Genomic DNA, 72,089 nt, shown 5'->3' with positions numbered 1-72,089 from the left:
AAAGATCAGCTGTTAACCTTGTGGGGATTCCCATGTATGTTATTTGTTGTTTTTCCCTTGCTGCTTTTAGTATGTTTTCTTTGTATTTAATTTTTGATAGTTTGATTAATATGTGTCTTGGCATGTTTTCCTTGGATTTATCCTGTCTGGGACTCTCTGTGCTTCCTGGACTTCACTGACTATTTCCTTTCTCATATTAGGGAAGTTTTCAACTATAATCTCTTCAGATATTTTCTCAGTCCCTTTCTTTTTCTATTCTTCTTCTTCTGGACCCCTGTAATTTGAATGTTGGTGAGTTTAATGTTGTCCCTCAGGTCTCTAGGCTCTTCTCAATTCTTTTCATTTTGTTTTCTTTGTTCTGCTCTCTGGTAGTTATTTCCACTCTTTTATCTTCCAGGTCACTTATCCATTCTTCTGCCTCAGTTATTCTGCTATTGATTCCTTCTAGAGAATTTTTAATTTCGTTTATTGTGTTGTTCATCATTGTTTGCTCTCTAGTTCTTCTAGGTCCTTGTTAAACGTTTCCTGTTTTTTCTGCATTCTATTTCCAAGATTTTGGATTATCTTCACTATCATTACTCTGAATTCTTTTTCAGATAGACTGCCTATTTCCTCTTCATTTGCTTGTTCTGGTGAGTTTTTGCCTTGCTCCTTCATCTGCTGTGTGTTTCTCTGTCTTCCCATTTTGCTTAACTTACTGTGTTTGTGGTCTCTTTTACACCGGCTGCAGGTTCTTACTTACCATAGTTTTTCAAAAACCATAGTTTTTGCCCCCAGTGGCTAAAGTTGGTTCAGTGGTTTGTGTAGGCTTCCTGTTGGAGGGGACTAGTGCCTGTGTTCTGATGGATGAGGCTAGATATTGTCTTTCTGGTAGGCAGGTCCATGTCCGGTGGTGTGTTTTTGGGTGTCTGTGACATTATTATGGTTTTCGGCAGGTTTTGTGCTAGTGGGTGGGGTTTTGTTCCTGTCTTGCTAGTTGATTGGCATAGGGTGTCCAGTACTGTAGCTTGCTGGTCATTGAGTGGAGCTGGGTCTTTGCGTTGAGATGGAGACCTGTGGGAGATTTTTGCCATTTGATATTACGTGGAGTTGGGACGTCTCTGGTGGACCAGTGTCCTGGACTCGGCTCTCCCACCACAGAGGCACAGGCCTGATAGCCGGCTGGAGCACCAAGATCCTGTTATTCACATGGCTCAGAATAAATGGGAGAAAAAAAGAAGGAAGGAAAATAAATAAATAAATAAATAAGTTATTAAAATAAAAAATAAAAAAATATTTAAATAAAAAAATTAAAACGTAATAATAAAAAAGAAACAAAGAAGAAACAAGAGAGCAACCAAAGCAAAAAACAAATCCACCAATGGTAACATGTGCTAAAACTATATTAAAACAAACAGACAAATGAACAAATAGACAGAACCCTAGGACAAATGGTAAAAGCAAAGCTATACAGACAAAGTTACACACAGAAGCATACACATACACCCTCACAAAAAGAGAAAAAGGAAAAAAATATATATCATTGCTCCCAAAGCCTACTGCCTCAATTTGGGATGATTTGTTTTCTATCCACAGATGCAGGGTACATCAAGTTAATTTTGGAGATTTCATCCACTGCTCCTGAGGCTGCTGGGAGAGATTTCCCTTTCTCTTCTTTCTTTGCACATCTCCTGGGGTTCAGCTTTGGATTTTGCCCTGCCTCTGCGTGTAGGTCGCCTAATGGCGTCTGTTCCTGCCCAGACAGGATGGGGTTAAAGGAGTGGCTGATTAAGGGCCTCTGGCTCACTCAGGCCAGCAGGAGGGAGGGGCACGGAATGCGGGGAGAACCTGCAGTGGCAGAGGCCGGCATGACGTCGCACCAGCGTGAGGCGTGCCATGTATTCTCCCGGGAAAGTTGTCCCTGGATTACGGGACCCTGGCAGTGGCGGGCTGCACAGGCTCCCTAGAAGGGAGGTGTGGAGCGTGACCTGTGCTCACACACAGGCTTCTTGGTGGCAGCAGCAGCAACCTTAGCATTTCATGCCCATCTCTGGGGTCTGCACTGATAGCTGCGGCTCGTGCCCATCTCTGGAGCTCGTTTAGACAGTGCTCTGAATCCCTTGTCCTCGTGCACCATGAAACAGAGGCAAGAAAAAGTCTCTTGCCTCTTCAGCAGTTCCAGACTTTCTCCCGGACTCCCTCCTGGCTAGCTGTGATGCACTAGCCCCCTTCAGGCTGTGTTCACACAACCAACCCCAGTCCTCTCCCTGGAATCTGACCTCCGAAGCCTGAGCCTCATCTCCCAGCCCCCACTCACCCCGGTGGGTGAGCAGACAAGCCTCTCAGGCTGGTGAGTGCTGGTTGGCACCGATCCTCTGTGCGGGAATCTCTCTGCTTTGCCCTCCGCACCCCTGTTGCTGCGCTCTCCTCCGTGGCTCTGAAGCTTCCCCCCTCTGACACCCACAGTCTCTGCCCGTGAAGGAGCTTTCTAGTGTGTGGAAACCTTTCCTCCTTCACAGCTCCATCCCACTGGTGCAGGTCCCGTCCCTATTCTTTTGTCTCTGTTTTTTCTTTTGCCCTACTCAGGTACGTGGGGAGTTTCTTGCCTTTTGGGAGGTCTGAGGTCTTATGCCAGCGTTCAGTAGGTATTCTATAGGAGTTGTTCCACATGTAGATGTATTTCTGATGTACTTGTGGGGAGGAAGGTGATCTCCATGTCTTACTCCTCCGCCGTCTTGAAGGTCTCCGTGTTTAGCCTTTATAAACAGATACTGTGCAGCATGTATCTGACCGTATTACCTAGACTATATTTGATTCTGTACATTTAAAATCATATGCCACTTATAGGCACGTTTCTATGCAGCACCAATTGTATCAGACATGAGAGCCTCAGGGAAAAAACATGTTGGTATTTTAAGAAAAAAGTGTATTTAAAGTAAAGAGATGATGTTGTTACTATGCCTATATATATGAACACCATAAGAATGGTTTGTGTATAACAACTGTTGTCATATTTTTAGCACGTGAATCACAAAATATCCTCTTTCAAAATGTGTGAATAAAGAGATTCATTTTGAAGTCTGTACTAGTTTATGTCAATTAAGGCATATATGCTGTATTGTATATTAACTATTTTACTCTCAGCTACTTTTTTGCAATTTTATGTTTTGATTAACTTACAATACACAGTATGCACACATTTTCTTGCCATTATAACTGGTTACATCATGCTAAGTCATTATTCAGAATAATGTATTATTCATTGTATTTGGTTACCTATGTTGAAGTGCTTTTACTCTCACCGTGCGTCTTAGCTGACAGTAATGGTTATTTAAAGGGGAGCCTTTTTTCATTGTTGTGAGTAGGTTGAATGAAGAGCAATGCAAAATAATACTGTTTTGAATTTTCACATAAAGTTCACAAGAAACTGTGGTGAGTAAACTGGCTCAGTAAACTGAAATGGGGAGAAAATAAACAAAATATCAGGGTGATTTTTTGTTTTTTGGGTAAGAAGTGGATTTATATATTTATTTAATTCATTTATTTCTCTTTGGGCTGCATTGGGTCTTTATTGCTGCGAGTGAACTTTTTCTAGTTGTGGCGAGTGGGGGCTACTCTTCGTTGTGGTGCACGGATTTCTCATTGTGGTGGCTTCTCTTGTTGTGGAGCATGGGCTCTAGCCATGTGGGCCTCAGTAGTTGTAGCATGTGGGTTCAGTAGTTGTGGCACATCAGCCCTAGAGCATGCAGGCTTCAGTAGTTGTGGCATGTGGGCTCAGTAGTTGCAGTGAGCAGGCTTTAGGGTGTGCAGGCTTCAGTTGTTGTGGCATGTAGACAGGCTCAGTAGTTGTGGCACATGAGCTTAATTCCTCCACGGCATGTGGGATCTTCCTGGACTAGGGATTGAACCCATGTTCCCTTCATTGGCAGGCAAATTCTTAACGACTGCACCACTAGGGAAGTCCCAAAGTGGATTTATTTAGAGAGAAACATGCTCCACAGACAGAGTGTGAGCCATCTCAGAAGGTGAGAAAGAGCAGGGTGACTGTTAATCTGTTTTCATCTACACTCAGAAGTCTAAGTCCAATACTGGGCATATTCATTTATGGAAAATGTGGCAGAGACTGAGAGAGAATCTGAGAAGAGTAACAAAGTGATAAATACTTTAAGTGCCCTGAAAGATTTCCTCTTTCAGGAATACTTAGTATAAGAAGAAAAGCAGAACGTAGGACTTAATTTTGGGATTCAGAATTATACAGAGAATGTTAAAAAATAAGCATTGTTCATTTACTGATTTATTCTGCCATGTGATTGTCAACAGAGACCCATGGAAATTCAGGAATCACACATTTTAAACCAATCAAAGAAACAGTTGCTTTATGCTTAGTCATCCTGTTTTCCTGGAAATAAACCTTCCACACAATCAGAGATAAGTTTTTACAGGACACACTTAGATTTTTCTCTCCTTGAAAACATTTAGAGTGTAGTGGAGAAAAAAATAATTTCACCATATTATCTGAATTAAAACTAAGATAAAGCCTTTCCTTGAAAAAAATAGTATGTGGGGAAGAAAGGAGAATAGGATAAAAGTAGACATAACTCACCAAGGATTCAGGTTTTCTCTTTAAAAATTTTTCATGGGTCTTCAGAATCTCAGGACCAATGTCAGCCTATCCACGCATCTGTATGAATTACAATAATGAATCTCTTCTGAAATAAAGTGCCTCCTTATAAGCCGAATAAGTAGAGCAGAGACTGAATATATGTCACCACTAACCCTTGGCAGACAACCTGAAAAACAACAGATTATTCCACCTCCAGGGCCACACATTTTTCTCCTGACCCAAGCATTTTATTCATTTGTTAACAGTTGTATTTAGGTATAATTTCTCTTTTAATTTAGACTGAAATACCATAAACAAAGGAACTAACTATGTCTTGGGTTGTAGTAGAAAGGCAAAAGAAGATCTTTAATTACATAGTAACTTATTTTTGTTGATTAAAAAATATCTTCTATCAATACAAATAAGCAAACCTGTTGTAAACCACAAAATCAGAACAAATGCCATTCATAGGCATCAAATCACACTATCCTTTGCCCACGTAACATAATTTTTTCTACATATTTGCTAATTAATTCCAGTGTCCAATGGGGTGTCCTGTTCAATAAGTATTCTTGATGGAAACAAAAAAACACTTCATTTAATGAAGTAAAAAAGTATAAATATCTCTAAATTGGTTTTTGAATATTGGCATACACCAATTTCACTATTAAGTCATTTAACAAATCCATATTTGACAAGTGTGCATATTTTAATGCAATATTCAAGAAACAGTTTTTTAAATCAGTTTGACTTGGTTTAAATAGGCAGTGATACGTAGCTCACTTTGAAAGATGCAGTTAAAAGTACAATAAAACATTTAATCAATTTCAATGAATTCAGTTTCCCAAACTCTCTTTCAACAAACTGATTAAAATTCATATCTCAGTCCTGACCATGTATCAGGCATTAGGTTTGGCTTTTGATGTTAGGGATTAAAAAAGTGAATAAAAGTTAATCTCTGACCTTAAAGAACTAACAATTGGCTCATGACAACATAATTTTTACTGAAACGAGTTTTTGAGAGGAGTAAGAATGATCTTCGTTCTGCTTCCCTACAACAAATTAGTTAGTTACTCAGAGTGCCAAATCCAGCTTCAGAGGTACAAGAAGCTAAATTAGAGATCTGTTTATACAGTTCTCCTGATTTCTAAATCCTTACTACCATAATACATGTGTTCATTTTATTCCCCATGATCCACAATAGTAGCTTTAAAAAGCAGATATGAATACTTTGTTTATGAGAAAACATTTTTTTCAAGAAGAATCAAATAAGCAGCAAGAACAAAACCTAAAAACCTTTCTAACACTATTGTTAAACATGAAAATGAAAAATATCTGGTTGAAACAGCTTTTTTCATTAACTGAAAAAAATACTTAATAACTTCAAGCAGATTATTTTTTTTCCTTGAGCATCATACCATCAAATCAGATTAAATAGTATTTACAGAACTTCATGGTTCAAAAATCATGGTGCTTTACATTATATAATTTTCTTTTTGGAAATAGTTTAAAGTGATGAAAAGGCCAGTAAAATACTTTCATAAATTAAAAAAAAAATTTGTCTCCTTTAAAAATGGAAGGGCACATCCATCATATGGATGATAATGAAGGAATGATGAAGAATTGAAACAGGAACTCTTTACTCTCTTGTCTTTCGTCCCCTGCAATGTGCCTGTGAACAGCAGTGTTAAAAGCCTTGGAGATATTTCAGAGGGTAAACCTCAGAGAAATCTTAAACCTGATATGTATTCACACCCCCAAATCACCACAGCAGTCATCCAAACCAAAGTCATCTTCAAAATTCTTAGATTTCAGTGTCACTTTCAGGCTTTTGACCCTAGACTTTGGGTGGGATTTTTGGAATCTCACCCTGGGGCTATAATCTGGTTTTTGGACTAAAATTTATAACTCTAGAGTGATACCTTATCCTGATGCTGAATTGTCCTTGAATATAAGTTTGTAGAATCTGTATTTGTTATGTGATTCTACTTCTCTTTTCATATTCTCTTTGTAATCCAGGGGGAAACCCATATCAATGCTTTTTTATCTATATTTCTTTATAGTGTCAGTGAATAAAACTTTAGGTATTATAATTTCTACAATAATGAATTTTGTCAGGGCTTTTGACTCTCAAAGAATTAATAGCTTATCATGGAGTGTCTCATCTTGCCCAGTATACTTTGTCTTTCTACATAGAAAACTCCTCCTATTTCTACAATCACCCTTAATTCATTGAAGTTTCCAGGAGTATGGAGAAAATCATTTTGTAAAATATTAAAAGATATAATAAAATACAAGTAAGAATAAATTTACTATCTGACCTCCTAAAGAAACAGGGAAAATCTAATCATCAAATCACTTTTTGGATGATTATAACCTAATTATAAATTCTAGTCTCGTTTGTGGGATTCTCAAAACTGAGAACTCTATGAAATCACATTTAGTATTGACCTAAGGAATAAATGGACCTTTCTACTGTGCAAAAGTAGAAATGCCAGGAGAAATACTGTTTCTAAAATTATAATGAAACTTTCTCTACATCCTTTGGAAACCTGTTGTGTAACTTGGCAAATTCTAATTACCTATTTCATTTTCTTTGTAATTTCAGGCCTCTCTTCTTAACTTTGCTCCATGTAAAGTTATTCTTGATTGTATGATATTTAATTTCCCCCAAATGTGTTCCAGAAATCGAAAAGTGATTGTAACCTATCCTAACTTAGTATGATCAGATTTTCTACGCCCTCTTATAAATGCTTTGTTAATGTACCTGATAACTTCTGTTGACCTATTGGAATCTACAACTATTTTACCATAATTTTTACTTGAAAGTACAGTGAATGTTTGAGAATTATTTTTTTTCTAGTTGTGTTAGAGGAAGAGTTATCACACATCCATGATCTTGAACGTGATTTTTACTTCTAGAGATCACAAAATAACTTGGTCATTTCTGTTGCCACATTGCATTGCAAGCTTGTATATAATTTGCCTTCTTTTATCACCCTGGGTCCCTTTTGGTACTGAATACAAGTTTTATCTGCCCCTTGAATGTGCTAGGTTTTTTTTCCCAGGAGCTTTATGTGTTTTGCATTTTTACAAGCTGACTCTGAGTTTGTACAAACTTTTCTGCATTTCTACCCTGTTTTGGTGCAGTTGTATTACATTATTTTTGCTCTCTTCTCTTTGTTAACTTGTCCAGATTTAGAATCACCTGAAAAATTATGTTTATATCCTGATCGAGCCATTCTCACTGTGTTCTAACAATAGATTTACTATTTTTGACTTGTATAATATAGAATAGGAATTGAAATTAGTGTCTAGAATAACGCAACGACAAAAATAACTTTACACCTTTAAAATAAGAATTTAATTTTAAAGTCATGGCTATGTAATTATTGTGTACTCATTTAAACATTTTTACAATGTTTTTGAACATTTTATATTACATAGTGAAATGGGAAGTTGTAAATTGTAGTTTGTAACCCTTTCTTACTAAATGAGAGAATTCTATTCTTGAATTTGCCAGAATGATCATTGTCAAGTTAGACAAAATACTCTGTTAAATGTAATAGGTTACACCATACAGATAGTTTTTTATAATTGTTATTACTATAAGTTCATACAGATGATATCTTTGATACCAATTTAAATCTATTGTAAGATGTTCCTAGTTTGAAGCAGTTTTTAAGGCCCCATCACATTTTGAGGCAGTTTTTAAAGCCCTGTCACTGTTTTACAGCAAGATTCCTTTGTGGCTTCATTAGAATAATCTATATTTAGAAATATTGTTCATATGTATACTATTTAGCCATACTTTTGGCATTGCTTTGCTGAAGTCAGTGTTGGTGGATGAAGGAAATAATTTGAAGAAAGCCTTTATCCAGTTTCTGTGGAAAAATTAGAATGTTCAAAATCACATAATTGTTCATTTTCTCAGGAAAAATTAAGTCAAGACCATGATATAACTATAATTAAAATGTTTTGATTCAATCTTGCAAATCATTTCCCCGAACTACTGGGTCTTCCAAAGTCTGTGTGTCCAAATGGATTTCCTAATGTCATCCCTTTCAAAACTTTTCCCATCTTCTCTATGTACTCGATTTCATTAGACTCCTCAAACCAAGTGTCTGCCTTCCATAAATAGATTTAGACTTCCCCCACAGTTTCCCATTAAAACAAAACCAGAACAGAAAGGAGTGTACAGGAAAGATATTACATTTCTCATTAGGCCTGCTGCTTTACTCTCATTAGCCTCCCCTTGATTTCCTTTTAGGAGCTATGCACATGGAGCAGTGTTTTTCCATGGCTGTCTTTGCTGGCCTGACTCATCATCTACAGTTCTTGTAGGTGAATGAAGTAGTAGGTGTTAATTCCTTTATATAATCTCCTTACTCTGAACTCTGATTTCTTCAAATTCTTTAATAAAAAAATACCGACAAAACAGAATTTTATCTTAACTCCTATTTTTTTCATATTTCCATGCTTATCATGTAAGGTCTACATTTAAAAAGAATTTTTACGGGCTTCCTTGATGGCGCAGTGGTTGAGAGTCTGCCTGCCGATGCAGGGGACACGAGTTCGTGCCCCGGTCCGGGAGGATCCCTCATGCCGCGGAGCGGCTGGGTGCGTGAGCCATGGCCATTGAGCCTGCGCATCCGGAGCCTGTGCTCCGCAACGGGAGAGTCCACAACAGTGAGAGGCCTGCGTACCAACCAAAAAAAAAAAAAAAAGAATATAGAGGTACATAAAACTCAACATCGAAACAAAAGTATTTTAAATTATGTCCTAGGTTCTACGACCTTTCATGGAATCTACAGATTTAATTATCTTTTCTCGGTTTCCAGTTTTCTTGGAACATTTCTTGAATTGTATTTGTTCCTGACAGATTTATAAAACTACCTTATTCCCTTTTGACTCTGCATATTCACCAATGAGATTTCCAGTATTTTTTTTCCCATTTCTAAGCTTTATTAGGCAACATAGGCATATTTATATGTTAATTTATAAAGGGTGAATTTTTCTTTCTAAATACACATTTTGAGGGACATCTCAGAGTTCCCTTCTAGATATTGTTTCCTGACAGTAGTGCCAACACTGTGATTTTAGGAAAGGAATACTTAGAAACTATTTTATCCTATAAACACTTTCTTTGGAACTTTCTACAGCCTTTGCATTATGGTCACTAACATCTAAGATTGGGTTTCTCTTTATCCGATAGTATTTCTATCAAGGATAGAAAATAATTAGGTTTGCATAACCTTATTCTTTCTTAGAGACATAAAATTGTCTATTCAGGGAATCACCCATTTTCTTTTGCCTAAGTGCTTTGAGTCCAAGGTCAAGAGTATACTGAATTAATTTAATAAACCTTTACTGAGTGCTTCCTTTATGTCAAGCAAAGCACTTCTTGGTACTGTTGATGCAAGCCAGTCAACATTTTCTTGGAAGATTCTTTTGTTTTGTTTTGTTTTGTTTTCTAGACACAAACACTGAAACCCCATTGCTCTATATGATCCTTTCCTATGTTTTAAAGAAAAAAATTAACAGAGCTGATTGTGCAAAAAGATGGCAGGAGAGATAGCAGTCTGCTCATAAGAGACTCGTTCGTTCATTTTAACAGTGACTTTTGGGGTGATAATAGTGCAATCTTTTATTGTTCCTGGAGCATGGAGTAAGTATTGTTCCTGGAGCATGTCAAACTGTGAGAAAAGTCAAGTCAAAGAAGATGATACTAGACCTAGGTATTTGTGAAGAGGGAAGAACTTGTGGATGTCTTCTAAACACATAGGGCAAGCCTCAAATTTATGGAGTGCGTATCTTTCGTTTCAAGCAGGCATTTTGATCATAATGTTAAATAGGACAATTTTTAGGGCCCTTATTTTATATTTAGTTGAAGAAATTTAAGAAAATGTCTGAAGAACTCCATAGCTCAATATATCAAAAACTGATCTCATTACTACATTCCTTATAACACAAATAGACACACATATTCAAAACTAAACTGACTTTCAAATTGAAAAATACGTCATTTAAACTCAGTTATTTCTGGCATTGGTTAATACCTTCAGCTCAGTACTGCAATTTAGAATCTATGAAGTAATGCTTCCTTGTTACTGAAACCCATCTCTACCAAACTTTTCAGGCAATTAATACAACTCAGAAAAAATTCTGAAATCTGACTTCTTGGAATGGAAATGAGTTTAGTTTAGGACTTTATTTTTTACCCTACACTCAGGCATCCTTCTCAGTCTCTCTTTACTCTAGCCCATATTCCATGTTGTCTCTGCAATTAATCTTCATAAAACTATGTCTGCTGATAGCTCCATTACCTTGTAAATTATATTTGTTTACTAAGGCTGCCATAACAAAATACCACACACTAGGTAAATGAAACAACAGAAATTCACGTTCAGAAATGTATAGCTCCAGAGGTTACAAGTCCAAGATCAAGTTGTCAGCAGGTTTGTTTTTTTTCTAAGGCTCTCTCCTTGTTTTGAAGATGAGTGCCTTCTAGGTGTGTCCTCACATGGTTGTCTCTTAGTCTACGTGTTGTCTATGTCTTAACCTTCTCTTCTTATAAGGACACCAGTCATATTGGATTAGGGCCCACCTGTATTACCTTGCTTCACTTTAATTACCTCTTTAAAGACTTTATTTCCAAATACAGTCGCATTCTGAGATACCAGGAGTTATGACTTCAACATGAATTTTGGGAAGATACAATTCAGCCCATAACAATGACAGATTCTTTTCCCATGTACATGAGATCTCCTTAATCTGTGCCTAATGTATCTCTTTATTCTTGGCCTTTGACCATCTGCTCCATTCCATTTACCTACATCTCTTCAAAGTGAAATTCTTTCTGCCTGAAGTGCCCTTATCACTTCTTCATCTGAAAAACATCGATTCTTTCTTCAAATGCTTTCTCAAATGTTACCTCCCAAGTGATAACATAATCCCTTTTAGTAATGCATTTGTTTACATAGAGAATAAAGTGTGGAGTCAAAGGTCATTAAAGTGTTTCAAAGCTGGTGTCATTTCTATATTCATTTTACATCCCTTTTCTCCACTCTTCTATTGTACCACTTTTGTTTTATGCTATTTTGTTATAAGTACCCTTCTAAATTGAATTTAATAGTTATTTGAGCAAGATGGGATATAAAGCTATTACTAATTATTAAGTACCTACAGAGGCATTATGCTTATTGCTGAGAATGCAGTGATGAATAGACCAATCCCTACTCTCAAGGAGTTTATTCTTGCAATAAAACAATCTTACACATCTTTATTATAGAATGTGCCACACCGCAATTTGATTTAGCTATACACATTTACATCTGTTTGGCTGGACAGTTATCACGAATATTAGGAACCTTTATTATCCATCTGTTCATCCCCAGGACCTAGCATAATGCTTGGAATAATAAATATTTGTTTAAAAAAGCAAAGAAGGCATGGTGAAAATAAGATAAGATCTCTTCTTCCTCAGAAAATACCAGCCAAGTAATTGACGCATCTAAGTGACTGAATTCTGTGGATCAGAATAAGAGCATTTCATTAATTTAGCGTCTTTTAAAAGTATAGAATCTCAGTTCCTCTGATCAGCAGCTATTTTATGTCTGTTCTAGTTTTTTCTAGCAAGCTCTACTTTTCAAAGTATTGAAATCTTTCCTTCATGTCTGTCAAGTTTAAAGAAAAGAAAACTTTCAAATGTAGGCCATTCTACCATAGATCATCTCATTCGAAAGGTCACTCTACCTCTTGTATACAGTAAGTAATTGGATCAAGCGTTTCAGTGAGTGGTCACTACTTAATCACTGTCATTTGGTCTCACAATATGTCAATTTATCTTGCTCATTTGACAAGAGATAGTATGATTATCCAAGAGCATGCATTCTGCCATATTTCAGTAATGTTATAGCCAACAGGGGTGATGAATTAGTTTCCTGGTAATGTTCTTACATGTTGTCAGTCCTCTGGGTTCTAATGTAGTTTCTTCTTCTCTTCTTACTCTGTATACTCTCCCTGAGCGCTCTCATTTACTCTCCTGACTACAGTTATATGCTATACACAGATTATCCCCCAAAATAAATCTCCAGCTAAGACCATCCACTTCAGATTCTAACTTAGAGAGTCAACTTTTTATTCTACATTTCTCACTGGATGTCCAATAGGTAATATCAGTGTCTTTAACATCAAGATCATCTTTTTTGACTATAGTAATCTGCTCATCTTCCTTGTCACTTATTTCAACAAATGTTACCATTGTGTTTTCAAACTTAAACCTTGAGAGTCACTATTTTCCCCTGTTCTACCTCTCATATAGCACATATTCTATTCTATTAATTATACAACCTCATATCCCTTGAATCTGGCAATTTTACTTTATTTCTGCTCCTGCTACCTGAGTCTAAACACATCTGCAACAAATTAAACAGCAAAGTAGTTTAGTAGTTCTAAACTAATTTTAAACTGTCCAGCCAAGAACACACTACCAAATTATGTTTTTCGGTTAAAGAGCATAAATGGAAACTGAAGATGCATATTGTCAATTTTAAGTCTTTACCTCCTTGGAAATAAGAATAATGTTAAAGTAATATTTATTCAACTATGTGAGGATGATTTTAAGGAAATAAAATGCCTTATCTTTCATATATAATTACTAAATATACACATATATATTTTTCTATATATATATACATATATAGAGAGAGCTGTGTGCACGTATAGATGGCTTTATAATTTAAACATGTTTAGTAATGATATATGTACAAATATACATGTTGGTCCATACACTAATTTTCATGAAATAAAGATATATTTATTGTACAAGTATATCAGCTGAAATACTTCAGGTTGTCATCAGTTAAAACACCAAACTCAGTCCATATATTAAAACACTGTTTTTCTTTTTTTGTGGTACACAGGCCTCTCACTGTTGTGGCCTCTCCCGTTGCGGAGCACAGGCTCTGGACGCACAGGCTCAGCGGCCATGGCTTATGGGCCCAGCCGCTCCACGGCATGTGGGATCTTCTCGGACCGGGGCACAAACCCATGTGCCCTGCATCAGCAGGCGGACTCTCAACCACTGTGCCACCAGGGAAGCCCTAAAACACATTTTTTAAAAGTGTGCCTTAAATAGAAATTCACAGTGATAATTACAACTTATTTAAATATGAAAAAATGAAATAATGTATTACAAGTTTCTGATAACATTTCACAAAGACCCAAAACATACAAGTTTTATGAACTGGTTTGGTCCACCTTCACAAATCTCTTTGCCTACACTTAAAATTCTGCAGTACACCTTTGAACATGACTTTCACAGTGATATGATTTTGTTCTTCAATGAACATTATACATTGTTTAATTTAAAAGATAAAGGGAAGGCATTATTCTAAAAAAAAGACAAAATGAAGGGATTTCAATGAAAATGTCAAGTTGCCTACAACTAGGATATGAAGAACTTGTAGTTTTGAATTTTCTTTTCTTTTCACAGATCCATTAATTAAAGATAACGTTTAATCTGTTACCAGAGTCACATCTGACTTTTTGAACATTTCCATCAGTGGCACCTTCAAGTCATACTTAACACTAAATAGAAAGATAGGATCATTGATTACAGGTCTCGGAAAGAAACCAATCCGCAAACCCAGAGGTGATTTCACAAACACAGCTGTAACAAGCTGGACATATGCCAGAGTTAGATAACAGTAGAATCATTGAGGAAAAGCTGTGAATTGAGGTGGGTGAGATTATCAGGAAGCATTAGTGTTTGCCCTCCCGCTTTAGGAAATTTTCATAACTTCCAGGTAATAGACAAAATTTTCATCCATCTGTATTTTTCGTCAGATGGCAATAACAAATCAAATGCTTCCAAAATTCAGATGTCTGTGGCAAACATAGAAAACTTAGGATATTTAGCCAACATTTTGCTTTCAGAGCTTTAGAGAAAATATTCATGCAATGTTGTGTCCCCAACAGAGAGCTGCCATTTTTAAAATATACACTTGTTTTTCCTGCCATGTTATAATAGAAACACCAATATTCAAAACAACTACACACATTGTGACATAAAGGAGAAATTAATATTTGAATAAGCATTAAAATATCCAACTCAAAATGTTATTGCTGTAATATATTAACTTGTTTTTATCATTCATATTAATACCATGCACATCTATATCAGTCTGTGCTCTCCCTTTTAGAGCAGGTGCTTTGCCACAGCACCATCTTCTGTGAAATAACTACCTCATTTTTTAGAGAGTGGATACCCTAAACGTGTGGTTAACCACCTTAATCTCCCTGGCTCATTTAATCTTCTCTCTTCTCTTCTCTCTCAACAGAAGTTCACTTCAGTGAAATAACTTGCACCAGACCACACAATTATTAAGTGGGAAAGTAAAGATCAAAAGCCAGAGACTTCAAATTATTGAGTGGGCATTGTAGTTTTCTCCCTAAGCATGCAATTCATCTCACTCCCCTTATGTACCTGTCACACAGTTTGAGTGGAACTGATACATACAAACTCCAGGATGAGCTCTGATAGCTTAGTGTCACAGGACAATGAGTCTGGAAAAGTTGACAAAGGTCTACATATTCCCTGCCACAGAGACTAGGCTTCCTTCTTTTCAGTATGTGTTTGGGGGTGGGAGGGGCACTTTCTGAATCATTTTAATCAGAGGAAGTCCATTTTTAGGCTCGTACTTCAGTAACAAGAGTCTGGTAGTGCCATGTGTGATGGATATGAAAGCATATAGCAAGAACATAACTGATGATGTGTTGATGTATATATGAATATAAAGAGGTACAAAAAGTCCTATCTGTATTATTCGAACATTGAGAATCATCTATAGAAGAGTGAATGTTATGTCACTCACTAAAGGAAATATTCTGTTCTATTAAAATGCTTTGGTGATATAAATATTGTAAGTGTATGTATGTTATGTTACATAACTTTATGTGACATAGTGACACTTAGCTGTAAGCAACTATTTAATAATATTGACTAGTAAAGTCAGTGCAAATTTAATAATTAACCTATGCAGAAAACAGAAATTTAGAGGTACTCGTCTATGTTGGAAATTCACAGAAGAGGAAATACATATGCCCAGTAAACGTATGAAGTTAGATATTCAACCTTATTTGTGAGTAGGAAAAATGCCATTTAAGATGAATCTAAGGTTCAAATTTATACCCATTTGATTGGCAATACATATATACATACATACATAAAATAAAAATAAAATCTGATAATGATAAGTGTTGGAAAAGATGAGTACTCACAAGGTATGTTGGAGAAAAATTGGGACAGTTCCTTTGGAAAACTGTTTGACATCATCTGCTAAAGTTGATCATATACCTTATGATTCAGTGCTCCAACTACTAAGAATATATAAAAAGGAAAGCTCTTGCACATGTTTGATCGGAGACATGTAAAAGGTGTTTCCAGGCAGCACTAGTCACAATATAAAAAACCTAGAGAACACTGAGTGTACATCCACAGAAGAGTGGATGCGTACACTATGATATATTCACACATGGCATGGTATACAACAAACAAAATAAGTGATCTACAGCAGCATGCAACAATGCAGAGAAATCTTAACAGTAAAAGAATAAATTAAAAAGTACGTTTCCAAAAGATCGTTTTTTATGAACCACTTACTCTAAATCTTATGTATTTTTCAAAATATAGAAAATATATGTATATAGTTCTCAAAAAACCATATAGATGCAGTAGGTCTATAAAAAAGGAAAGCAAGACAATGGAATGGAGAGAGTGTACATTAAGGCAGGTTTTTGTAGGAGTCCTGATTTTGTTTGGTGTTGTTGGTTCATAGGTGATGCCACTACTAAGAGATAAATAAAAATTAAACAGGAAAAAAAGTAATAGCTTAGCTTCACTTGTTAAGTATTTTCAAACTGTTTATAATGATAAAGAGTCAGAAGTTGAGATCTGGAATCTCTTAATTACCTTATACACATCTATGGAGAAGCTAATGTATATTTCACCATGTAATGTGTATCAAATGTAAACCAGAGGTCATGTTCATAAATTATTTTGTCACTTTCATAAAGTTCTGAGTTAAAAAACACTGTTTTCCCTACATCTATACCATATTATTTTACATAGAAACTTAAATTTACAAACTACTAAATTAAAATTACAATGCTTAGGATTGGAAAACCAAGTATACAGCATTTCTCATACACACACACAAAATAATGAAAACTTATTTCTGATTGGGTGTGTGGATTATGGATATGTACTAGGCGTATGATTATGCAATTTACAGATTATATTTTTTAATTGTTAATAAATATGTCCGTATAATATCTAACATCTAATTCTCTTGACTGGGACAACTGAACTAGATTAATTTCAGATTGCCATACCAAAATCATGTCAAAACCAACTGATTTATTCATTTGTCAACCAAGTCCTCTGGTAAGAAAAACGGCCAAATTCATATTTCTTTTGAATGTGTTATTTTGGAATTAAGAAATCATAGTCCATATTGACTTCACATATGGAATTTTAAACCACAAAATAAGAAGATCCATTAAAAGTCATGGAGATATTAAAGTAAATATTCAATACTTTTGTCTGAGAGTGCCATGGAATCTATTTTTAGTATTGTTTACAAAAGTTACAACACCCACCCTCCCATCTTCCCCTGTCTTCATCTAACACTGAAAATATTTGTGCAGTGTTCATTATGAGCAAAGGCTCTACAGATGCTGCCTGAAAAAGAAACAGAAATGAGACACAATCCCAGTTCTCAAGGTACTCACCAGTGGGGAAGTTAAAGCAACAAAACAAGGAAGCGGAAGCATGTGTGGGGGGCTCTATTTGAAGAACAAGCAAATTACTATGAGACTATTTTGGAAAGAAGAATACAAATATAGATTGTTTCACTAATTTTTTATGCCTTCATCTACAAAGACATCTCTTTTGAAGCCTTGATAATATAGTGAACTCCATAAAAAGGTTGGAAGCTGTCAAAGCCCAGTGCATTCATGGAAGCAAAACTTCTTTTTATACAATAGAATGTCCTTACCTGTGCATTCTCGTCTTGCCCTTTGGTCTGAGAGCATAACTGTAAAGGGAAATGTAGAGTATTTATAAGAAGAGTTGACACCCTGTCACTTGAAGATACATATATCTTGTCTTATGCAAAATATACCAGAGTAACTTTTGAGTCAGATCAGCAGCCTGTTAAATGGCCAATGTTTCTTGTTCATTAGAAGCAGATTAAGAGTCCTCTGAGTTTTCCTGTCATGGCATATTTTCCAGAAAAGGATTTTGGAGTGAATTTCCTCACATATAGTTAGAAAAAAATATATCATTCTAGTTTCATCCTTCTTTCTTTTTGAGGAAACAAGAAACAAGGTCATAATAACAGGATCCTGGATAATTAACAAACTGATCATTGTGCTTCGTTCCTATATTTCTATAGTCAAATTTGGGAGACGGCCGTCGTGTTTTCATCACAGCCACATAATGCATGAGTTGGGACTGAGTTCCATCCGGGTGAGCAGCCAGCTTATAACAACTTTGGAAAAGGTTGCAGCTTTCTCAAAAAAGCCTCAGGTACTTTTTTTTGCAAAACCCAGGGCTTTTGTAAGATTTGTTTTCTCAGCTTAGTTTGTCTCAAAACCCATTTTTCTGGAGTCTGTTACAAGAATTATGGTGTGTCAAAGAATCAGAATTAAGTTTGTTTTTGTCAGGTAACTTAGAACACATAATGTCAACTAATAGATTATTATTTCAGTGTAACAGTGTATACGTTCATAAAATTATGGGAGGGTTTTAAACACTTTTACATACATAATCATTGCAGTTCTCCAAAAAATGACTTTTTCGGAATTGATTAATGATGAACAGATTGGAAACAATTTGCTAGGTGAATCTCATTTTATAATTAATATTGATATGTTGGGTATATATACTGGGATATATATAATGGGGAAATAGTTGACTCTACCTGTGTCTGTAATAACGATTAGATTTAATAATGCAAAAATTGTAAATTACATATTTAAAGGTAAATTTAATAATACTTTGAATAAACTAAAATCAATTAAACTACATAAAATTTTACTATTTTCTTAGTAATAGTAGAACAAAGTTACCTAAATTTTGTCAACCTTAAGTAGTATTACCTACTTGAAAGATGTAGTGTCTACTTCTTGAATGATAAGATCACTTAACACTGTTAAATTTATGAACATAATCCAGTCTATGTTTTCAAATGTCTCCTCTCAAGCACCACCTAAAAGTTCAGAATTATTTATTTGGTGGACTTTCTGAAGACTTCAAACCCAGAAGACAGCCCTCAGAATAGTTCTGAGGGACTGATCCAGGTAAGGGAGGAGCCAGGATATATAGGGGTGTTTGCAACAAAGACCAGGTAGCTGGAACATCAGAAAATTACTGTTAATTAAAGAAAACCAGATATCTCAAGTTAATGAATTTAGTACTTTTCTATGTATGAGAAGATGCAAGATTCTGGGCTCATTTAAGTCATTCTTCAGATAGCATCTTAGCTATCTAGGGCCAGTACCGTGTTCTTTCCCATCCTGAGTCCCCTAAGGGTGAACCATTGAGGGTGGCTGCAGTGGCTGAGGGCTTGGCAGTGGGCAGCCCATTTGTCTCCATCTTGAGTTCCCTCAGGGCTCACCATGGGAGGTGGCTCTAGTAGCTTGATGGCTGCAAATTTTATTTACTGATATTGCAGGCAACATTTTTTATTCACACCACAGGCATATAGACACACACACACGCATTATAATTCTTTGAATTTTTTGGCCTTTCTTTATACACCTTAACTTTTCTAAATAGCTTATAATTAGCTACAACACTTTGTGAGCACAAATATAAAATTAGAATCCCTGGGTTTGAATATTGGCTTTGTAATTTACCAGGTTTGTGACTTTGATTGAATCCTTTAACATCCCTGGGCTTCATGCATGTCATCTACAAAATAAGATATAAAAAAACATACTTTCCATATATGTTTAATCGAATAATATTAGTAGGTCATGTTAAAGGACAGTATATATTGTAACATACTGTGTGTATTTTTTATCTGTAAAATATCTATTCTCTATTATGTGCAAACTATAGTGTTATACTTTGAAGTAAACAGAAAAGAAATTTAGAGCACTGTAAGATACAATAAATCTTTATCGAGGAATTGTAATCTATTTCAGAGAGAAGAAGTGACTATGTCAAATATTCAAATAGTAACACAAATGAAAGCAAACAGCCTAAGACTGTGCCCCTTTACAGTGATAAATGCAACAAAATGTCATAATTCAAAGGACTGAGGACTCAGTGTCCCATGGAACTATCTGGGAGCATATAACAGAAGTGTAGATTCTGAACTGGACCACTTAAAGGACCAGTATGATGGGAGCAGAAGCACTTTAGTGGATGATAATAGCCAATGAATTAGATGAGTTAACAATTTAGAGTCTTGAATAGTAATGGAAGCTGGGCCCATTCAGAAGGGAATGGGTTTCATTATAAGCTTCTGAACAGGAAAAATGTCATAATCCAATTAGGCCCATCTAGGCAAATAAGTTTGGCATGAGAATGCCAGGTGGATTTATAGAGCGAGTCAGTGGCTTTGGAAACCTAGCCCAAATTTCATTATTCAAAAATGCATCTTTTTGGGGGGGCCAGTATTCCATGAAATAAATTTAAATCTGCAAAAAAATTGACAAAATCTGAAAGTCATTCTGCCAGAAGCAACTGTCTATGAGGCAATCAAATGCCTTTGCATTTATATACCTCAATGAATTATGATTAATAAATTCATAATATATTGAATATTTGTCACCTTTTTCTTTAATTCCACTTAATTCTTCTAAGCTAGACTTTCCTGTTCCAATGCTAGCACTCTATAAATTATTATGTTTTAGAAACTGGAGCAGAGACTTTATAGTCACTATTCTGGTGAATTAGAGGTTATTCTAGGTTTGAGAGGCAAGGCTATGCTCTCCTCAATTATTCAGAATGAGAAAAGGAGTTAAATAACTAAGTTAAGGGATATTTAATAGAACTCTCAGGAAGTCCTAACTCTGCCTACACTTAGGAAGAGTAGAAAGAGGAAAAGAGGGAGGAGAGAAAGAAAAAAATTGAGGAAAGAACCACTAGGTATGATCATTCAGTCATTCCAGTTTAGTGGAGAGTTCAAAATACATCATATGAACATTGACTATAAATTATCTAGTCAAATGCAGCAGCTTTCTTTACTTTGTCCTATTATGTAAACTCTGATAAGAATGAAGCTATCTTTAGTGTGCTTAGACTACAGTGTTAGTATTTTAACATGAAAATAAAGCTGTTTACATTCTTTCAATTTTGTCAGATGTTAACTATAATTGTCAACTATCCATTATCTTTTGGATACTCAGAGTTGATCATCATTGTAAATAATTCTACAAAAGAATGGTTAAAAATTTTATATCTCACTATGTAATGTGAATATGTGGTATATTTTCTTTAACACTATATTCTTAACACTATCTGGTGTGGGCTCATATTTAATTAGTTTGGATTCTCTGAACACACTTAACCAAGACTAAAAGAAAAAGACTCAGAATCTCATGGTCAATCATGATTAAAAGTTTTGAGGTGAAAACATTCTGATAATATTCTACAAAATGGAATAGCTGCACACAATATAATATTGAGTTTAAAATCCTCTAGAAGATCGTACTTCAGTTACTGCACTAGAGACATACACAAAATTGAATCCTTCTTTATTTTAGTTCTATGATATTTCATGGAGAAAATTAGTATTTTCCCTTTACTTCCCTAGTTAAGGTTAGAAAAGAAGAGACTAAAAAAGTTGAACAGAACCATTATGTACCAATTAACGACCAAGTAAAAGTAGGTTAAATTCGTAGTCTAGCAAGATCAGAATCGTGGAGGGTCATACTTATTAAGTAATCTTCGTCACTGAGGGCATGCTTGCAATTATTTTTATTATTTGACTTACTCATTGGAGGCTTGAGTGGATTGTTTAGAACTCTGTTTTGTTTCTTTCTTTTGATGATTTGTTAATGAGTGAATTGACTGACTTTTTTAAAAAATAGATTGTGAAAATCTGCAATATGTCATATTATTTATTAATGAAAATTTGATACTGGTTAAAATGAAAAGAATATATGTGGACCTCCATTTATATATACTCTTGCCCAGGGTTCACAAATGATAGTGATGAGGCTGGATCCACTATAGTCATTCTCTCTTCTCTAAAGCTGACTCTTTTAGTGAGGTGTGTTTTGTTAGGGCCTGAGATCCTGCCTTATGAAGGACAACTGCCACCTCACTCTGCAGCACTCTAGTGGAGGCTGAGGGTGGAAACGTCAGGATTTAACCTGTCTTCTTTTCATACCCAGCCCCTCCACACTAGGGATGAAAGAAGAGCCTATGTGCTACCCTTAGAAGCTGGCAACCCTGGTCTAGAAAAGATGTGTGTGGGTAGCTTTCTCCGTAGAGGACCTTCATGGTTCCATGGGCCACTTGAAAGGATGGTGAATGAAGCTAGGAAGAGGCTGTGAACACTCGGGCCTTCATTCCAAAAATTGTCAGTATGAGGAGCCTTGTGGGATGTAGGAAATTGTAGCATACTTTATTTTTCCCATCACTGGGAATGAGCTTCCAGTCAGCAATGATGGAATCATTCTTCCTGGCAAATAACTTCCCGTTTCTATCCTGTATCTATCTGACTGGGTAGAGCTTCCAGTCAGCAGTGAGTTCACCTTCAGGATCCTTAAATGCTGGCTATGTGGAGTTGGAGAAGGCAATATGATAGGCATTGGTCAGCTTCTCCTGGTAGAGATTGGGATGTGAGTCTGAGGATATCTAGTTGTATTAGTCAGTGTTCTCCAGAGAAACAGAGCAGTAATATTTATATAAATATATATGGCAACTTATGAGACTGACGAGTCTCATCACCTGACATCTGCAAACTGGAGACCCAGGAAAGCCAGTGGTATATTTCTAGTTCGAGTCTGAGGCCTAAGAAGCAGAGGATCCAATACTGTAAATCTTAGACCAAGGGCCAGAGTAGATGAAACGAGATGTCCCAGCTCAACAGTGAGGCAGAAAAAAATTGGCAAATTTCTCCATCTTTATTTTTATTCAGGCCCTCAAAGGATCGAATAATGCTGGGCCACACTGGGGAGGCCAATCTACCTACTGAGACCACCAATTCATATACCAATGCCATCCCAAAACACTGCTCAGACATATCCGGTGATAGTGTTTAGTCTGGGAACTCTATGGCCAGTCAAGCTTCCACATAAAATTAACCATCTCACTGGTCCACCCTGAGTCTAAACTTTTCAGTAGTCTATACATAATCTAATAATGTCACTAAGAGAAAGTGTATGTCCAAGTGTACGTCCTCAATTTCAGACTAAGCAAAAAAGACAGTAGATCAAAATGCTGCCTCTTCCTGAGAATAAGTATGTGTCCCCCACAGGAGTGGTGATGTTTTGTGATTTACCAACCACAGGCTGGGATAGAGAATTTCCTTATTTGGCATTTGGTGAACCTTCAAATATTTAAGGGCACTCATATCTCCTCTTAGTAACCTGTTCCTTTGGGAATCATAAAAACGTTGAGAAATATCAAGCTTCCTTTTCATATTTTTTCATTAAATATAAGATCTCTTTTTTTTAGCCCTCTCAATGAATTTGGGCTATTATCTAATGCCTAATACACTGGAAAGCCAATTTTTCCAAACTGCTGACAATGTGTAAGATATTCAGTCAACTAGTCAATTAGATATTTTGTACTCATTTAATATATCTTAGTAGTTGAACATGTAGGCTGTGTATTCAGGCAACCTGGGTTCAAATCATAACGCAACTACTTAGCCAGTTATCATTTTTTTCTTAAAATTTGAATGACCACTAATCTACATCTTTATTTACTTATATTTGAATATTATTATTTTTGTTATTACATTTATGTACACAAAGAGGTAAGAGCTTTTAAAGATAAATACATTTTCAAAATTAGTCTCATGAAAATATTTGATACATTTTATTCTTGTAATAAAATGCTGTATAACCTTGGGCAAGGAAATTATCCTCAGTGGCACTCTTTCTGCCTTTTTTTTTTAAGAATTTGTGGATGTTTTATTTTATTCTATTTTTATTTTATTTTATTATTTTATTTTATTATTTTACTTTATTTTACTATTTTATTTTATTTTATTTTATATTTTATTTTTCTGGCCACGCCACACGGCATGTACGATCTTAGTTCCCTGACCAGGGGTCAAACTCTCGCCCCCTGCATTGAAAGCATAGAGTCTTAACCACTAACAGCCAGGGAAGTCCCTCTTTTTTTTTTCAAAAAACTTTTTAATTGAAGTGTAGCAAACATACAGTGTAGTAAATTAATCTACAGTGTATAGCTTGATGAATTGTATATACGTAATCACATCGTTTATTGTTGCATTTTATTTCTGGAAAAATAAACATTTAAACGTCTATTGAGTAGTAGAGTTTCAATATGTGAAGCATACAAGGAGAGTTTCACTATAAATCATATCTAGAATAACTTACTATAGTTGAATGTGAATATTCAGATATTAACAAAAATCTTCATGATAAATCTTGTTTGTACAGCTGACATTGTTACACTGATTATATATGATATTAGCCTATATGATCTTGAGATCAAGTATACTATAATCTCTGACCAAATATTTCTCCTTACATTTGTCTGTGTTATTCTGCTCAGATATGTGATCTGCAGAGTCTTAAGTGTTACTATAAAGCCATTATCATATCAAATCTCAATAGCTTATATTACAAAAAAAAAAAAAAAAAGTGAAGGATTGGCTGTAGTCCACTTCCCCAGACAGCCATCTATTGTATGGAACCTGGACAATGGAAGATATGCATTGCATAAAATAATGTCCTACAGGCTGACATCAGCCCTTGGCCAAAAGAAGAGATTGAGAAAAATTTAGCTTGATGCTAAACCTTTGTCTTACCTTTCATTTCACTGGAATAAAAGATGGATAAAGCTAGCTGCAGATTTAACAGGAAACAATATTTCTCCCACGGACATGCTACAGCCATGACGTGCCTTAACAACTACCTCCTTTTGAAATTGACTGCTGTTTTCTTACTCACTGAGAAACTTTGCTGTTTGAAATTATCTTACCTTCACTTATTCATTCTCTGATGCTCCTCTTTTCTTCATGTAGTTCTGAGTTTCTGATCCATATCATTTTCTTTCTTTCTGAAGAACTTCTTTTAATGTTTCTTAGAAAGTAGATCTGCTGTCAAAAAATTTACTCAAGTTTTGTTTTTGTGAGACAGTCTTTATTCCTCCTTCACTTTTGAAGGATGATTATGCAGAGTACAGAATTGCAGGTTTGGTATTTTTTCCTTTCAGCACTTTAAATGTTTTACTTCACTCTATTCTTGCTTATGTGGTTTCTGAGGAAAAGTTGGATGTAATTCTCATCTTTGCTCATCTGTGGATAAAGTGCTTTTCCTCTGTCTTTTTTCAAAACTTTTTGTTGGGCCTCCCTGGTGGTGCAGTGGTTGGGAGTCCGCCTGCCGATGCAGTGGACGTGGGTTCGTGCCCCGGTCCGGGAGGATTCCACGTGCCGTGCACCGGTTGGGCCCATGAGCCAGGGTCGCTGAGCCTGCGCGTCCGGAGCCTGTGCTCCATGACGGGAGGGGCCACAGCAGTGGGAGGCCCGTGTATCGCAAAAAAAAAAAAAAAACAAACTTTTTCTCTAGAATTGATTTCCTGATGTTTGAAAATTATATGCCTTGGTGTTGGGTGTAGTCTATTTGTTTTTTGTCTTTTGCTTTTTGCCATTTATCCTTCTTGGTGTCCTCTGAGGTTCCTTAATCTGTGTTTTGGGATCTGACATTAATTTGGAAAAACTCTCAATTGTGTTATTGTCTCAAATAATGCTTCTGTTCCTTTGTCTCTTTCTTCACCTCCTGGTATTCCATTATGTGTACACCATATACCTTCTGTAACTGTACCCAAAGTTCTTAGAACTGTTTTCTGTTCTATTTTGGTTTTTAAAGAAATTCTTTTCAGTCTTCTTTCTTTGTTCCTTTCATTTTTGGAATTTTATGTTGTCATATTCTCAAGCTCAGAGATTCATTCTTCAGTGTGTCCAGTCTAGTAGGGAGCCCATCAAAGGTATTCTTCGTTTCCATGTCCCTACTTATATTGTTAATCTGTTCTTGCATGTTGTCTACTTTTTCCATTAAAATCCTTAGCATATTAACCATAGTTCTTTTTTTAATTCCTAGTTTGATAATTCCAACATTCCTACCATACCTAAGTCCAGTTCTGATGCTTGCTCTTTCTTCTCAAACTGTTTTTTTCTTTTTAGTATGCGCTATAATTTTTTGTTGAAAACCATACATGATGTATGGAATAAAAATAACTGGGTAAATGAAATGGTGGTAAATATGTCTTCAGTTATGTGTTAGTAAGATGTGGGGAAGAGAAAGAATTCTATATTCCTATGGTTAGGTCTTAGTCTTTTGACGAACCTGTGCTCCTGGACTATGAACTTCACTAGTGCTTCTTACTTTCTCTCCCCTACTCCCACCCTTAGGTGAGACAGGATGGCTGATGGCCAGAGGGGGCTGGAGTTGTGTATCTCCCTTCCAACACGTGGAAGACTAGAGTGGGCTGAAGTTGGGTATCTCCTTTCCCTCAGTTATATTAGGCTCTGATGGAACCCTAGCAGGTTAGCTGCTGGTAAAATAGTTTCTCCTGAGGGCAGAACTTGCTGAGAAAAACAGAATGCCCTGTCATATTACAACATAGTTCCTTTTTCCCTCCCCATGCCAGAAACACAAAGGAGAACTTAGAACTCCAAAAGGTAAAACTCAAAAATGTAGGGGTTCCCCGAATGACTGGATCCCCCTGGAGTTTTTATCAGACTTGTCCACTCTGATGCTTCAGCAATTCATCAATTGTAATTCATGTTTCCCTTCCCAGGGACACTGGTTCATGTTGAAGTTTCTGGTTGTGGGTTTTTGCTCTGTTAAGTTGACATTCTTACAATTGATGCTAGATATTTGCCTGTCTGTCTGTCTGTCTAATTGTTAGGGGCAGCAGTTCACCCTGTGACCTCACTTCTCTGATGGATTTAAGAAGAGTTGTTGATTTTTCAGTTTGTTTAGCTGGCTTTATAGACCAAATAATGTAGAGCATGGGAAAGAGGCTGCCTAACTGTAGACTCTAGAGAGGCCAGTAGCAAATCCATGGTATTGCAAAGGATAAGAGTTCAGAACAGGCAGACTAGACCAAAGAAAGATAAGGACACAGAGACCAGGATTGGTGTGAGAGCAAGGAGCGTCCGCAAGTAATTAAATAATCCCTCTAGTAAGTTTATGTGATATAACTTATAATTAAAAATTGAAAATTGACAAGATTGTTTTCACATGTAACAAATTATTGACATGTGGTGGTTGGTTGTTTTTGCTGTCCTTTTTTTTGGGAGGGTGTTTTATTTGGGTTTATGAGGCTTAAAAGTATTTGGGATTTGCGCTATACTGTATCTGGGTTTAGTGTTCCATATATAACCAGAAAGCAAATTTTAAGCTATAACAAAAATAACATGAAGCCATTTTAGCAAGATATATCAGGATGCTAAAGTTTTATTTTCGTAAGTTTGTGAATATTGAGAGCAAAAAAATCACATTTTATATTTCTTTATAACCCCTTCTAATCCCAGTATAGGACTTTTTACAAGGTAGTTACTCAAAAGAACTTTAAAAGAAATTTTTTTTTATTGAAGTATAGTTGATTTTCAATGTTTTGTTAGTTTCAGGTATACAACATAGTGATTCACTATTTTTATATAGTCCATAAAGTTACTGTAAAATATAAAATATTGGTTATATTTCCTGTGCTGTACATTATATCCTTGTATCTTATTTATTTTATGCCTAGCAGTTTGTACCTCTTAATCTCCTTCCCTTATCTTGCCTCTCCCTCAAAAGAACTTTTTAAATGTATTTTTATCAATTGGATAAACAGCAAAGTAAGGCTTGATACAGTAACTTGGATAATGAGAAGAAGGTAAAGTCTACATATTAAAAACATATGCGATATTAATAGCATTCATAAAATTTATTTGGAGAGGAAAAAAAGAAAATCAACATGGGCAGAAAATGAACCTCTTTTTTAATATTTTAATTTAAAAATAATTTAATACACAGCATTTACAGCATGTATATATAATTTAGAATATTGATATAACCGAAGTCATATACCCATTATGGTACATAATGGACTAGACAAAAGTTAGATAATGTACATTTTTGCAAGATGTATACTTTAAAAATTGCTTATTTTGTTCAATATTACCTTCTGTAATTTCATCCATATTGACACGAATTTTAATTCTTTCACTTACACTGTTCCATAATATATTCTTATGTCCATTGTACATGTTGTAAATATCTTTACCCAGTTTTTTTTTGCAAGTTTCCTTTTTATTTTTTAAAATTTTCATCATTTAATGTCTTTACATAAACAGAAGTTCTTAATTTTAAGTTAGTTCAAGATATTTGTCTTTTTATTTATGTTTTGACATTTTCATGTCTCATTTAAGAAATCCATCCATATTCTAAGGAAATAAAAATAATCATTTATTTTGTTTTCTGAAAGTTTTATAATTTTGTCCTTCACCTTGGGCCTTGTACTTCAAATGGGATAAAATTTTCTGCATAGTATGAGCTACATTTCAATTGCCCTTATCTATAATGTCATTCAGACATTTCCAGACAATTTATTTCTAAGTTAACTCTTTCCCCCAAATCTATTATGTCTGCTCTGTCATAATTTAGGAGTCCACATAATTTAGGAGTCCACATAATTTAGGAGTCTACATATGTTTTTGTTTTCTTGATTTTATATTACATTTTTTTTTTTTTGCTGTTCAAGGGCCTCTCACTGTTGTGGCCTCTCCCGTTGCGGAGCACAGGCTCTGGACACGCAGGCTCAGAGGCCATGGCTCACAGGCCCAGCCGCTCCATGGCACGTGCGATCTTCCCGAACCGGGGCACGAACCCGTGTCCCCTGCATCGGCAGGCGGACTCTCAACCACTGCACTACCAGTGAAGCCCTACAAAGTATTTTTTAATATTTAAATTTCAATGTTGATATCTTCCTGTCTTCATAACTATATTATTAGATAAGTGTAATTTCTCTCACTTTGTTTTTCTGCGTCAGTAATGTTTCAGCTATATTTTGCCCTTTCCTCTTTCTCATAAATTTTTCAATCAGCTTGTCAACTTCTTTTTCAGAAAAAGCAGGTGATCTCTATTATTTAAGGAAAAAATAATGCCAATTCCACACAAACTCTTTCAGAATATGGAAGAAGAGGAAATATTTTACAACCCGTTTTTAGAAACCAACATTATGTACTTATATCTCATTATGATATCCAGTAGAGAACATAAAGAGAAAAGTACTAACCAATATCTCTCCTGAAGTTATAAAACTTTTTAACAAAATATTAGAAAATCAAACCTAGCTATATAAAAAAAAAAGCTAGTGCCCCATGAACAACTGGGGTTTATTATGGATGTGCAAAATTGGTTCAACATTCTTGAGTAATCCAGTATAATTCACTATAAGAGAATTCATATGATTATTACAATAAATCCAAGTAAATAGATTTAGATAAAACATTTGACAAAATTTTTTATTTATTTTTTTTTGTGGTATGTGGGCCTCTCACTGTTGTGGCCTCTCCCTTTGTGGAGCACAGGCTCCAGACGCGCAGGCTCAGAGGCCATGGCTCATGGGCCTAGCCACTCCACAGCATGTGGGATCTTCCCAGACCGGGGCACGAACCCATGTCCCCTGTATCGGCAGGCGGACTCTCAACTGCTGTGCCACCAGGGAAGCCCTTGACAAAATTTAATATCCATCTCTGACTTTAAAAAACAATTAAAATATTTCAGAAAAATAACACTAAAAGAGAACTTTCTCCACCAGATAAAGGGTATCTATGAAAAGCCTACAGGTCACATAATAATGAAGGTGAAAGACTGCATACTTTTCCACTAAGAATAGGAAAAATGCAAATATATCTATTCTTAGAATTATTTTTCAACACAGTATTAGAATTACCAGCCAAGAATCAGGCTAGAAGAAACATAGATGGCATACAGACTGGAAATAAAATAAAACTAATAAAACTGTCTTTATTAGTAGACAACATGGTTTTCATTATAAAATAACAAACAAGGAATCTACAAAGAAGCTACTAGATCTAATAAAGTGAGATAACACAGTTTCATGAACTGCATTTTTATATACAAGAAATGAACACTTGGAAATTTAAATATAATTAAAAGTACCAAACTTTCACTTGTAGTAATGATGAAGAGATAGGATTGGATTTATACTCTTGCCTTAAATACACAAAGTATATATGAAATACTGTTTTTTAGGCATTGTACAATAGGCAGCCACATGACAGTCATCCCTGAGAGAATGATTCAAATCAGCAGAGCCCTAACAATTGCCTGAGCTTACTGCCTGAAGAGAGTTTCCAGGTAATTGTTTGAGGGTGTGGAGTGGAAGACCTAACATGAGTTGTTGAGATAGAATTCATAGAGGCCAAAGTGACTAGTATTTTCAAGGCAGATCAACAAAAATGAGAGAGCTGCATAAAGCAAAATACTTCTGGAAATCTAGAGGTTACCCCTTGGATCTTCAACTGCACATTGATCAGTACAATATTATGAAGAAAGTCTCTGAGGCTGGGTAAAGAACCACGGAAAAGGAGAAGATAAATCAATGTCTGGAGCTTATACAGGGCTGGGATAATTCATATTTCAGCAACTGGGAGAGAAAAACCTTTTAATACCCTGAGCATTCAATGAAGTACTCAAAATAAGATTGCCTTATTAATACACAAAATTAGACCTAGAATAAGGGCTTCTCTGGTCCCACCTAAAAAAGTTTAAAAGCAAGTCTGGAAAGGACCAAACTCTTTCAAAATATATATTAATAGGAATACAAAAACATCCAGTATAATACAAAGTAAATATTGATAATTTTGTAATAGTATAAAACAACATAAACTTAAAATATCCTAGTATTCCACTCAAAAATGTCAGGCAACCTCATCCACCAGAGGGCAGACAGCAGAAGCAAGAAGAACTACAGTCCTGCAGCCTGTGGGACAAAAACCACATTCACAGAAAGATAGACAAGATGAAAAGGCAGAGGGCTATGTACCAGATGCGGGAACAAGATAAAACCCTAGAGAAACAACTAAATGAAGTGGACATAGGCAACCTCCCAGAAAAAGAATTCAGAGTAATGATAGTGAAGATGATCCAGGACCTCAGAAAAAGAATGGAGGCAAAGATTGAGAAGATGTAAGAAATGTTTAACAAAGACATAGAAGAATTAAAGAACAAACAAACAGAGATGAACATACAATAACTGAAATGAAAACTACACTAGAAGGAATCAATAGCAGAATAACTGAGGCAGAAGAAAGGATAAGTGACCTGGAAGACAGAATGGTGGAATTCACTGCTGTGGAACAGAATAAAGAAAAAAGAATGAAAAGAAATGAAGACAGCCTAAGAGACCTCTGGGACAACATTAAACGCAACAACATTTGCATTATAGGGGTCCCAGAAGGAGAAGAGAGAGAGAAAGGACCTGAGAAAATATTTGAAGAGAGTATAGTCGAAAATTTCCCTAACATGGGAAAGGAAATAGCCACCCAAGTCCAAGAAGCACAGAGAGCCCATATAGGATAAACCCAAGGAGAAACACACCAAGACACATAGTAATAAAATTGGCAAAAATTAAAGACAAAGAAAAATTATTAAAAGCAGCAAGAGAAAAATGACAAATACAAGGGAATTCCCATAAGGTTAAGAGCTGATTTCTCAGCAGAAACTCTACAAGCCAGAAGGGAATGGCATGATATACTTAAAGTGATGAAAGGGAAGAACGTAAAACCAGGATTACTCTACCTGGCAAGGATCTTATTCAGATTCTATGGAGAAATCAAAAGCTTTACAGACAAGCAAAAGCTAAGAGGATTCAGCACCACCAAACCAGCTCTACAACAAATGCTGTAGGAACTTCTCTAAGTGGGTAACACAAGAGGAGGTAAGGACCTACAAAAACAAATCCAAAACAATTAAGAAAATGGTAATAGGAACATACATATTGATAATTACCCTAAACGTGAATGGATTAAATGCTCCAACCAAAAGACACAGGCTTGCTGAATGGATAGAAAAACAAGACCCATCAATATGCTGTCTACGAGAGAATCACTTCAGACCTAGGGACACATTCACACTGAAAGTGAGGGTATGGAAAAAGATATTCCATGCAAATGGAAATCAAAAGAAAGCTGGAGTAGCTATACTCATATGAGATATAATGACTTTAAAATAAAGAATGTTACAAGAGACGAGGAAGGACACTACATAGTGATCAGGGGATCAATCCAACAAGAATATATAACAATTACACATATATATGCACCCAACATAGGAGCACCTCAATACATAAGGTAACTGCTAACAGCTATAAAAGAGGAAATCGACACTAACACAGTAATAGTGGGGGACTTTAACACCTCACTTACACCAATGGACAGATCATCCAAACAGAAAATTAATAAGGAAACAAAAACTTTAAATGACACAACAGACCAGATGGATTTAAATTATATTTATAGGACATTCCATCCAAAAACAGCAGATTACACATTCTTATCAAGTGTACATGGAACATTCTCCAGGATAAATCACATTTTGGGTCACAAATCAAGCCTTAGTAAATTTAAGAAAATTGAAATCATACAAGCATCTTTTCTGACCACAACGCTATGAGCTTACGAATCAATTACAGGGGAAAAAAACGTAAAAAAAAAAAAAACACATGGAAGCTAAACAATACATTACTAAATAACCAAGAGATCACTGAAGAAATCAAAGAGGAAATCAAAAACATGTAGAGACAAATGACAGTGAAAATACGATGATCCAAAACCTATGCGATGCAGCAAAAGCAGTTCTAAGAGGGAATTTTATAGCTATGCAAGCCTACCTCAAGAAACAAGAAAAATCTCAAATAAACAAACTAACCTTACACCTAAAGGAACTAGAGAAAGAAGAACAAACAAAACCCAAAGTTAGCAGAAGGGCAGAAATCATAAAGATCGGAGGAGAAAAAAATAAAATAGAAGGAAAGAAAAAAAGAATAGCAAAGATCAATAACACTAAAATCTGGTTCTTTGAGAAGATAAACAAAATTGATAAACCATTAGCCAGACTCATCAAGAAAAAAAGGGAGAAGACTCAAATCAATAGAACTAGAAATGCAAAAGGAGAAGTTACAATAGACACCATAGAAATACAAAGCATCCTAAGAGACTATGACAAGCAACTCTATGCCAATAAAATGGACAACCTGGAAGAAATAGACAAATTCTTAGAAAGGTATAACCTTCCAATACTGAACCAGGAAGAAACAGAAAATATGTACAGACCAATCACAAGCACTGAAATTGAAACGGTGATTAAAAATCTTCCAACAAACAAAAGTCCAGGACCTGATGGCTTCACAGGTGAATTCTATCAAACATTTAGAGAAGAGCTAACACCCATCCCTCTCAAACTCTTCCAAAAAATTGCAGAGGAAGGAACACTCCCACACTCATTCTATGAGGCCACCATCACCCTGATATCAAAACCAGACAAAGATACTACAAAAAAGAATATTACAGACCAATATCACTGATGAATACAGATGCAAAAATCCTCAACAAAATACTGGCAAACAGAATCCAACAACACATTAAAAGGATCATACACCATGACCAAGTGGGATTTATCCCAGGGATGCAAGGATTCATCAATATATGCAAATCAATCAATGTGATACACCATATTAACAAATTGAAGAATAAAAACCATATGATCATCCCAATAGATGCAGAAAAAGCTTTTGACAATATTCAACACCCATTTATGATAAAAACTCTCCAGAAAGTGGGCATAGAGGGAAACTACCTCAACATAATAAAGGCCATATATGACAAACCCACAGCAAACATCATTCTCAATGGTGAAAAACTGAAAGCATTTCCTCTAAGATCAGAAACAAGACAAGGATGTCCACTCTCGCCACTATTATTCAACATAGTTTCGGAAGTCCTAGCCACGGCAATCAGAGAAGAAAAGGAAATAAAAGGAATCCAAATTGGAAAAGAAGTAAAACTGTCACTGTTTGCAGATGACACGATACTATACATAAACAATCCTAAAGATCCCACCAGAAAACCACTAGAGCTAATCAATGAATTTGGTAAAATTGCAGGATACAAAATTAATGCACAGAAATCTCTTGCATTCCTATACACTAATAATGAAAAATCTGAAAGAGAAATTAAGGAAACACTCCCATTTACCATTGCAACAAAAAGAATAATGTACCTAGGAATAAACCTACCTGGGGAGACAGAAGCCCTGTATGCAGAAAACTATAAGACACTGATGAATGAAATTAAAGATTATATAAATAGATGGAGAAATATACCATGTTCTTGGATTGGAAGAATCAATACTGTGAAAATGACTATACTACCCAAAGCAATCTACAGATTCAATGCAATCCCTATCAAATTACCAATGGCATTTTTTACAGAACTAGAACAAAACATCTTAAAATTTGTATGGAGACAAAACAGACTCCAAATATCCAAAGCAGTCTTGAGGGAAGAAAATGGAGCTGGAGGAATCAGACTCCCTGACTTCAGACTATACTATAAAGCTACAGTAATCAAGACAATATGGTACTGGCACAAAAACAGAAACATAGATCAATGGAACAAGATAGGAAACCTAGAGATAATCCCACGCACCTATGGTCTACTAATCTATGACAAAGGAGGCAAGGATATACAGTGGAGAAAAGACAATCTCTTCAATAAGTGGTCCTGGGAAAACTGGACTGCTACATGTAAAAGAATGAAATTAGAACATTCCCTAACACCATACACAAAAATAAACTCAAAATGGATTAGAGACCTAAATGTAAGACTGGACAGTATAAAACTCTTAGAGGAAAACATAGGAAGAACACTCTTTGACATAAATCACAGCAAGATCTTTTTTGATCCACCTCCTAGAGTAATGGAAATAAAAACAAAAATAAACAAATGAGACCTAATGAAACTTCAAAGCTTTTGCATAGCAAAGGAAACCATAAACAAGAGGAAAAGACAACCCTCAGAATGGGAGAAAATATTTTCAAACTAATCCACAAAGGATTAATCTCCAAAATATATAAACAGCTCATGCATGTCAATATTATAAAACAAAGAACCCAATCCAAAAATGGTCAGAAGACCTAAATAGACATTTCTCCAACGAAGACATACAGATGGCCAAGAAGCACATGAAAAGCTGCTCAATATCACTAATTATTAGAGAAATGCAAATCAAAACTACAATGAGGTATCACCTCACATCAGTTAGAATGGGCATCATCAGAAAATCTACAAACAACAAATGCTGGAGAGGGTTTGGAGAAAAGGGAACCCTCTTGCACTGTTGGTGGGAATGTAAATTGATACAGCTGCTACAGAGAACAGTAAGGAGGTTTCTTATAAAACTAAAAATAGAATTACCATATGATCCAGCAATCCCACTACTGGGCATATACCCTGAGGAAAACTATAATTCAAAAAGACACATGCACCCCAGTGTTCATTGCATCACTATTTACAATAGCCAGGTCATGGTAGCAACACAAATGCCCATCGACAGGCAAATGGATAAAGAATTTGTGGTGCATATATACAATGGAATATTACTCAGCCATAAAAAGGAACGAAATTGGGTCATTTGCTGAGACGTAGATGGATCTAGAGACTGTCATACAGAGTGAAGTAAGTCAGAAAGAGAAAAACAAATATCGTATATTAACGCATATATGTGGAACCTAGATAAATGGTACAAATGAACTGGTTTGCAGGGCACAAAGTGAGACACAGATGTAGAGAACAAACTTATGGACACCAAGCGGGGAAAGCAGCGGGGGTGGGGGGGGTGGGGGGTGGTTGGTGTGATGAATTGGGAGATTGGGATTGACATGTATACACTGATATGTATAAAATTGATGACTAATAAGGACCTGCAGAATAAAAAAATAAAGAAAAGAAAAACAAAAGAAAATTAAAAAAAAAAAAAGTGTCAGGCATGCCAGGAAAATCTGCTCTATAATGAAGAGTAACATAAATCATAAAAAGTGACCCAGAAATGAAACAGATATTAGAACCAACAGCCAAGAACCTTAAACAGTTTAAAAAATATATTTTTTATATATTCAAGAATATAGAAAATATCATGACCATATTATGGAGAGACATCAAAGGTATATAAAAATTAAACTTATGGAAATGAAAAATATAGTTTGTGAGATAAAAATGCACTGGATGGCATTATCAGCAGATTAGATAACTAACAAAGTGTAAATTAGGTCACTTGAAAGAGAGAAAACACAGACCAAAAAAAATAATATTGAACAGTGTACAGTGAGTTAGGCCAAGGCTTTTTATATAGAACTCAACTCATAAAATGAAAAAAATAGATAAATTAGACTCCATAAAAAATAAAAATGGATTTGAAACATATTCTAAAGGAAATGGAAAGACATGCCATAGACAAGGAGAAAATATTTGCAAATATATTTGAAAAAGGAATTGTGACCACAATATACAAAGAACTCTCAAAATTCATTAAGAAAACAAACCTAATTTAATGCCCATTTTTGTAAATGAGCAAACTATTTAAACAAAAAATTCAACAAAGAAGAGAGAAGAATGGCAAATGAGAACATGGAAAGATATCCAAAGTTGTTAGACATTGGGAAAATTCGAATTAAAACCAAAATGAGATACCACTATGTAACTATTACAACTGCTCAGAAATTTTTGAAAAGCAAAATTTTAAACCCATTACTGGAAGGATGCAGAGCAATTGAAACTCTCATATATTGCTGGTAGAAATATAAAATGAAACAAGTACTTCATAAAATGTTTCTTTAATAGAGTATTATAAAGTTTTGTTCTGTTTTTCTTAAAATTTATGTATTACTACATTTATTTATACAAGATTAATTTAAATATACTCATGTAAATCAGAATCTTTGCTAATTTTTTATCATCTCAGATCTTTTATCTGAGCTAATTTTTTTTTATTTATACATTTTTAATCAATGTATTTTGAAATTCTTTTTATATTAGTCTTCTTTAATCTGCTGTTTATTTTGCTTTAGCTATAGAATAATTTTCTCAGAATTAGAATTTTAGATCAAAAATATTTTCTTAGTACAGTAAAGACATTATTCTAAGGTTTTCTGGATGTCATTGTTGGTGTTACATAGTTAATTTTCAGCCTGAGTGCATATTTGGAAGTAGTGTACTGCTGTTTTTGCTGGTTTTCCTACTCTACTTTCAGATATTTTCTTCTGGAATTCTGCAGTTTCATTCTGATGTGTTAAAGTTTGAGTTTTACGGCGGATAGTTTAGGATTCCTAAATTAAAGGATTAGTTTCTTTATATAATTTAAAAAATTCCTTAGCCACTTTATCATTAAATATTCTATTTTTCTCCATTCTGTGATCTCCTTCAGAAAACCCAGCTATATCTACTTAAGACCTTGTCATGCTATCCTGCAAGTCCTGAACCTCTATTTCATTTGTACTTTGTTTCTCTGAGATGCATTATCTTAGTTTTTTTCCTATGTAGCTTCCACACCTTACTTGTCTTCTTAACTTAAATTTGATTTTTTGACCCATTCACTGAATTTCACATTTTACTTATTAGTTTTGATTCTACAAGTTTTATAGGGGCAGTTATATACTATTTACGTTTTTATATAATTTTTTCTTGTTTAAATATTCTTGTTTTTCAAGCTTAATTTTAAAAATTTAAATGTATTAAGCATAGCTATCTTATATTTCAGACATGATAGATTTGAACAAAATGTGTAATTGAATTCCTCTGCTTATTAATTCTTCTGTTTTATCCCTGAGGCATTAATTCTTTATGTACATTCTTTTAAAAGGTAAGAAGCTAATATTCCTTGAAGTTTTATCTTTGGGTAATATTTAAAGCCTAAAGAGAGTAATTGACATTATGTCTTCCTGTCATTTGGGGGCAACATAAACTTAGGTCCGCTTAGTTTGTTTGAGGCTTTTTGGACAATACAGGTGGTGTCATTTTGGGCTACAAACCCAAATGTGTTCCAATTCTGGTTGTAAAACCTCAGCCTTTAAAAAAAGAATTTATTTGGAAGTGTTATTCTGGATATATAGTCACCATATATTTCTTTAAAACGTGTTTATCAACCTTAATATATTTTATCAGTTAAAACACACTTCAGCAAAGTATATTGTATTTTGTCTCAAGTTCTCAGTCTCATTTTGTTATGTAGACATAAAAACTAATTGCTGAAATTTGTAGGAAGTAATTCTGTTAATTTTTAAATTAACAGAAAAAGAATATGTCTTTTTCTCCTTAAACTCATTCTGCTAATAGTCAACATAAAATCCTGGTCTGCCAGAGAACAGATGGAAATTTAAGACCAAAGTTTATAGATAATTAATTGAATAACCTTGAGATGAGCAAAAATCACTGTTATCAATAGTTTTCTAAGAGATTTTATATATCCCAGTGCTCTTGAAAGGACTATATCAACTGGAAAATATAAATTAGCATATCATTCTATCAGCATTAACTTTTTAATAGGGCAAAGGACTGAATTATTTACATAAAACGGAAAAGCATCTACAAATAGTTCCTCAGAACTATTTTAATTTACACATATATTAAACATTTTGTTTTAATATACAAATATATTAAAAGAGTATTGTATATATTGATAATTTGAACTATATTTCTTTCAAATTTTAATTATTCTACAATGAACAAGTATATATTTTTAAATAACAAATAAAAAATATATGCAATTAAATGTTCAATATACTTTTTTACATTGTTTTGGCAGAAGCATGCTTGTTCTATTCACAAACACAAGACAGGCAGAATGTTTAGAATCCAGTTTGAGGAAAAAAGATCTTTATATTCTGAGAACACTAACAGTTCTGGGACAACTTTCTAACAGTTTATTGTTAGAGAATACAAAAAATAAAATTTGTACTAAAGTATTTTTGATTTTAAAAACTTGGCAATTTATCCAACTTTTAAGGTTAATACAATTCACTAAATAGGTTGAACTAATTAATCATGTTCCTTATTTGAGAGTCTGTAGAAATTTTTCTTACATTTGTGTCTGGATCCTAAAATAAATTTAATGTGCTTGAATGATTCTACTGATTTATGACATTTTGTCATGTGTTTTTTTTCAGAGAAATTTGTATCAATATTTGAATAAAATTTGTACATTTCCTATTTGAAACCAGAAGTCTAGATGTTTATTTCTAATTAGAATCAGAAAATGACATGAACAAATTGGTGTAAGAGGAATATTAGCTTCAAAATATTTTTAGAAGAAATGTTATAGATATTTATGAAAGGGAAGCAGAAGAAAGAATGTGTCTGAACTACTAAATTCTAAACGAATATTTCAGGATATTCCAAGGGCAGTTTAAGTACTTAATTGATTTTCCCAATTCAGCCTTAAAAGGAGCCTTCGGGCTAGTTTGTACTAGTAGTCTTGCTTTATGGACCTAAAAGAATAAGTGTATAAAGTATCACATATTCCAAAGAATTCTGGTCATAAAATGAGACTATCAGATAAAGAAATGACTATAGTATTTCATGCCTTAAAGACATGATGTTAAAAAAGTATCAAGCGTAAAAATTAATTTTAAAAAATTTTAATTATGTTAATGTACACAATTTTTGAGACTCAAAAAATGAAACTTATGTGTTTTAGGTCAAGTTCCTGGGGGAGCAATTTCTGAGACAGAGATCATTTTACAGGAAGTAACTTGGGGAACTCTCTCAGGATGTAGACATATTGGGAAAGGGAAGGAAACAGGACTGGACAGAAAGTGAAATTGGGCTGCACTGTAGTCTCAACAAAGGCCTCAGCTGAGCTTCCATAGAATTCTGGAGCTGGGATGGCCCTTCACAGTGTTGCCTTTTGAGGCCATGGAACCAGGCCTTTATATCCTTGTGTCAAGTAGTCGTAGGATTCGGCTGCCTTCATTCAGAAAGGGGGCATGACCTAGGCGAGGCATCTCTTCTAAGCTGAGGACAATCGGAGAAGTCTGACCATTGAGCTATGTGAGGCAGCAACAGGGGAGATGTCATTCCATTTTGAAAGGGCTTAAGGAGTCCTCAGAACATCCTCCACATTATCTGACACCATGTATTATGGTGTCTCACTGTGCTAAGTTCTAAATAGGTATATTTCATGTTATCCTTGAGACATCTCTAAGCCCATCTCTGAGGCTCAGAAAATGAATAAACTTGCCCAAGCTACTGGCAAATAGGTAGCATAACTAGAATGTTCAAGTTTCTCTTAAGAGCCAACATTTAACTACTTTGCAACTCTACTTTTATTGGTAAGTTCAGAAGACAATTTTCTCATCAAGTTCTAATTTATATTATTCCTATCCATAGGAATATAGATATAGGGAGACCTATTTCATGGATTGCAAGCTCTTGGATAACAGAAATAGTTCTTGCAAAGCAAAAGGACATTCATTATATATATACCAGGTACCAGGAGGCAATACATCTTAAAATGTGTTGTCTGATGACTATAGTAATGGTGAGGTTCCTCAGGCAAAAAGAAGTGGAGAATGCATTCCTCCTTTCCCCCATTTCATTCTTTCTTTCCATAATGTGAGCTTACAGTTTCTCATTGCTGCCCAACAAGTGGGTCCCTCTGCTATGGCTGATTAATGGCATTATGAGGATATGCCACACATTTGAAGCTGTACTTTAATGTGTTATCTAGGATTTTTCCTTTTCTTTTTATTCTCTCTCTCTCTCTCTCTCTCTCTCTCCATATATATATATATATATATATGCCTATAATACCTAAACTTCTTCCATAATTGCATATTCTTTGGTATTTTTTTGTTTTCATTCTCTCTGTGTATAATTTTTCTTCACCAGTGTTCTAAGACCTGTTAATGGGAAACATGTCTTTTATTGATATTATATCCTCAGTGTGGGCCAAAATTTAAACGACAGCAGCTTTTTTTTTTTTTTTTGATAGATATTTGTAAAATCCTAAGTCGAAACCAGGGAACACTGTGTGATATAACAGGATATGCGTGATTAGGGGGCCCTGGCAGCTTGATTTAAATCCCAGGCCTGACTTTGAACAACTCTTTTAAGTTCATTTAATTTCCTTTATGGTAAAGCAGCAGTAATATTATTTTTTTCTGACCTCACACTTTTGCTCCAAAGCAGGGGCTGATATAGGTTAAAGTGTAAACTACTGTAAATTACTTAAATATAATAAAGTAGAATTATTATTACAATTATTAATTTGGTTAAAATATTTTATATAATTTATTTTTTTGTCCAAGCTGTTTCTAAAAACTGACCAGGTCACATCTGCACAAATTATCTGGAGTCAGGCTATTGCTACCCTCTCTATATGAACTTGTGCTCTCCTGGTCCACTCAGTCTCTGCTACACACACAGCACTGGTTTATACACCTAACCATTTGACAACATTTGACATGTTGACATGTTGTTCTGGCCTGTTTTCTATGGCATTTGGGTTTACAACTTCTGCATTATATTCATTAACTCTACCTAGTTATATATTAGATTCCAGAAAGTAATATTCTTACCCAATATTATGCATGATCTCTACAAAATTTTATTCACAAAACAATGATTTAAAATTTTGCTTATGGTTTTTGCACTGAATTGATATGCTCATTTTAAAAATGTCTTCAGCATTAATTAAATTCCAAATGTTTCTAATGGATATTTTTCAATATTTTGTTGTTATTCTCAAACTTTTTATAAAGACTTTTGTAGGAAATATTTCTGATTTAGTTCAGAAAAAAATAATAGCATATTATTAAAACTGCTTCCTTTTAATAATGGGAGTTGTGTAATTTCTAAACTCTCATTCTTGCTTTTGGTACAAACAAACTCAACTCTGTTGTTAAATAGTTATGCTCTAAAATGTCTATGCTTAGGAGAGATTTTGACAAAATTATTCTCATGATTTTTCCCTGTTACATGACTCAGCATGTAACAGGGAGAAATCAGATGTATTAAATTCATGTGTCTGCATTGTCTGTTCACATATCTTTCAAGTTTTTATTATTTTAAATTATCCAATTCAGAAGAAGGGAGAGAGGGGGAAAGAGAGAGAGCAAGGAGAGACAGAGGAAGGGAGGAAGGAAGGAGAAAAGAGGAAAGGAAAAAAGAAATGCATCATTTATTGATATTTTAATCTGAAGTACATGATCTTTTGGTAATATAATGAACAATTCTTTGTGAAAAAAATAACGTTAACTTCTTCACTGTAGGTGATTAACTGATTTTACAGATTTGAAAAGAATAAAATAATTAATAATCCTGGAAGGAAATTCGTAGATTATTTGCTCCAACCTCCATATGTCACTCAGAAAGTTTTAATAACTTGTCCAAGACCACTAGCTGACTAATGTTCAAGTGAGAAATAAGCCAGTTAATTCTACATCCTTAGATTCCCAGACTAGATTTCTTTCTGCTATTCAGTCTGATAGTCTTTAAATTTACACAGCACTTAACATCTCAGTTCTCATTTATACCAAGAATGATCATAATGTAGAGAGGTTTTATTGGTAATCTCATTATCATACTTACTTCCTCAAGTGAAAAGGAAAATTCAAATCAATAAATTTTTACTTTACCACTTTCACAGAGAAGTGATAAAGAACTTTGCTATGAACTTTGGAATAATTTTATTTGCTTGAAAGTCATGTTTCTGTGTGTGAAGATACTAAATTTATCCTGAAGTTAGTTACATCTTTTCTAGTGAGGGAATGTATGTTAATTATCTGTGACATATAAATTAGTGATTAGTGATCATTAACAATAACTTTAGAATATGTAATACATAATGATGCTGTTGAAGTTATATTGATGACTATGTTGGTAAAACAGAATTCATCCGTAGCATTTAACTGACTTTAAAGTATATACCATATATAAAGCACCAAATATTTTGGCACAGAGCCAAAGGGAATATATAATTTTTTAACTTCTGTAACTAATTCTTGTGTAGAAACATATATATAAGCAATCATGTTCACTTTGAGGCCAAAGCCCAACTGGCTAATATAGAAAAAATAGCAAATAATTTACAGAATTTTTTTGACTATTTTTCTGTTTCTCATTATTGTTGGTCTATATTTACAACTGCTTGGGCTCATAAACTCCCCTAAATAGCTTGCTCCAAGGTAAAATGTAATCTTTCTGTACACCACGTATTAAATATATTTGGACTTGTGCAATCCTATGTGAATTTTCAGCCTATTCATGTCTCTATTTACTTAATAATATTTATTAAACAAGGAAAAAGACAGGCAATACAGATAACTATAGAAAACATATCTCTGACTTAAAGATATCACACATTCTAGGAGAGAAAACAGACAAGTAAACAGATAATTGCAATGTGAATATGATAATACAAGAAAGTATAAGCAAACTACTGTAATATACAGAAGATAGAGTAGTTAATTCTGCTCAAAGTAATGGAGGGAAATTTGCCAAAAACCAGACTGGTTTAAATCAGGGCACAGTACCCATCAGTGACTTAAAAGGAGAAGTTTTGATATAAAGAAGTATTAAGTTTTAATAGTAGAGTAACTAGATGTAAAGATAACTCTAAAGGGCAGTCCAGGGATGAGGGAGGATACCTGGAAAAGTACAAATGTGGAACGTGGGGGCCCTTCCAAAAGATGGGTTCACTCCTTACTGGTATGGGTGTTTTTGCAGCCCACTGGATGGTCATGAAGCTCACCGGATTGCCCAGGTTAGAGTATGTCCACAGTCACTAGACAAACAGGAAGCAATCCTTTGAAGTATAGGTGAGCTGCTGCCAATTGGGTGGTTATCAACAGGAAGTTGGCATGTCTCTGAAGTTGATGGCCTGAAACTTGTTATGTCCACATTGGAAAGGCCTCAGAAGACAGATTTCCAGGGCAGTAGCCACACAGAGAGAGTCAAGACACCATTGTCGACACGAGGTCTAGAGTGACAATTTTCTTGTTGAGAGGATCACAGAAATGTGGTCATCAGTGTGAGCCAGTTTTTTGAGATTGCCAAGGGACCATGGCTGGACCAGAGCACCACTGACCATCTTCACATCCATACTGCTGACCAATTGTGCAGCAGCAGGAACCTGCAACAGAAGCCTCCTTCTTCCTGCAATGTCTCTCCAGTACCCTCTACTATGAAAGTGACATGTGCACACTTTAAAGGAGAAATTCTGAAAGGAATTCCAGCCTTTACTCCAGAGCAGATATTGAAGGGTGAAGATGAAGCTGAGATACAATAAATTGATAAAGGAAAAAGAGGAGCAGGAAAGAAATTAACCAAAACATATCTGACACAAGGAAGACCCTGTTTAAGTGATAAATCTACACTTTCTGCTCCAAGTCCAAATGAAACAACAAATCTCTTTTAACGTACATAACAAACCTATGTAATGAAAATCCATGGCCCTATTTTACTTTTGATAATAAAATAATGCCTAGATATATCAAAGACTTTTTCCTGTACCTGAAGATATTAAGATGAGGAAAGAGTCTGGAGCCTTGTTTCCCTGGCTCAAAACTATTAATATTTGGTCTTAAGAAAAGTGATACCATACCTCTTTAGGCTAATATATTCAGATTTATTATGGTGTCTTTAGATTAAAGAGTCATATTCTCTGATTATTGAGAGGTTAAGAATCTATCACTTTAAAATTTCAAGGTAATTTAATTAAAAATAAGGAAGGGAGAAATATAAACAACATTACTAACTCAATTATTACTCTAAGTTTGAACATTTAAGTTCAGCAAAGTTACTATTGGGCATTAAAATTTTATATATTTATATATATGTTTTATATATTTGTAAATTATATTTATATATATGTTTATATATCTCTCTACACCCACATATATATATGTATATACATAAAGTCTTATATACAAATTTGTCATATATATTTTATATTTATATATAAGTTTATATATAAGTCTAATATATAAATTTTTATATATAATTATATGTTATGGATTTATATATTTATATATTATATAAACACAAAATTCATATATATAAAACTTTATTGTATATATGTAAATATATATGTATATATAACTTTAATATCACTTATGTGGTTGGAATGTTACTTCCGTGACTGGAAATGCAGAAATGACACTTTATTTTGAGGTTGCCTAGGGAATGAAAAAGTGTACAATTAGAATAGCCTTCTTGACAACTACATGCACACTGGTCAATGTTCAGAAACTTTTTAAGTACGATTAATATAATCTATTTTTGAAGGTTCAAAGGTTAATCAAAGTATTCAAAGTATTAAATAAAAAAGTATTGCAAAAAATGAAATAGGCATTATAGTTGAAAATATTTTAGGCAGATGTGAGGATAGCAAATGTATATTTAAAATAATACAATATTCAAACTTTTGGCTTCAAGAAAAATGACAACAGTGATGTTTTGACAAGCAAGACTGTAATGGATGCAGCTTTGTTATGTGTAAGAGATCTTCACTTCTCTTATCTGCTACTCAGTTTTCTCCCCTGTAAAATGTTGAATCCTATATTTGCTCTCACATATTTGTGAAGATTAAATGAGATTAAATATGCAAATATATCTAGAACTGTGGATATATGTAATATTTCTACCTTAAATCTTAATCTTGGAGAAGTCAATGACTAAAAGCTTAAAAAGACCTTTCCAACTTCGATTCCTTAGAAATTAGGCCTTACTCATTCTTGAAATAAATATTTATCAAGTACCTAATATGTACTAGGCCATGTTTTATGCATATGGAGCAAAACAGAAACAAAACAAGGCCTTGACTTCATGGAGCTCATATTCTGGAAATCTTCAGTAAACAAAGTTGTTTTTTTTTAATTCCTTATCTAAAGCCCCGATTATTTGCATAGCACTTTGCTCATTACTGATGTCATACAGATGGGAAACTGGATAAGATCACATTCTAAAACTATTAGCTTATAATCTACTTGTGAGATAAAATGTATATCTTATTATAAATTATTTGAGTTTTAAACTTGAACAAAAATTCTATCTTCACTAGTTTCTATGTAACATTGAAAACTGTATTAACATCTCCAAAACTCAGTTTTTAAAGTGTAAATTCTCACTAAAATACTTGACTTACAGAACTTTAGTGAAGATAATATGTGGTATTACCTAGAATACTGCCTCACAAATACTGTATGTTAAATACAGATGGCTGCTTTCATATGAATTTCTATCTCTATAAAATGTCAGAGGTGAGATTTTGTATATAAATAAATGTAAGATGACTTGAGTATTCACTCTGAGAGCTGACTCATTCACAGTCTATTTTTAAATATTTATTGAATTTTAAGATTTCTATAGGAACAAAAGAAAGATGGATGCAAAGATGATTGTCTCATCCAGAATTTATATACATTAATCCTTAAAAATCCATAAATTCTCAAATGCCATGAAGAATAAATTAGGCAGCTTTTCATTATCCATCTGATTACATTTAATCATCTTACAAGAATTCTAAAAATGTGTATGTGTACTTATTACTGTGTTCAAATATCTGAAAAATGCAAGATAGAAATATGGCTCAAATTTTTTAAATTTAGAAAATGAATTATGATAATGAAGATTAAACTTAAAATATATAGCTTTTTGATGTCGTCCTTGGGTTTATAATCTTTAGTCTGTCATGGCAGAAGTTCTTTGGTCTTCCCAAAATAATACAATTAAGACTGATCCTTTAATATAATAAAAGATAATGTGAATCAAAACAGATGCATCCTTAACATGGCTAATATAAGAAAATCTATAATATAACACATGGCAAAAAGATATTGGCCAAACCATACATCAGTTAAAATAATATTTCTTGATAAATTATGTTGATTAAATAGAATGGTATAAAAGCAACATTAGATCAGCCCTCAGCAGTCAGGGAATTTACAAACTAATTGGGAAAAGGAAATGTAGGTAGGTTCCTCTTTCCAGACATAATGTGCTTAGGTTAAGTATGTAGAAATCAAGTAATAGGCTTAGAGATTATTAAGGGCAACTACTGAAAAAGAATATTTTAAACTCTAATTACCCCTCACTCTTAGAGCATGAGAGTACATGAATTTTAGCTTTAATTCCAGTTCTGGTGACAGCACCTCTTCAATTCCAACTCAAGAGAGCTACCTACAACTGGTGAGGGCATTTTTCAGTGCCAGTATATTGGGGTTCTCTGAGTTGCATATTCAAAACACAGCAAGATAGGTGTGGGTAGCAGAGTCAGCATCAGCACTAATCAAACCAATGATTAACATCTTAGGGTTTTCTCATTTGCATATAGCCAATCACAGACAGGATATGAAAAACAACAACCCTAGGGCAACCAACCACAGAAAAGTTCCCCATTACAGCAAACAAGAATCCTGAGCTTCCGTGCTTTGTGTCCACATAGAGGGGTGGGATAGGGAGTGTGGGAGGGAGACAAAAGAGGGAGGAGATATGGGGATTTATGTATAGCTGATTCACTTTGTTATACAGCAGAAACTAACACACCATTGTAAAGCAATTATACTCCAATAAAGATCTTTAAAAAATTAATTAATTAAAAAAAAAAGAATCCTAAGCTTTCATGCTCAGTGGCACTTGCTTCCACAACAGAGTGCATGCTCTCCCCTTTCCTAATGCTTCATGGTTTGAGAAAACATCTATTCCAATCAGGTGACCAAAGCTACAAGTGATTAAGATATTGTGGTCTTGAAATTGTATCACAAAGAAGTGTGTATGAGTGCCGTACATATTAAGAAGGGTTTATCTAGATTATAACATGGTTCACTAAGTGCCTTAAACCTAAGAATGAAAATACCTTTAAAATATAATATTTAATATTATGTATCTGACACTTCATATATGTTCCTTAATATGTGTTGGCCTGAATAAATAATCTGGCAGATATTTGTCCAGAAAAAATAGAAACGGGATCAGCAAAGAACTGTAATTCAGTGTATGCAACCATGGTGAGTCACATGCAAGTTCCCAAAGGGCAAGAGAAGGAGAATTCTTTTGTAGAAAGGAAAAGGAGGTTGGGAGAGCTAGTGTAAACAGTCTATGGCTTTTCACTGGCTGAGTCCTTGTGAGGAAAGAAGAGTCTTTCTTCTTCCTGTTGAGTTCTGTTATCATTGCAAGTGAAGGTTTCCCAACTTTAACTGAGGTTTCTCTCCATTAATTTTTTACATATGCTACATATCCTTTCCAATTAAACACAAGAATCTGAAACTTTAGTGATTTCTATCTTTGTGTAGATTGTAGACACAGTTTCAGAATATTTTAATAGGCTCTAAGATAATGCACACTTTAATGTGTAATTGTATATATTGAAATATTTTAAAGTGACAGAGTGTATAGCTACAAATAGCTACAAAAAGTAAATATATTTTAAGTGTTGATAATCAATATTAATTAACAAAAAATTTTTAAAAGTTTACCTTATTTATTACAGGTAAAATATGGTAGCAATTGTAGCTCAAATATTAATTGTTTTGCTACTCTCTCTGGAAGTATCTGTATAGAAACAAAATAATGGACAGGAAAACTCAGCAGAGCTTGAAAATATCAAACAGCAGTGATCACCTTGTAGTGAAATTAAACTACTGAAAACTCTCCTTGAACAATGTGAAATCTGTATGAGGAGAGACTGGTGTTTTTAGTTTTAAAAAATTGAACTCATATCCATGTCTGGTTAATGTATGATAATAATTCATAATAATTAATAATATAGTTAGATGTATTCCTCTTCAAAAATTTAGTAAAAATTTGAAAGTCTACAAATGCTCGTGAGCGCATTAGCTTTTACTGCCAGACAATACATCATAAAAAAAAAAAATTCAACTGAATGACTTTTCAGGGCAGACAACGAAAAGCTTTTATAAACACATTAATGACAGAAATAGTGTTTTTCACTCAGTATGTACTGAAGCATAATGAAGTTAGGTCTCCCAATCAAAATATATTTTCCCTCAGGGAAAAACAGTCATTTAAACAACCATTGATTTGTTACCTAGTGCCTTGACACTTTATGATGAGGCCTTTCAAAGCATGCTGATCTTACATATCTGATAATGAATAATGAATATAGGAAAAGAAAAAAAATATTGTCTCCCAGGCGATATTTGCCTATCAAGCACTGAAATTTTTTGTGCTCACAGATCAAAACATCATTGCATTATAAATGTTAAAATATTCATAAATTTGTTTTAATCATGTTTACTTAGGAATAAACAGTGTTCATGAGACATGTTGCAGACTACGTTATTCCCCCCAGCTCCAAATTGTAGCATTTGTTATTCTCTTAGTACAAAATATTTTGAAAATTTCATAGAAATTTTGACATTTTAGAATAATCAACATCTATATATTTAAGAGAGCTATTTTAGCTATTAAGAAATTATTTTCTTAATTCTTGCAGTGGAATATAAAATATGAAACAACATACGCTAAGTTAAAATGAGTTATTTATTTGATAGAAATAGAAACTAATGTTCACATCACTTAATCAACAAAGTATCCTTGATACTTACTCCTGAACCCAATGGGAACAAATATACAATATTCAGAAATCATATAATAGCTTGCGAATATAAAATATAAATGGTAACAAATCAAAAATAGAGGGAAATTAAATGTCCAAACAAGATATGAAAATAATGAAAATTGAAAATTTAATTACTCATAAAATATAATATGCCAACATTATGTTTTTCTTCTTACAAATGGTTAATACTTTGCAAAAGACTGGGAAAAATTCTTGAAAGCTCATTAAGACTCTTAAAGGATCATATTACTAGTGAGAAATATGGAGTTAAGCTTGTAATTTTTTATTACAACTTCCATTAATTTATTTTACAAAAATTTGAAATTTTCTTACAAATTAATTTTGTAATTAAAAAAAAACCACCTATAGGTTTTGAGGGTGAAAACAAGGTGTGAGAAACAAGATATTTAACCTATGCATTGGATGATTCCTGGAAAGAAGTTCTGGGTACTTAGACGTCATGCCTTACTCTAGGGAAGACTGTATGTTTGATTATAACCAAGTCAATAAATGAAAGAATTAGACTAAATGTTTTTCTAAATATAATTTAAATCTATGCTTCTATGGTTGCTAAAGTAATTCTATGGCATTTGGGACATCTGTCAACTTTTTCCTTGGGCCTGTTGTTTTGACTGTGTCTGGGTCACTTTCAAATAATTCTGAATAAATAAGCTTTATTCTATACACTAGGGAAATTAGCATTAGAAGCATCCTAATCAGGATACAATTCAGGAATGGTTAGATAGTTTCTGAAAGACCTATTCAGGTGTCTTAGTTCAGGATAGATAGGGAAAAGTTTAAATATCATGATCTACATCTGTGTCTAGGAATTTACTACATGGCATAATGGCAGGGATGTTAGAAACTATTTTCCACTGATAAGACTATATTGTTATAAGATTTACTAGAAAGATGATCCAGGTCCCAGTTTATAAACAGGGTATGAGTTCAGTGAGACCAGTAATAGCCTTCTGAGTGATGTTCTAGGTTCTGAGTTTCTTGTGTTCAGGGCCCTGGAACTTCAGCCTAATGAAAATTGCTTGTCACCATGCTATGGACAGAAAGCAGGGACTTAAGGCCTTAAGTTTATATCAAAAGATGAAGCAGCTGTTTTTGTTTTTGTTTTTAATTAATGTTTGTTATTTTAACAGATTTTTTAAAAAAATTTAAAAATCTTATTTTCAACATAGTATGTCAACTCCTAGCAAGATATGCAAAAGGAGCAATATGGCCTCTACCTATTTCTGATTCTGAGGGCTCTTGGCTTTCCTCAGAATAACCTGACAATTCCAGGCCTTGTTTAAAGCAGTTTTTAACAGGCCCCAAAGCAGCACCAATGTAAGAGTTTTATATGTAATAAAGCTCATGTTACTTCAAAAAGGTAACACATGAACTGAATATGTGTGCTCATGGAGCAGTGAGAATGCTTTCTGTGTCCAGATTTGAAATATAGTGTCAGATTATTGAATGGGGGCTGTGCTAGATCAGAGGGTATGAATTAATGCTTAATAGAATTTAGGGGTTCTTAGGAGTTAAGGGGAAGCCGGAAAGTTTAGTGGGTGAGGCTGTAAACCTATCACCCTCATTTCAACAAAACAGCTTTGCCACCTCAACATGCATCTAGCTTCTTAAAAATTAGATTTTAGGTATTCATGAGCACATACCCAGAGTGAAATGGGAGATACTGATTAAGGTTATTTTTCTAGGTTTCTGTGTCCTGTTTATTCTGTGGTATCTTACAACAATTGTGATTCCAGAATTTGAAAAAATATATATTTTTATATGGCTTTTCAATTAAAGCCAACACTAGTGCACAAAGAAATAGTACTTATCCAATGATATGGCAAAATTTGTCTCTGTTGTTTATTAAGAAATTATGTGTTGACTTGAAGAATAGACTTTCATAAGTGATTTTTATGATAATTTTGATTATTCAAAATTCACTTTTTTTTGCTGATTTGGAACCTAAAGTCCACATATGATTAGTCTCTATTGCATATTCTACACACTGAAGTCCTGTATTCACTATTTGTTCAAAGAATTTTGCAGTTAAAGCAACTTCAAAAACCATTGGGCCAGGTCAATTGGAAGCCATATACAATCCTAATATTAGTTGATATTACATTTCCTTTTTCAAATTAAAAAAACCTCTAGACTTAAGTACGGAGAAACTATACTGCAAAGGATGATTGCAAGAGTCAGACAAGGGACTATTGTAATAGGGGAAATGCACTGACTAACTGACCATGAGATGTAGAAGATTCTTAATGGTTAGGCAGAAAAGAAAAGGCCTTTTTTTTTTTTTTTTTTTTTTTTTTTAATAAGGAGGAGTTACCAAGTCTAGAAAGAACCAGATTTGAGGAAGTGAGATGAGCAATGGTGACATGATGGGGTAGTAGACCAGAGAATGATTTACCTTGAATTCAGCCTATTCTTGGGGAAGTGGTAGGTAATTAAGGAGAGGTTGTATGCTGGTTCAGACTGCGAGTGAGTCAAAATTCAGGGGTCTGAGAGAGGAAAGGAATCTGACCAAAGTTTGATTAACAGGGATTTTGTTTTGATTGATCAATAAGGACAACACAGTTCAGCTATTCATTTATGAAGCAAAGAAAGGGTATTTATAGGTCTGAGTCTGACTTTGTCATAGGTAAACAAGGGGGGCACCCTTGAGCCTTATCTAAGTCATCAGAGGAAGAATGTTTATTTTCAGTAAGCCATTTCCAAACATAAAAGGGTAAGGGGATTTCATTAACCTTCCCTGTTTTCCAGAGTCACAGGGCTTGGATAAACTCCAACTTCGTCAGTCCCTCCTTTTTTACAAGCCTAATGATATGTACTAACTGCTTAACTCAGAGTAGTCACAGATCTCTCAAGTGGGGCAAAGTAGAGTCTAAGAAATAGTTTTCTGAAGATTCTTGTTAACATTGTTTCTGAAAAATCAGTTGAGCCATCTACTAAGAAGTGGTAACAAATGCCAGTTATTTTGTGCATCTTAATAGAGGGATGCCTAAAATGCAAATAGAAATATTAACATATGGGCTTCCCTGGTGGCGCAGTGGTTGAGAGTCCGCCTGGCGATACAGGGGACACGGGTTCGTGCCCCGGTCCGGGAGGATCCCACATGCCATGGAGCAGCTGGGCCCGTGGGCCATGGCCGCTGAGCCTCGGCGTCCGGAGCCTGTGCTCCGCAACGGGAGAGGCCACAATAGTGAGAGGCCTGCGTACAGAAAAAAAAAAAAGAAAAGAAATATTAACATAAAAGTTTTAATTAAAGTTCAAGAGGTTAGTGGCTTAAAATATTTTTATTATGCAGCACTGCTTGTTGAGTTGTTAAAGCTAAGAGTTTGAAACTCTTAGTGATATTTTCCACAGCCATGGAATATAAGGGCGTGCATGACCTGAGAATTTAACAGACTCCCTCAGTGACCCAGGCAGCAGCTCTTCCAGGGAAAAATCCAGCCCACACATGGTCAGCTGAAGTGATGAGTCCTTTCACGTATATATCAAGTCATTGGGCCTTATGTCACAATTCTTCAGATCTGGGGAAAAAGATGAGCTACAGGCAACATAAAGTTCCAATGAGGATTTAGGCTGTCAGATTTTAGTTCTCAGTGTCATTAAGTTAGGAGAAAGGAGAAAAATTGGATATGTTTGTTTGGAGAGTTGTTGCCAGATATTAAAAGAAACTGGAAGATTTGAAATTTTGGTAAGGATTGACACTGTCCAAAATAACAGAATTCAATCCAATTAATAGGTAGGTAACAATATATTTTTTTAATGCTATCGGTTACCTGAAAATTACATAGAGGGGGAAAAATAGCTCAAAAACAATAAATAGGGCCAGACTCTGATAATCCACTAGGATGTACTGTAGTTATCCAATAACACACAAAATTTCTCTTTCTAGTCACCTCCATTTTGATCAAAGATAATACCAAAGAAAGATTATTTTTGATCACAAAATAAGGCTGATTTCATTAGATTTGGCCTGATTATTTACATAAGTACTACAAGAATGGTAATTTAATATACAGGCTTTTATAAATTTGTTTTGTGGGACGTTTTCATAAAGGATCTCAGATTGGGTTTTTAAGTCTCCTGAGGCTAGGAAGTCAAGCCAAGAACTTACCAGGAAATTTTTCCTGTAGTACCTACTGATTTTGATAAATTCCTTTCTTCTTAATGAACTCAAAATATCCTACAAGCCCTCAACCTGCCAGGGAGTTAATTTCCTTAATCATCTATAAGACTGTGAAGTTTGTAAACCAGGCACCAGGCCAGTTTTCCAAGGGAATTTGTAAGCATTTACTCCATGACGTCAACCTTATTAGTTCTTTTAAAGTGTCCAGTCATATCTGAATCAAGTATCATTCTTAAATGTGACATTCCACTCAAAGCCTTTGTTATATAACCAATGTTTCCAATTATGTTCAGTTAACAAGGAGTCCAGATCCTTGTTGAACCCATGCAAATAATTATATTGCCATGTAAATAAGAATATAAGAAATTCCAAATTCTGGAGGGATCAGGCAGGGAGAAAAGCACAAATGTTTTATTCTCATTTACAAAAAGCATAGCATATTAAATTCTTATAAGCTATAAATAGCTTAAGAGAAAAGAAAAGTTTCTTTTTTCTGGAAAATTGAGCATCAGCAATATTCCAAAAGAAACCCATAATCATCCCTCATCAGTTCTTTTAGTCCTGTGCAATCAATTCTTGTTTCAACCATCTTGGGTTGGCAGTCTAATGAATCCATCAGCTTCTCAATTAGAATTCTAGAAATCCTCACCCCATCCAGTGGTAGGATCTCAAAGCTGTTTAAGCAGTGTCATCAGAAACCTGTGCCCAAAATTACCTGCCATAGTCCTTACCATGGGTCTCTGACAAACCCCTCTTTTGTTGAAGATGAAGCACTCTGGCCTATGGTTGATTACAAGCACAATCGTGGAGATATCAGAGTAAAACTGTCTGCAAATTACTAAAGTTTTAAAATGAATGATGGAAGTTTATTACAAAAATAAGGCAATTAACAAGGAAATTTGTTGCTTCTATGGTGTACAACATTTTTTAAAAAACTGAAATTATGATTGATAACACTATACTGTTGACTAATAGGCAAAGCAGCATCAGGACTCAAATAAAAACATCATGAACAGCAAGGACATTGCCATATCTCTAGGAACTTCATATAGTTTCTGAAATGTTTATATTTAACAATATTTTACACATACAAATTTAACCTAAAGAAGGTTAAGCATCTCTTCTGATATGATGACACTTCCCATGTATCTCATAACATATCAAATAAACCTTATCATTTTTAGCACCTCTCTTTTTATAAAGTAGAAGAACAGATCCTCTGTGATTTTCCAGGGGTCCTCTAGGAAATCTCAAAGACAGTATTAGGTGCAAAAAATATTTAAGATTTGATTTTGGGAATGCAAAATGACAAAAGTTATTAAATTGGATTACCAAAGTGACAGTAAAAGACTTTAAAAGTAAATAAAGAGGGCTTCCCTGGTGGCGCAGTGGTTGAGAGTCCGCCTGCCGATGCAGGGGACACGGGTTGGTGCCCCGGTCCGGGAAGATCCCACGTGCCGCGGAGCGGCTGGGCCCGTGAGCCATGGCCGCTGAGCCTGCGCGTCCGGAGCCTGTGCTCCGCAACGGGAGAGGCCACAACAGTGAGAGGCCCGCGTACCACCAAAAAAAAAAAGTAAATAAAGAGGTAACGTAACGTTAGCTTCTTTTTGAAAGTGCAAAGACTTTGTTCTTCTAAATAATCAAGGACATGATAAAGTCAACATAAAGCACTGGAAACTCTTTTGATAAGACACAGAATCTTTACCTTCCAGGCAAATAACCCAGAAGGTAAAGAAAATCTTTTTACAAACTCATATTAAGAGGAGACCAGTAATCTAAGAAAATTTTAACAAAGAGAAAACAAAAATCAATTTTTTATGAGTATAATATTTCATATTTCATCTCATTTTAAAATCTTGAGAATAAACCCATGAAAACCTAGCTAACATTTACCATAACAAATAAAATTCCCTTTTTGCAAACCCTGTATAACTTTCCATATTCATTTGGCTATTTTTCTACACTTACATCTTTCTCGTTCTGGAATAAAGTTGATTTACTTTAGGAAAAAAAATACACTTTTTTTTCTTTAATAAAAACATATCCTACATGCTGTGTATACTTAATTTAGCATAAGTCTGTTTTAAATTACTGAAAAATCTTGAAAACTATCTGCAAGCTAACATACTCCACAACCTAATTGTTGGAATAAAAATTTTCAGAGTAAGTTAAATTTCATTACTTTCTGGGGATTTTAAGTTTATATAAGTGCTATTTAATAGAGCTCATTGATAGGGTTTATATGATATAATTTGGTAATACTCTCTGAAGGTAGGAATATACTACATGTGCATATATACAGACATACAGACAAAAATAGCTTAAGTTTCAATTTAAAAATCTTAGCTATGTTTCAGTCATAAACAAGAGAAAATACAAAATTTACTAGTTTATATGGAAGAGCTGACTCGTTCTTTCCTCACCTGTACATTTTTACAAGGAATGTTTCTCTGGAAGATGACACAAGTTGATTTTACCTGCTCCTGACCAATAACTGCTGAGAAAAACCATTAAGAGTTCATTTGCCATGATGATTCTCTTATGGAGAATATAGACAAAGAACTGAGGAGAAACCAAGGGGCCATCTGGGTGTCTCCAAAGCCCATCTGAGTGTGTCAAACATCTAGCTTGTTTCCAACCACCTGTTTCCGCCTCTGATGGTTGAATAGGAGAAGAGGATTTAAATGACATTAGGGAATTGAGAGGCTGGAGTGGGAAGGGAAAGGTCTGGTAAGGGTGGATAGAGGGGTGGAGTAGGTTGAGGTGTTAAAAGGCTCAGATAAAAGGATTCAAGGTAGTTTTAGGAAAGATGGAAGATTGACTTTTGTTTTCTCTTTGTTAAAATTTTCTTAGATTACTGGTCTCCTCTTAATATGAGTTTGTAAAAAGATTTTCTTTACCTTCTGAGTTATTTGCCTGGAAGGTAAAGATTCTGTGTTTTATCAAAAGAGTTTCCAGTGCTTTATGTTGACTTTAGAAGAGAGGGAGGGAGAAGGGAGGGGTGATGGGAAGAGAGAGGCTTAGATGAGCCAGTGTGGGGATATCCCAGGTTTCCCTGAGATGCTATTTGAGTTCTAAATTGCCTTTGGTAAAAGTTTACCATTACTGGGTGATACTCGACTGAATTAGTGCTGTAATAGCAAAGCATACAGTCAGTGGAAGAAGACTGAGAGTTACCCATGGGATTTACACCGAAGAGAAAAATGAAAAAAAAAAAAATCTGTTAAGAACCTAGGGGAGAATTCTACTTGATTAATTTCCTCACACAATCCCTGGGGCAGAGAGCCAAGGGAACCCCATAGGAAATCTCTGAGGTCAAAGGAAAGGAGGAAATGCCCTGCACAGTCCTCAGGTATGGGGAACCTAGGAAAAGCAGAAGAGGCTTCAGAGAAGGGAAAAAACATAATCTCTTTGTCTGAAAAAATTAAAATAACTCCTTACCATGCTACAACAGACAATATGTCTGGCACACTGGTTTGAGTATTGAACTCAATGAAGGATCTGAGAATCACCTAGCAGCAGAGGAGTTAAAAGACCCACAAGGTACCATAACCTATGAGGGGATGGTGGGAGTCCATAGGTGAGTCCCAATCTCAGTCCAAGCACCAGAATATGTCAAATAAAGGACAAATTCAGGACCTAGATAAGGAGAGACTTATCTCTCCTTAGGAAAGGCTTATTGCAAAACAGGGGAAAGGAACTCTAGGAATAGGAGGAGAGAGTTTATTGCAATAGGAAGAATGTTCTGACCAAGAGATTTGCCAGCATTGCAAAGATTAGATAGAAAGGGGCTTTTGCTTTCCAAAGAAGAGTATTAAAGACTACAAAACTGGGTTTGGGAATGTGGTATGAGGAAGGATGGTGTGATTGGATGGTGGGTCAGTGACTGTTTTACACTGAAAGCCAGCCTGCTCTCAAGAGGGTCTTATGGAAGGGTTGCTATATGTTTAGGCTGAGAGTGGGTCAAAGTTCAGGGATATGGAGGATGGTAGAGAATCTTAACCAAAGTTCAGTTGACAAGCATTTAGTTCTGACTAATCAGTGGAAACAAAGCAGTTCAGCTAATCATTTATAAGGCAATGAATGGGAAGTTTCATATCTCTGTCTGGTCTTGTTACAAGTAAGCAAAGGAGACATTTGTGAATTTTATCTAAGTCATATGGAGAAGAGTGCTTCTTTTTATTGTAAGCCATGGCTGGGAACATGAAAAGGTGACAGAGTTTCATTAATCCTCGTATTTTCTAGGATCACAAGGCTCAGTAAATTTCAGCATAATCACCCTCAATCCTGTTGCCACAGATGCTATTGCTCTTAAGTCATCTACATTACTTTCCTTCCCTCTGTCAAGGTGAGGGCCTTAGATATCCATTAGAACAGCAGGATAAATTGAACACTAGGCTATTAAAGAATGCCCCGCTTTTACTAAGGAAAACCGAGTATCTTAAGTGTCTTACTTAAGTGTCTTAAGGAAACTCCCTGTCTTTAAATCTGTCTCCATTATGACTGGCCAAAGTTAAGTTCAAACAGGATCATTTCTCATTTATATATCCTGATTTGTGGCATATGGATCATGGAATTAAAAGCATTTGGGGAAAGGTGGTGTGGCATATCTTAGAGATGGAATAAATAGTGTGAATATAGAATAGAGAACCTAAACAAATGGGTGGAACATTTAAATTTGCTATGGAGGTACTATAAATCCTGAAGACAAAGTCAGGTCACATTCTAGAATATCAGTAAACAATCAAAAGAAAAGATAAGGTGAGAGAAGGTAAGATGGACTCAGGTCCAATTTTGTAAGACAGCATGGACAGAAATAAAATCAATACAATTTAATGTAATAGGGCATTATTAAGTGCATAATATTTGCAAGAAAATTCTCAGGTCACATAAGGCCAAGAATAAAATATGGGTATTTAAACTGGGGGGTGGATCCATGTGTAGAAATAGGGTCTAAAGACATAAGCAAACGTGAATTAAGGTTAAATTTGGATACAAAGAAGTAAGCAGGAATCAAGTAACTGACATGAAGACTGTGAATAGAGGTTAAAGGTTTGGAATACAGAGCACATTTCTACACAGGCAGTCAAAGAATGACCATGGCCAAGCCAATTATTGCTTGTTTTGTTTTTGAGTTTTAATAATAATTATATTTTAAATAAGACTTTTTAGTTACCTTGATTACAGAAAAAGATAGCACAATGTAGGGGAATATTTTTAGAGTTATCAAACTTCATCTTTGTGTATTATTTAAATATTTGATTTAAAAAATTTTCAAATACTTATTCCTTATATTCTCAAGTAATTTAAAGTTACATGATGATTTAATATACAATATCAAGCAAGATTCTTTTAATGTAATGTGTTAACCAAAAAGGTAGTGGTTTGATTTGTTTTACTCTTCTTAATAAGAAGAGTGTGACCCTATTTATTTTTCCCCATGAGAAAAAGATCTGTCACCAGTTTGGACAGTTTTAAAGTTCCATGCTCCATAGTAATACTGTAAAGTTTAGTTTAAGGACAATCCATGATCACATTCCCCAAATGTCATGCCTACTTCTCTCTCTCTCTCTCCCCTCCCTCTCTCTTTCTTTCTTTCTCTTCTCCTACTCTCTTTCCTCTCTCTCTCAAATCCTAGCAAGAAAATTTAGGAGATAAACTTGACATAAATTTACTAAGCATCTTCTTTCTGTCATGCATTGTTAACTTCTGCTGAATACAGATAAGATTCTAGAAAAAGGACCTGGTCTACAGTAGCTTGCAGTTTATTGTGTAGCATTGTGTCTCTTTTACTTGATTTTCTCAAAGTATCTAGAAGATCAAGAACCTTTCCCAGAGCCTTTCCCAGAACCATAAAAAAAATAAAATCTGCAAGAAAACTACTTATTTTCTACTTTTATTATTAGAACAGTTTTTTTAAAAAAATAATGCTTCTGGACCAGGCTTTGTAATGTTTTACAGAAATGTGACTTGATACATTATTTTTAAAAGGCGACTTGATGGCCAGAACAAGAGTTAGGAACAAGAGCCTAATACATCCTGATGTTTCTTGCCTGGGGAAAAACATGCCCTGGTTCCTATTCTCACATTTTCTGGCAGCTTAAATAAGTAGTCACCGTACTGTTTGTCTACCACCTACTGGAGAATAGGAAGAATCAAAGGAAGAGATGGGGTAATATGATTCCAGAGCACACCCAGCAGACTATGGAGCTGCTGCTGTCATATACACAAGGCTGTACTCTACTGGAGATATGGGGCCTTAAGCAGAAGGTTACTTAAACCCCAAAAACATATGTGAAACTATTGGAAAAGAAAAAATCCAATAAGCCAAAAGGCTGAATTAACCTGCCCGGTGGAGTGTAGAATGTGGCTGCTCTTGGCAGAAGCAGTGAATTCTGGGCTTTATGTCGGTGTTATAAATTTATTCCCTTTTAATATCTCTATCAAAACCTTGCCCCAGTTAAATTGTAAATCAATTGACCAAGGTAATTGACTTATCCTGAGTCAGATGTTTGTGTATGGTAATTTTGCCTCCAGAAAAGGAAACAGCCTGCTTGTGGTTTCTTAACCATTTGGCAGTCAGGAGAAAAACATCAGGTCTGGCCAATAATGCAGCTGCAAGAGTAAATGTGAGGCAGGAGAAAAGGATGAGGAACTTTACCCTCCCAGTGGGAAAGAGATGTTGCTGGATTGGCAGGACTTTCTCTGAGGAGTAATAGAATTTGTTCTGATAACAAGCAGGTCATAATAATTACTCCCACCTTTCTATAGCTTTTCAGTTGCCATTACCCACCTATGGCAGCTTATGTAGAAAAGTTGGATTAAAAATTAAGGGTACTGATTATTATAACTAGATAAGTAAAAGGATAACAATTTTACTCAATTAAAGGCCTTGGCAAAGTGGCCCAAAATAAAGCACAAAGGGAATCAACACACAAAGCCATCTTATGAAACTGTCTGACTTTACATTAACAAAGATGGAATGTGGTCATTTTGGCCAAAGCAGAACTCATCTGAGGTAAAGAGCCAGTGCCCATAAAAGTAAATACAACAAGAAGTGATGACAATTCTAAATGGCAAGCAAAAAGATACGAAATTTTGTGCTCTTAATTTGCATCTTCTTAATAAGTCTGCTATCATTTTAGTTAGAAAGGCAATTTAGTTAGAAGGCAAAGTCTTGGACCATTTTGTTCACTGACATGTTGCTAGCATCTGGCGTTATTCCTAGATTCAGTGGGGCTCATAAAACATTTGTAAATGAATTGATGACATTATATAATAGAGGACTAAATGAATGGGTGGCTAAACATTAACGATAAATAACAGAGCTGTTAAAAGTTCCCTTGAAAATCCTAAAATATGAGTAGGGGATACTATCAAATTAAGCCTAGAAATTACAAGGTGTTCTTTTTCTAATGATTCAATTTTAATATAAAAAGACCACATAAAAATATAGTCACAACACAAAACATATGACTATATAGCTCTTTTATCATAATTGCAGAAAATGCCTCATGAAATTGAGAAATATTTTTTTTACCTCTGTACACCTGTCTGACTCTTCTCCCCCTTCTATCTTAGTTGTCTTCATTTCCACTTGCTCACATTCTAGTATAGTCTATTTATTCTTCCTCTTCCTTTCATCTTTTTTCTGTTCTCTCCACCCTTCCCATTCATATTCTATCTTTCTCCACTTTATTCAGAACTACATCAAAAGTTCTCCCTGGGCAAGTAGACATACCATTTCACTCACTCTACCTACCTCTAAATGACTATGACCTCTAAACATTTGTTCTGCTGCCTCCTTGTCCTGCATCTCCTCCTGCCTTTCTTCTTTTCTCTCCCTGGTCAGTTATTCATGCTCAAGGGCATGACAAAACTTTATTTTCTCTAAACAACTTTCACCAGTCCCATCAGAGAGAGTCGATTATTCCCTCCTTTGAGCCTTTGCCATATAGTGAAAATCTCTATTCTAGCACCTATCACATATTATTAGTATTTTTTCCTTTGCTTCTTCTCAGCTCATAACTTCCTAAGAGTAATGGTTATAACATATTCACTTTATATCCACAGTTCTGGGCAGATAGTAAGTGCTCAGTATTTGAATAAATGAATGAAACATTAGGGAACTGAGAGTTGAGATTTGGTGAACATATATGGTTTATATTAATATTTACTTACTCAAAAATCTAAAAGAGTCACTGTTTTTATAAGATTAAACAAATTAAAATTTGAATGCATTATTTAAATCCTAAATAAAAAATACCAAAAGTATTTGCAAAATTCAAATGAGACAAGTGAAACTTAAATCCAAAGATGACATCTTTTCATCTTTTATGAACACAACTTGTTCATGGACATCTGTATATATATATGTATATACACTTAAACACACACACATATATATGTAACTGATATCTACATATGAAAGACTTTATAGAAACTGAAATAATGCTTTCACAGTATTAACTATGAATATCTGTGTGTAATGTGATCAATTAACTCGAATCCTGACTAGAATTTATTTCACTACATAGCATTATCATCTTTTTCTATTCATTTCATGCTTTCTTGTATTTTCTGGACCCATTTCATTCAGTGCCAGTGCATCTGATTGGACTGTAAAGCATGAAATGTGTAGCATCAAAACACAGCTGGAACCAATGCCATTCTTTAGCCAGCTGGCATGAGCCATTGCTGTAGAAAGCAGCTGACTTCTGTTTTGATAGAGTAAGCATTCCAACGTGTGCTGCTTGTAATTCACTCATTACCCAACAAACAAATTAGTCTAGAAAAGAAATATATCAGCCACTGAGAGGAATGGGATTGATTGATAAAGGGGCTATCACATATTCCTGTTTGTGGTACATAGTGTGCTTCTGATGCTTTTAGCAAAGCAGTTTACGCCACTTGTAGTACTTTCATCAGCAAGGCAAGATGTTGGTATGAAAAAAAACACTTGAAAAATTTTAGGACTCAAGGAAGAAAGTAGAGAAAAACTTGGGCAATAGACTTTATCTATGTAATAATGCGTATAAATCTATCTATCTATCTATCTATCATCTATCTATCTATCTTTTTCCACATAATGAGGGACAGGGTTTCATTTAACCTTTGCTTAAATTTCACCAGGAACACAAAACGCACCATTCTACCAGGTAGCCAATTCTCTAATTACCCACATCCAGTGACTTAGAAAGTTAACCACATTTTTATAATCTCCACTTGCTAGTCATGACTGTGATACACAGCAGTGCAAAATGAGTCTGCTACCACCTTCCATCTGAAAACTCTCCAGGTTTTTGAAGAGAGCTAGTCTTTTTATCCAGCCCTTTTGGTCACTAGCCTAAATAAACCCCCTTCTTCACAGTATGCAGTTTTCTAATATTGTACTACAATGATTCTTTCCTGTATACCCACAAAGTTTGTCACTGTCCCTTTCATTTAAATTATTGTGCCAGATTTAGAAATAAAGAGATCTTAGAACTGTGGCTTATGTTGGATTTATTCACTAAATATTGAGAATAACACATGATTAATAAGCTTGAAAGTGACCTTTTTCATGTTATATACATATATATTTTTTAATTAATTAATTTATTTTTGGCTGTGTTGGGTCTTCGTTTCTGTGCGAGGGCTTTCTCTAGTTGCGGCAAGTGGGGGCCACTCTTCATCGTGGTGCGCGGGCCTCTCACTGTCGCGGCCTCTCCCGATGCGGAGCACAGGCTCCAGACGCGCAGGCTCAGTAGTTGTGGCTCACAGGCCCAGACGCTCCGCGGCATGTGGGATCTTCCCGGACCAGGGCACGAACCCGCGTCCCCTGCATTGGCAGGTGGATTCTTAACCATTGCACCACCAGGGAAGCCCTTCATGTTATATTATTTGTTTATTTCTGTTTAATAAATTATTATAGTCTTAGATGCTTGAAATAGTGCACATTTATTATCTCACTGTTTCTGTGAGTCAGGAGTCTAGGCTCAGCTTAACTGGGCCCTCTGCTAGGATGTGACAAGGTTGCCATAAGTGTCATCCAAACTACGTTCTCACCTGAGGCTCAACAGGGAGAAATTCATTTCCAAGCTCACTCACTCAGGTTGTTGGCAGAATTCATTTCCATGAGGCTGTAGAACTTCCCTGGCCTCTTGCAGGCTGATGGATGGAGGCTTCCCTCAGGTCCCAGAGGCCACCCTCAGCAACTTGCCTGTGAGCTTCCTAACAGGTATGCTTACTTCCTCAAAGCCAGCAAGGGAGAAATCTCTAGAACAAGTCTGCTGGCAAGATGAAGTCTTTTATATGGTAACGTAATTGTGGGAGTAACATGTCATCACCTTTGCCATTTTCTATTGGTTAGAAACAAGCCACAGATCCCACCCACATTCAAAGAGGTGAAGGTTAAAAACAAACAAACATGTGATCACCAGCAGGTAGGGATTATAGGGGCCCCCCTTAAGTCTTTCACCAAACACATAATGAATCAAAATAGTATCAAGTGATATAACATCTGAGTATAGGATAGTGATTTATTTTTAATGTTTCATAGAACTTCTTAGAAAACAAAACTGCCATGAGCCTTCCCTATTTCTTTGGGAGTGAACACTGAGTCCTAGTACATGTGATGGATTGAACTAATTACCTCAGTTTTTCAAACCTCTCTGTATCCAGCCTTTTTCCATGCAATGTTGCAGTCCATGTTCACTGTGAACAGTGCTTTACTCTCCTAACTACTTGAATCTAAGTTCAAAAATGTTACCTGTTATGTTAGTTTTATAGGGCTGTACAAAACTAACAGTGCAAAATGAGTTAGTGTGGCAACTAACACATTTTGAGTTAGTGTCATTGTGGTAATATAGCCACAAACTTGGTGGCTTAGAACAACAAAAATGTATTATCTCAAGTTCTGCATGGCAAAGGTCCAAAATCACTATATCAGCAGGGTCACATGGCCTCCAGAGGCTCTAAGGAAGAATCATTCCTTGACTCTTCCACAGCTGGTAGTGGTTGCAGACATTTCATGATTTGTTGCTGCCTAACTCTAATATCTGCCTTTGTCTTCACATGGCTTTCTCTTCTGTGTCTAGGTCTGCCTCTCTTCTCTCTCTTATAAGTACCCTTGTCACTGGATTTAGGGTCTAGCACAATAATCCAGGATGATCTCATCTTGACTTCCTTAACAATTACATCTGCAAGATGCTTTTTTCAAATATGCTCACGGTCACAGGTTCTGGGATATGGACATATTTTTTAGGGACACTATTCAATCTACTACACCTGCTTTGACCAATGAGAAGCTCAGTGGATGTGATGTGACAGAGCACTTGTGAGATCTGGCTTCCCCTCTTGCACTTTTGCCATCTCCATGAAAAGAACTTGAGCTAGCCACCAGGTCGTAGGAGGAGTTAAACATGGTACTACAGATATGGTACCCCAGCCAAATCCTGACTAGAACTAAATCCCCAGCATTTGTAGACACAAGAGAGAGTCCAGTTAAACTCAGTAGAATCCAACCAGGCCCAACCAAGATCATTTAACCTACACAAATATGCAAGAAATAAGTATTTACTATTGTATGACACTGTAATTCTGTGGTTGCTTGTTAGGCAACAACTATATAACTACATATGTATGTATGTATTTCCCTTTTAGCATCTTTAGGATCCATTCTGTGCTAAATGTTCCTCTAATCTCCTCTAACTTCAGAAACAAAAGTTTTCACTTCTGACTCTTGCATTTTTTCTGAGCAAAACTTGCTCCCAGAAAAGTAATTCCCAAAATTAATTCATGATAATATGAAAATTTAAGTCATTTAAATTTCTCTGAGGTTTCTTAATTTAGCATTAATGAGATAATAGCTATGAGACACATATTATTACCATGCCATTTTCAGCCCACCAGAAAACCGAGGCACAGATGATTGAGGTAAGTTGCCCAGAGTAACACAGTTAGTAAACAGTGCAACTTTGTTTAATCCAGACAACCTAAACTCCAGGGACTCTGTTGTTACCCTATACTCTCTCATACCCATGATGATAGAATAAAATTCTGCTCCTTTACTCAACACTGTGAAGCATTAGTGACAGAGGTCAGGTGGAGGAAGATTATTTTGAGAAGGGATTCCTGAAATACAGAATTTGAAAATAATTTTCTAAGACTTTTGGGAAAGCTGGGGGCCTGTATTTCTGCTGCAGTTCTTGTCTGTATCCAGTCCAACCCTAAATATACAAATGTAAGAATTTACCTTTCACTGTTAGCCATATGCCCCATGATTTTCTACTGAATATTCTTATAATTCAAAATGCTTCTTTAAAAATTTATAATGCATTTTATGTTCACTAAGCATTCAGTCATATATTGGCTTAGATTTCCTCCCCACAGGGTGGTTGATATGGTGTAAATATTGCCTAATCTTGCCTTGTAGAGTGCATAGTATGTCACTGGCATTTATTGATTTTTCCATTTGCTTAGGCTCACAATGCATATTAATATACATTTAACACTAATGCACAATCCACATTTTTTGCAATACATGTAGTATAGAATTTTAACAATGAGATTAAAATTTTAATATTAAAAGTATGTGTTATATATGCTAGGGAAGTATAGAACAATTCTAATGTGTTATGACAAATTATCTAACATAAGGGTAAAAAGAAAGACCTTGGACATGGACCCAATTTTTTTCCAATACTGGCTCCAGTTTTTACTTTCTGTGGGACCTTGAGTGTGTTATTTAACTTATTTTAAATACAATCTCCTTTTCTGTATAACACATATAATAACTCATATTAATAGTGATGAATATAAATTATTTTAATCACCTTACAAAAAGATTTACTATTGTAACAAAATTTCTTTCATATCTTTAGGCTCCTTTTCTTCCAAAATAACTGTGCCATATTTACTGTTGATCTTTTGGTGACGGTGATACAGTGCTTCTTCTACGTCAGCCACAATGTTACGAGATTAGAAATCAAGTACAAGAAAAAAACTGCAAACAGCACAGACATGTGGAGGCAAAACAATATGCTACTAAACAATCAATTGATTACTGAATAAGTCAAAGAGGAAATAAAAAAAAAATACCTAGAGGCAAATGAAAATGAAAATACTACAATCCCAAAACTATGGGATGCAGGGGGAGGAGTCAAGGTGGTGGAATAGGAGGACACAGAATTCATCTCTCCTCACAGGTACATCAAGAATACATCTACAAATGGAACAGTTCTCACATAGCACCTGCTGAACATTAGTGGAAGACTTCACACACTGAAAAGGACAAGAAAAATCCCCTAGCAACTGGGTAAGATGAAAGAAAGAAAAAAGAGGACTCAAAAAAGGGACCAGCAATGCTGGCAGGAATCTGAAGGTGAGAGCTTCCCCCACTCAGAAAAACCCCTTCACGGTGTGGATATCAGTTGAGACAGAAAGGGACCTTTGGGGCATCAAAGGGGGACACAGTGGATGGTCTGTGGAAGGCAGGACAAAGTAAGAACTGCGCATATGGTCTGTGCCACAGTCCTGCACATCCCAGCCTGAGTCGTGTGTCTCCTGTTGCAGAAGGGGACTGGGTCTGGAAAGTGGGTTTTGGAGCGTGGACCCAGGGAGGGGACAGCTGTTAGCCATGAAAAGACAGCCTGAAGGGACAGGAGTAAGGAGCTCCACAGCAGGGAAAGTTTGTGGAAGAAGCCCAGGACACCATATAAGCAAGACACCACTGTTGAATGGTGCACAAGGGGCAGGGCTGCCACTGCCCCCACACGCCAGCCACTGCCTCTGCAAGCACTGGGAGGGACTCCCACCACAGCAAGCATGCCCCAGTCTGTTGCAACTGCCTGCTGGTCTCCGCCACCACAGGCACTTTGTGCACACCCCAGCTGTGACCACTGTACCCCTCTGTGGCCTGAGTGAGTAAGTGTGCCCCAGTCAGCCTCTGCTTTTGCTGCCTCTCTCCCAAGCGGGGAACAGATGCCTGAGGGTGGCACACACGCAGAGGTGGGGCCAAAATCAAAGCTGAGCCCCAGGGGCAGTGTGACTAAGGAAGAGAATGGAAATCTCTCCATGCAGTTGCACAAGCCATGGATTAAATCCCTGCAATTGGCTTGGTAAATCCTGCCTCAGTAGAATATCTGAAGAGACAATGAGTGTTCACACAACTGAGACTGGTCTAGCTTTATCAGCTGTGGATTTGGGGAGCAAGTACACGTGGGAGTTGAGCCAGGTTGGAGTCTGGCCCCACAGTGCTCACAGCAGGTCCAGAGACCTACCTAGAGGTATCCATCTCGACACTAAGACCTGGCTCCACCCAACTGCCTGCAGCCTCCAGTGCTGGACACCTCATGCCAAACAACCAGCAAGACAGGAACACATTCTCACACATCAGCAGACAGGCTGCCTAAAGTCGTACTAAGCTCATGGACACCCCAAAACACACCACCTGACACAGCCCTGAAAATCAGAGGGAAAAGACTCAGCTCCACCCACCACAGCTAAGGCACCAGTCCCTCCCACCAGGAAGCCTACATAAGCCCCTGGACCAATCTCACCCATCAGGAGGCAGACAACAGAAGCAAGTGGCACTATGACCCTGCAGCCTGCAGAAAGGAGACCATAAACACAGTAAGTTAGACAAAATGAGACAACAGAGAATTATGTGGCAGATGAAGGAGCAAGGTAAAAACCCTCAAGACCAAATGAAGGAAGAGGAAATAGTCAATCAACCTGAAAAAGAATTCAGAGTAATGATAGTAAAGATGATCCATGATCTCAGAAATAGAATGGAGGCATGGATTGTGAAGATTTCTTGTTGTTAAACAAGAAATGTTTAACAGAAAAGGACCTAAAAGAACTAAAGAAAAAACAATCACTGATGAACAACACAACAACTGAAGTGAAAAATACACTAGAAGGAACCAATAGCAGAATAACTGAGGCAGAAGAAGAGATAAGTGAGCTGGATGATAGAATGGTGGAAATAACTGTTATGAAGCAGAGTAAAGAAAAAAGAATGAAAAGAAATAAGGACTGTCTCAGAGACCTCTGAGACAACATTTAACGCACCAACATACAAATTATAGGAGTTCCAGAAGAAGAGAAAGAGAAATGATTTAAGAAACTAGTTTAAGAGATTATAGTCAAAAACTTCCCTAATATGGGAAAGAAAATAGTCACCCAAGTCCAGGAAGCACAGAAAGTCCCATACAGGATAAACCAAAGGAGAAGCATGCTGAGATACATACTAACCACACTAACAAAAATTAAATACAAAGAAAAAATATTAAAAGCAGCAAGGGAAAAGCAAGCAGCAAATAACATACAAGGGAATCCCCATAAGTTCATCATCTGAGTTTTCAGCAGAAACTCTGCAGGCCAGAAGGGAATGGCAGGATATATTTAAAGTGATGAAAGGAAAAACCCTACAACCAATATTATTACTCTACCCAGCAAGGATCTCATTCAGATTTGAAAGAGAAACCAAAAGCTTTACAGACAAGCAAAAGCTAAGAGAATTCAGCACCACCAAACCAGCTTTACAACAAATGTTAAAGGAAATTCTCTAGGCAGGAAACACAAGAGAAGAAAAAGACCCACAAAAACAAACACAAAAGAATTAAGAAAATCGTAATAGGAACATACATATCGATAATTACCTTAAATATAAATGGATTAATGTTCCAACCAAAAGACACAGACTGCCTGAATGGATATAAAAACAAGACCCATATATATGCTATCTACAAGAGACCCACTTCAGACCTAGGGACACATAAAGATTGAAGGCAAGGGATTGGAAAAAGATTTTCCATACAAATGGGAATCAAAAGAAGGCTGAAGTAGCAATACTCATATCAGACAAAATAGATATTAAAATAAAGAATATTACAAGAGACAAGGAAGGACACTACATAATGATCAAGGGAGCAATCCAAGAAGATATAACAATTGTAAATATTTATGCCCCCAACATAGGAGCACCTCAATAGATAGGGCAAATGCTAACAGCCATAAAAGAGGAAATCGACAGTAGCATAATAATAGTGGGGGACTTTAACACTCCACTTACACCCATAGATAGGTCATCTAGACAGAAAATTAATAAGGAAATACAAGCATTAAATGACACATTAAACCACAAAGACTTAACTTATATTTATAGGACATTCCATCTGAAAGCAGCAGAATGCACTTTCTTGTCAAGTTCACATGGAACATTGTCCAGAATAGATCACATCTTTGGTCACAAATCAAGGCTTGGTAAATTTAAGAAAATTGAAATCATATCAAGCATCTTTTCTGACCACAACACTATGAGATTTGAAATCAATTACAGGAAATAAACTATAAAAAAACATAAAAACACATGGAGGCTAAAAATATGCGACTAAGTAACCAAGAGATCACTGAAGAAACCAAAGAGGAAGTTAAAAAAATACCTAGAAACAAATGACAATGAAAACACAACAACTGAAAAACTATGGGATGCAGCAAAAGCAGTTCTAAGAGGGAAGTTTATAGAAATACAATCCTACCTCAAGAAACAAGAAAAATCCAAAATAAACAACCTAACCTTACACCTAAAGCAACTAGAGAAAGAAGAATAACAACAAAAATACACAAAGTTAGTAAAAGGAAAGAAATTATAAAGATTAGAGCAGAAATAAATGAAATAGAAATGAAGAAAACAATAGCAAAGATCAATGAAATTAAAAGCTGATTCTTTGAGAAGATAAACAAAATTGATAAACACTCAGCCAGACTCATCAAGAAAAAAAGGAGAGGATTCAAATCAATATAATTAGAAATGAAAAAGAAGTTACAACTGACACCTCAGAAATACAAAGGATCATAAGTGATTACTATATGCAACTATATGCCAATAAAATGGACAACCTGGAAGAAATGGACAAATTCTTAGAAAAGTACAACCTTCCAAGACTGAACGAAGAAGAAATCAAAAATATGAACACACCAATCAAAAGTAATGAAATTGAAACTGTAATTAAAAATCTTCCAAGAAACAAAAGTCCAGGACCAGTGGGCTTCACAGGTGAATCTATCAAACATTTAGAGAAGAGCTAACAACTATCTTTCTCAAACTCTTCCAAAAATTGCAGAGGGAGGAACACTCCCAAGCTCATTCTAAGAGGCCACCATCATCCTGATACCAAAACCAGACAAAGATATCACAAGAAAATAAAATTACAGGCCAAAATCACTGATGAACATATACACAAAACTTCTCAACAAAATACTAGCAAACCGAATCCAACAGCACATTAAAAGGATCATACACAATGATCAAGTGGGATTTATCACAGGGATGCAAGGATTTTTCAATATATGCAAATCAATCAATGTGATACACCATATTAACAAACTGAAGAATAAAAAACATATGATCATATCAGTAGATGAAGAAAAACCTTTTGACAAAATTCAACACCCATTTATGATAAAAATTCTCCAGAAAGTGGGCATAGAGGGAAACTACCTCAACATAATAAAGGCTATATATGACAAACACATAGCTAGCATCATTATCAATAGTGAAAAACTAAAGACTTTCCTCCTAGATCAGGGACAAAACAAGGGTGTCCACTCTCACCACTGTTACTCAACATAGTTTTGGAAGTCCTAGCCATGGCTATCAGAGAAGAAAAAGAAATTAACAGAATCCAAACTGGAAAAGAAGACGTAAAACTGTCACTGTTTGCAGATGACATGATACTATACATAAAACATCCTAAAGAGGCCACCAGAAAACTACTAGAGCTAATCAATTAATTTAGTAATGTTGAAGGATACAAAATAAATAACACAGAAATCTCTTGCATTCCTATACACTAACAACAAAAGATCAGAAAGAGAAATTAAGGAAACAATCACATTTACCACTGCAACAAAAAGAATAAAATACCTAGGAATAAACCTGTAGTCAGAAAACTATAAGATACCAATGAAAGAAATCAAAGATGACACAAACAGATGGAGAGATATTCCATGTTCTTAGATTGGAAGAATCAATTTTGTCAAAATGACTATACTACCCAAAGCAATCTACAGATTCAATGCAATCCCTAACAAATTACCAATGGCATTTTTCACAGAATTAGAATAAAACTTTTACAATTTGTATGGAAACACAAAAGACTACAAATAGCCAAAGCAATCTTGAGAAAGAAAAATGTAGCTGGAGGAATCAGGCTCCCTGACTTCAGACCATACTACAAAGCTACACTAATCAAGACAGTATGGTACTGGCACAAAAACAGACATATAAATCAATGGAAAAAGATAGAAAGCCCAGAGATAAACCCATGCACCTATGGTCACCTAATCTATGACAAAGGAGAAAAGAATATACAATGGAGAAAAGACAGTCTCTTTAATAAGTGGTGCTGGGAAAACTGGACAGCTACATGTAAAAGAATGAAATCAGAACACTCGTTAACATCATACACAAAAATAAACTCAAAATGGATTAGAGACCTAAATGCAAGA

The sequence above is a fragment of the Monodon monoceros genome, unplaced genomic scaffold, assembly GCF_005190385.1.
Source record: "Monodon monoceros isolate NGI ecotype Baffin Bay Population unplaced genomic scaffold, NGI_Narwhal_1 Super_Scaffold_20, whole genome shotgun sequence".
NCBI classification, from domain to species: Eukaryota; Metazoa; Chordata; class Mammalia; order Artiodactyla; family Monodontidae; genus Monodon; species Monodon monoceros.
This window is presented reverse-complemented; position numbering follows the sequence as displayed.